At 37.9% G+C, this 72,089-nt stretch overlaps 1 long non-coding RNA gene across 5 annotated transcripts; it reads right to left on the minus strand.

Annotated features, from left to right (window-relative positions):
* Positions 1-21,972: 21,972 nt before the first annotated feature.
* On the minus strand, positions 21,973-47,731 carry LOC135290783 (uncharacterized). Of its 5 annotated transcripts, none has more exons than XR_010353605.1 (8): positions 46,938-47,731; positions 43,282-43,428; positions 40,945-41,054; positions 32,730-32,859; positions 31,002-31,076; positions 29,964-30,122; positions 28,195-28,384; positions 21,973-22,462 (listed from the first exon to the last, which is right to left on the minus strand). It is a non-coding gene; the product is annotated as an uncharacterized LOC135290783 (long non-coding RNA). The 5 variants fall into 5 exon arrangements; XR_010353603.1 differs by having other exon boundaries at positions 32,760-32,859; positions 46,938-47,730; XR_010353604.1 differs by lacking the exon at positions 21,973-22,462 and adding an exon at positions 24,805-26,757 and having other exon boundaries at positions 32,760-32,859.
* Between the last annotated feature and the right edge of the window lie 24,358 nt (positions 47,732-72,089).

Here is a 72,089-nt window from a genome sequence, read left to right on the forward strand (position 1 = left end):
ACCCTGGGGTTTGGGTCAGATCAGCAGTAACCTATTGTAGCCTGAGCTGTGTACTGACTAGGGCGAGCTGTGATCTAGTTGCTGCAAATTTCTTGGATTAACCATGCTAACTGAGATGAAAAAAGGGGTGGTAACCAACACAACCTGTTATTCCCATCAGACTGAGCAACCTGAAAAACATAGGCTGGCCTCAAGCAAAATTACAATTAATTGTTTCAGATTTTTTTAGATGTTTTCTTGGCCTCACTGATTCAGATCTGTGTGTAGTGGGGAGCATAGAGGAGTAGGGCCTCTTTAACTCTACCCTCACAGATATAAATTAAAAAAAATAAAAGCCCCCAAGATTCAGATTTTCTGTACCACAGTTATCTAAAAGGGGATGTATTTATCTTTAAGAAATATTCTTTAACAAATATATTCATTCACTTTTATCTTAAAAAAATAAACAAGAAAAAAGTCAGAAGAACAATGATGTTTTCAAAATCACATTTATTTTTTTGCTTTCATAATGTATTTGTGCTATCTATATGTTACTTCTAGAAATGCTAGAGCACATGGTGCTAGAAATTTTGTGTCACAGAGGAAAAACTTAATATAAATTAACTTGATATTTTCACATAATAACACATATCCATCAATGAAAATTAGTTTGTATTGCAAAATTTAATAAAGAAAAGTATTTAATTTACAGGAACAATTGTATGGATTTTATCTGGTTACAAGGTTTATTCTTTTCTTTGGTTTTGCTGTTTAATAAAGTTAAACCAACAGAAATATTTTATATGTTTGTGTAGATTTTAAGAGCTCCTTGCTTTTTAAAAAGATAAGAAAAAAAGCTTTTAAATATGTTAGTTATAAAAGTGCTTTTAATAATCTCTTGTTATTTCATTAAATATCACTTGCTACAATTTCTATTAATAATAGCAAAAATGAAATAAACTCATATTCTCTACTACACTGAACAGAATCTTTTATTTAATCTGAATTTCCCTTTGGATTTCCTAAAAATATGGAAGAATAAGCATGTGTTTTTAAATACCTCAACTCATTTAATAAACTAGAATAATTTCTTTCTTTCTTTCTTTCTTTCTTTCTTTCTTTCTTTCTTTCTTTCTTTCTTTCTTTCTTTCTTTCTTTCTTTCTTTCTTTCTTTCTTTCTTTCTTTCTTTCTTTCTTTCTTTCTTTCTTTCTTTCTTTCTTTCTTCTCTCTTCCTCTCTTCCTCTCTTCCTCTCTTCCTCTCTTCCTCTCTTCCTCTCTTCCTCTCTTCCTCTCTTCCTCTCTTCCTCTCTTCCTCTCTTCCTCTCTTCCTCTCTTCCTCTCTCTCTTCCTCTCTCTCTCCCTCTCTCTCTCCCTCTCTCTCTCCCTCTCTCTCTTCCTTTCCTTTCCTTTCCTTTCCTTTCCTTTCCTTTCCTTTCCTTTCCTTTCCTTTCCTTTCCTTTCCTTTCCTTTCCTTTCCTTTCCTTTCCTTTCCTTTCCTTTCCTTTCCTTTCCTTTCCTTTCCTTTCCTTTCCTTTCCTTTCCTTTCCTTTCCTTTCCTTTCCTTTCCTTTCCTTTCCTTTCCTTTCCTTTCCTTTCCTTTCCTTTCCTTTCCTTTCCTTTCCTTTCCTTTCCTTTCCTTTCCTTTCCTTTCCTTTCCTTTCCTTTCCTTTCCTTTCCTTTCCTTTCCTTTCCTTTCCTTTCCTTTCCTTTCCTCTCCTTCCCTCTCCTTTCCTTTCCTTTCCCTCTCCTTCCCTCCCCTTCCCTCTCCTTCCCTCCCCTTCCCTCCCCTTCCCTCCCCTTCCCTCCCCTCCCCTTCCCGGTCCCGGAACTTCCCTTCCCTTCCCGGAACTTCCCTTCCCTTCCCGGAACTTCCCTTCCCTTCCCAGAACTTCCCTTCCCGGAACTTCCCTTCCCTTCCCGGAACTTCCCTTCCCTTCCCAGAACTTCCCTTCCCGGAACTTCCCTTCCCTTCCCGGAACTTCCCTTCCCTTCCCGGAACTTCCCTTCCCTTCCCTTCCCGGAACTTCCCGGAACTTCCCTTCCCTTCCCTTTCTTCTTCTTCCTTCTTCCTTCTTCCTTCTTTCGTTCTTTCTTGTCTAAGATGCCCTTAACCTCCTATATATCAGCTCTCCCCTTCCAAGATTTAAGGAAATATTACTGTGAATATAGAAATCTTGTACGCTTGTCCTTAGTGATAAAGATATCAAGATTACTTTTACATAATCAATGCTATGGGACCCTTGCACTTTGCTGGTATAGCTACATTGGGATTTATGGAATATTTGGACTTGGATCATGAGGAGAATAAAGGGGGTTTTTTTGACAATATCTATCAAAGATGTGTGTGTTTTGTTAGGGACTGAGAGGGAATTCTTAGTCTTTGTCAATTGTTATTATTGGCCACGATTTGCAAACCTTGTTTTGAGTCCAAGATTTGCTAAAAAATTAACACTTATCAGAACATGTTAGGAATGATGCAGTGAGAAGACTCAACACTTGTTAATGTTGAGAATGAGGAAATACTTGAAAAACCGTGTGTAATGGAAAGTGCCCATGGCAGGTGAGTTGGAACCAAGTGATTTTTTTAGGGTCCTTTCCAACCTAAACAATTCCAGGATTCCATGATTAAGTGTCTGGAACACAGAGGGAGATAGGTCTTAATCTCATTTGAGGACAGAGGAAAATGGACCATGATTCCAGCCACTGAACAAGACTCTTTGGAGTCTCCCACTTTTAATCAAATTTTTAATGTTTCAGGTAGATACTGAGTTGTTCAGGAAAACTGAATTACAGAGTAGTCACAACTTGATGGTGTAAACTTGGTATTTCAACACAAATCTAAACAGCCATGAGTTAAGAAAATAGGTCAAACATTTCAAAAGATCAATCACTCTGGATGATTCTTCTTTCTTCTTTTTTTTTTTTAATTAAGACTTGCTAGCTAATACCAATGTATTGCAAATGTCTCTAAATGAAAGTGACTTCATATCAATGTACACTTCAGCTATTAAAGCACTCTGAGCTGAATAAACAGAGAACTAATGTTATGATTTATGTCCACTTTCAGAATTTCATATTTGCCTAATCTCCTCACCATTGCATTTTTTTCTCTAGTAAAAAGCCTTGCATGTTTCAAGCCACCTAAAAAAATAGGTAGGCACAAAAACGTCTTTATCTGGAAATCCCAAGCTACTGATTATAGCAATTTATAAATAATCCTCTTTAGGATTCTCAAAAAAAAAAAAAAAAAAAAGAGGCATTTTCCTGAAATACCATAGGGATGGTCAAAATTGTCAAGGGCAGAATGCATCCCAGAGAAAAACATGACCTTCTCTTGGTTCTGTGTTGTAAGTTTGCCAGATCTATGTAAAAAGAATCTGATTTCATTTGCACAGGAAGGGATGGAAAATTGCTGGTTGTCACTACAAGGGCTAGAGCTACGGCAGTTCCAGGGCCTTAGTCTGGTAGCGATAAATTAAAATTAAAATCACAGAAGGACTTGAACTGGAGCAAAATCGTTTCTCAGACTTGACCAAATAAGTATTTTTAAGATAGGTATCCTATATCAAATCCTATAAGACAGAAATATGTAAGCTTTTGGGCAGGTCCATTGTGCTCTGTTATATCTGACAATTGACATCCCCAATGTTCAAGTGAAGTTGGGAAACATTGTAGAAACCATGCATAGAGCATGAAACTCTATTTCAGGACAACTCTCTAAAGATAAAGGAATTATGGAGTATTATGGAGTTTGTGTTGAAATTCTTTCAGTTTTTTGTGGCACATCTTTATACAGCTGTTCAAATGAGAACTGGAAACTGGGACTTAACCTCTTGACCTTTACTTTCTCATATCCTGTGTGATCTTTCTAATAAAGAGTTATATTTGCTGATCCTAGCATATAATGTTTTGTGGGGTTTTGTTTGGTTGAGGGGAGAGAGCTCTGTGCTTATGTTTCCATTTGTGGTGTGTTTTTTTTTTTTTTTTTTTTTTTTTTTTGCTTTTCTCCCTCTTTTTGGCCCAACAATAAAAAAAGTAAGCCTGTCCAGAGATCTAAGATATTCTTTTGGAACCTGAAAAGTTCCTGAGGTGGGAACTTTATTGAGGCAGAAAATACACTTTGGATGTTGCTCTTGTAGAAGTGTAGAACATAAATATAAAACAAAATCAGAGTATAAACTAATCCAAGCACCCCATGTAGATTAACAATGAAAGTTCTCACCTTTTAAAATAATAACAATGCCAGTTGTGGAGTGTGATGAGTGCTTTGAATTACAATGGATTGCCGGATGCATTAGCCACAATATCAAATGCAGTCAAATTAAAATGTTCCCTTCTGACATTTTCAATTAAACCCCATCAAGCTTCCAAACAACCTAGGAAAACTAAATAGACTGTGTGAGCTGATGGAAAAGGCAGTCTGACATTTCTCCTTCCAAAAATTAGATTAAGCATCAATGTTGTTGCAAAAATCTGTACCAAAACATTAAACAATTAAGAACTGGGGTAACAATACTGACCACTGGCTCATCCTGTACTGTGCTGCACCAATTGCTTGTGACAGAGCCTGACACTGAACTCTTCAGAGGAAGAAAAAATAGTTATAATAGTTAAGACCTTGTGATTTCAGGATGTTTTCCATTCAAGTACCTCTAAGTTAAATTTTGTTTTGGTGTTTCTGTGGTTCCCTTGACCTACCATTGTACAATTTCTAATGTTTTTGTGGAGAAAAGCCTTCTGAGTTTGAGAGGTGTTATAAAACATTTCTCAGAAATGGGAAACAGGAAACCACATGGCTTTTTCAAGGTGAGAGAAAGTTTCTGATACAGCATTGTAAAGATAACCAACATAGTTTGAAGACTCATTTAGTGGAAATTAAATCAATATTCCCTACAACCTCTCAGTCAGACCTGTCACATAGCCAAGGACTATAAAGCAGATCTCGTGGACCTTGGACAGTGGAAGACAAGAGTAGTTTCAGGAATGATTCCTACAAGGAGAAGGATCTGAAGGAGAAGGTGGCAAGTGCACTGAGGTGCTAGAAAATCCTTGCAGGTAAGGCCTAGAAGGTGTCCCCTGGGGTAGTCAACCATAACAAGTCAGGCCATAAAACTTCTTTTCACAGCCAGGGTTTTGGTAAATACAGTAACTTTTCAAGCAGGACAGCCCTTCCACTTCTCAGAGCAGCCTCAGATAGCTGTGCCTGAACTGGTCTTTTGTGTCACCCTTGATCAAAAGTCAAGCCAAGGAAATCAAGGAATAGGCTATGTCTGTATCACCATAGATGTAAGAGAGAACTGTGAGGTTCTCTGATTAATGAAGTTTTCAGGTCTATTCTGGAAATGTGAAGGAAAACGGTATCAGGCTGAGAGAAACAATCTTGATTTCTTGTTCTCAGCTAGAACTGGTCTAAGGCAGACTCTTGTCTTATTAGCACCGAGGATGTTCCAATTTCCTTAGTGCAAGCAATAAGGAAAGTCAGGTCTTGTCTTTTAGGTGCTGATTTTGAGTATATAATGTGCAAATAACCCAGGAATAATCAAGAGAAATAATACAGATTTTATTCACAAACACTTCTCTTAGAAGTCTTGGTAAAGATTCAGCTTCTCTGCTTAATATTTACAGCTGTATCTGCCCTGAAATAAAGCCAGAAACAACTCACAAATGCATGCAAGATGTTTACAGGTCTAGTTTTTGTGTGATTTAGCCAGTCCCACCTCATCTCTGTGTTATTTCTTTCTGACTTCACAGAGTCCTATCGTAGTAATAAATTCTCAGATGCATTGTAGATCAGGTAAAAGGTAAAGGTTTATCTGATCTACATCAATTGTAAATTAATCTGGAATATAAAAAATGAATCCATAAGACCCTTTTACCCTAGTCCCCAAAGGCATTAAAAAAAAAAAAACAAAACCAAAAAAGCAACAACAAAAAAAGCCAATCAAACAAACAAACAAAATAAAAACCAGATGGAAGGACCTTTGAAATAGATGTAACTACATTTCAGTTTAGATCTTTTTTCTTGCAAAACTTAATATTTTTGAGTTCCACATCTTTTTTTCAGCCTGCTTCATTTTCATGCTATCTTTTTCCATTAAGCTCACACAGTGTCTGACTATGATGAGGACAAACTTCTGGCACTGTTGTATTTGTAAAAGAAACATGCACACACAGCTAATAAGATTTATAGCACAGAAGCATAATAAATCAATGCAGAATTGAGTGAGTTGTATTAGGGGAAAGTGAAAATAAGATTTCTTGTTCTGAAATGGATCATAAGGCCAACTGAGAATTGGGTATTGCCTGAGAACTGGTGTGTAGTACCTGTTATTTCTTACCCTTTTTCTACATTTTCAAAGTAGACTTTAACACCTGAACTTATTCCTTCTAATTAAAAAGAGGACAACTGAGGTACCCAAGTGAGGAACCAAATGAGATTTACAAATGTGAAATTAAAAGACCAAAAGGATTTTACAATAAATATCTTTTCATTGTGTGATCAGCCTAGTCAAGCAAACTTCCTACAACAAGAAAAGTCCTAATAGTTATAGAAATTCTAAGCAGTTGAAAATATTTTTATTAATTTTCTACCAGCTCTACTTAGACATAATTTTTAAAGATGAAAAGTGAGAATATCAGAGGCAACATCAGTTCACACTGACTATAATGTTCATCAGAAAGACCCATAAAATCTGTCTGATTTCAGATTTCAGGTTTTGAATGAACAGAATGTATACAAATGTGTATTATGAATAGATCTTTATGTCCACAATACTTTGAACTTACTTTTCTTTTGTTTAGTTTGTGGCTAAATTAATCATAAGCAAGTCTTCAGATCACAGTCCGAATCCCACACTGTTAAAGAGCTATGTATAAAAATTCAATTATCCTAAGCTCAGTGGGGGACAAAAAGGGTAAGAAAAAAAATGCTGCATGCACTAATAAAGTTCCTTGACTGGTTTCATAAAAAAGAATGGTGGATATATAGGAAGATCAAGTCTTCTGACTGCTAGTTGTGTCCCTGCTGGCATTATTACTTCTTGTTTTCCTTAACCAAAAACCCTAATCTTCGAAGAGTACAGAAAATAAGGAGAAAAACCCAAAGCTTTTGTTGTTCATCAAATTACCAGGCCAGAGACTTTGACAAAGATTTCCAGGGGACTTGATTGTCTGGACCTGGGATTTAGGTACTTCCCTTGTAGCTAGAAATTCTGCTTTCAAGGGAAAGGTCAAACTAACAATTGTGCTCTCAGCTAAGTACCACCTCATTCCCACTGTGAATCTAGGACAGAGATACTGTCCACTGTCAGAGGCTGGTGGAGGAGTAGATAAATTAATCCACTCATCAACCGTTTCATATGGTTCTTTCCAAAGAAATGTATAATCTAATAGATTTAATAATAAGTCTAACAATATTTTCTACCTGTAATATTGGATTGTGTCATATTTCCAGCTCCTGTTTTTGGTTCCCTTTAGATGGATGTGCTACAGAGTAGATAAGACCACACTTCTGGCCTGCCAGATAGTATTAATTTATAATGTTCTCTCATCCTTCCCTGGTGCTTTGGATCAAACAAAGGCACTGTTTAAATAAATAAAATGTAATGTAATGCAATTAAACATTTTCCCATAGCTGTTAAGATCAAGGCAACTAATAATTACCTGATGCAACAATTTTAAAACCCATGACAGACATTTATATAGTTTAGTGATTACTGTCATAATGTTAAGCTATTGAGCCTGGCTCTGTTCACATTATTCAGTTAAAAACATAAAGCACAAGTAGCAGCAGAGGTAAGATCAGCAGAAATCAGTCCATCACCATTATTAATTCAATAGAAATATTTATGGATTTGTAAGGCTAGAAGGAACAATTATAGCCTAATCTCAAGCTCTTTCTCTTGAACAAAACCTATAAAATTCACCCAGCAATTCCATCACCCATCTTAATATTTTTTTTGATTGAAAACAACTGTTGCAATTTTACAGGTCCCAGTGTACGAAGACAGGGAAATCTCCTCACCCAGGGAATGAGACCTGAAGAACTGACTGGGTAGAAAGTCACACAGAAGTTCCGAAAACTGCCCTTGCATCTCTTCAGAAAAATCCAGTGTTTAGACATGCGCTTTTTTGCTCCTTAACTATAATATCATAGAGGTGTAAATTTGGTGGCTATAAGAGTTATTATAAAGTGAAAGTTAAAATAAGCAGTGTGGTATATAAGATATATTTGCACTTTCTATTACCAAAAATCTAAATGTTTTCATGGGAAAAATACTTGTGTGAGCACACACACAAAATATACACACATTTCCACAAAAAACACAAATAAATTTAAATTAAATTTTTATAAGGAAGTACGACATTCCAAGCCAAAGAGAAAATTTTGAAAATGTTTGTAACAAACTGGCTCTGACACATTTGTGATAAACCAGAAAACATTCTAAACTTTTATATGACCTAATGACTTAGAAATTCAAAGGAATAATCATACTTATCTGTCTGTAATACCTCTTTTTTCATGGCAATATTTCCAAACTCCCAAACAGAGGTACCCAAAGTGTATGCTTCTGTAAAATTAAGATTTTTTTTCTTTTGATTTTTTTTTCATAGAAGTTATAGAAACCTTCATTTTGCATCAGAGAAAATTTGCTTTGAAGTCACACAGGGAAAAAATCAAACAAAAGAAAACCAGTGTACTCTTTGCACCACAGAATCACAGGGTTTGACTAGATCAGTAATTACTCACTTTTGAAATGTCATCTCAGGGGGTCATCTCACCTCTTTCAGCTGGGCTAGCTGTGCTGATTCACTGCAATTTCTTTTTTGCAAATGAAAATACACTTCGCCTGATAGGGTTGTTGTGGGTTTTTTTTTTCCCTATTGTGCTCAACTCAAGGTTCCAGATGAGCTTTGCCATCCCTGTGAAGGGGTCTATATGGCCAGGAAGGAACTGTACTTTAAATTGCATTATTTGAGGGCTGAAACAATAAAACAATGAAATGCAACTCTTCTGCAAATTATCCACCCAAGCCCCCATTTCTGTCTTTGAGATTTGCAGGGAATCTTGAAGTGCCATGGTGAAAAGGAGCCAAAACCCCCTCTGAACGTGAAAACTATGGCAACCAATTTTTTTAAGGCTGATTTATCCTAATTAATTTTCTTCCCCTGGGAGGAATACGCCTGTCTCAACATCCATGGTCCTCCAAAGGAATCACAGGAGTAAGTGATGGTGGAGGCTGGAGGCAGAACAGGGATCTCTGCCCCCCTCCCTGAGCCTCCTGCTCCTTCCCCACAGTCGCGTGGCCTGGAGGTTCTGCACCAGTTGCTGGCCAGATGTTCAAGACTGTATCCCTACTGGAAGGTTGTGACAAAGCCCCTGAGAGTTGAATGACAACAATCTGTCAACTAGGCATCATCATAATTTCTTTTCCATATTCCATTATTCCACACCTTATGTCACTGTTTTCGCTTCCTAAATTACCCATCGGTTTTTGGTTTGTTTTCGCTCCTTCTCTTTTTTTTTTTTTTCTTTTTTTTCCTGTGCATCATTTCCAACAGCATTTTTTAATTTTAATGACATTCCACTGCAGAGACTGTTCTTCAGAATGTCAGCACTGCTTTTCCCAACCCAAGGTGGTGAGGAGGGAGGGGCAAAGAAAAGAAAGAGAGGGAGGCAAGGAGTTAGGGAAGGCAAGGATGTATCAATTACTCAGAAAAATCCAGAGGTTCAGCATGTGATGACACCGACAGTAGGAAGTATGATAAATGCTCTGATTTACATCCAACTCCCATTAGATAGTTTCAGGAAATTATGATAAAGTGATTATTTACAAGGAAAACCTTTACAACTTAATTAAATAAGACTAAGTTTCTGATTTCAGAGGCGAGAACAGATATAATAAATAGAGCCCTCTTTCCCCCCCGCTCTGATCAATGCTGAGGCATTTTCAGCTTCTGAATGCTTTGTACAACTTTTTATGTATATGCAAGCTACTGAGATGGTACCCACAGGTCCAAAGGGCAGGGAGACATCAAGAGGGTTCTGTGGGAGCATTTAGGATAGGTTTGAGCCGAGAGATATCCCAGTGTAGTTCTCAGGGCATAGAGGTACTGCAGGACTCTTCTGTCCCAGCGACTGTTCCTGGCAAACAGGAAGGGTCCTCCAAGGAGGGATGGGAGGACTTTTTTTTGCACCAGAAATTTGTAGGCAGTTGATGTTACAAAAAAAACCAAACCAAAAACAAGCCAGAAATAAAAATAAAAGGATCGTCTTCATTTTGTTTTGTTCTTGCTGCTCCTGTCCTGCTTTACTTGGTGGTTTCCTGTGTTCAGGACACAAGTAGATGATGGGTCCCTTTTGATTTGCTTAGGTGGGATAAGCACAGGCCACAAATTAAAGTATTCACAATTATTACACAGAGACAAACATCCCTTGTGAGTTATTCTCACTTATATAATTTGATCCCCCATGGATATGCAGGAGCTCAGATTTCTTAATTTTCCACATATACTAGAACATAATTTATTTTTCTTTATTATTTATTTTCTTTACTGTTTATTTTCTTTATTATTTTTTTCTTTATTGAAAAGTTATTGAAGAAGAGTTCAGAAAAATAAAGCGAGGAGAATCCTTTATGTTAAGAGGCTAAACTTGAGGAATAGATGGCTGGAATAATGGATTATATATGTGAAGATTCACACACACTACCCTACATCCCTCTTCCACATGTGAAAATATTTCAGGTCACAAACCGGTCTCTATGGCTTCATCTTTCTACATAGTTGTATAATGCATAGGTGGCTAGCATTGTTCTTTCAGGAGCTGGTGCTCAAAGTGCTCTGTCTCGTCTTTTTATCCCTTATGTAGCTTTAGGGCTTCAACTGAGGTGTCTCAGTTAAAGACCAGAGGCTTTCACCTCCTTTAAGCTGGTGAAGGAAGCGAACTGGCAGTTCTGGAGAATAACTGTCCTCTGAAGGCACCTTCACTGTTGAGAGTCTTGAGAAGGGGCCTCAAGGTGGAAAGTCTTCTGGAGGCTCCTCAGTTAAAGCTCCAGAAGTGGGATGTGACCCATAAATACCTCACAGTGCAGAAGGGCAGATGTGCAGCCCTGGGCAGCCCACGGCAGCTGCACATCTCTCACCCCAGGCGTGAGAGAGGCTTCCCAGCAGAGAGTGCCGTGGGAGAGCAGAGCCCCTGACTGCAAACAGCCTGTCTCAAGAGACAGGGGAGTACACGGATCAAACCTCTGTCTTTGTAGACCAGGATTCTAGTGGCAAATAATGGGATTTAGGAAACAGAGGTGTGATGAGGCAGAACTAAATAGCCTTTGTGAGACATTACTGAGGAAGAATGTTGCTGAAAGTAGTCATTAAGTGGGAGAGATTAACAGTGGAGAGCTGTAGTTCCCAGAGCAGTGCTATTCCTTCAAGTTTGTGAGACTAAGGAGGGTGTTGCAATATTCTCTTCCCTTTTTCTGCACTACACAGTTGGCATTTTTTCCAGAGTATCAGGAGGCATTGTGTTTAACACTTAGCTGTGCTATCCCATTCCTTAGCACAGGGAATGGGGATGTGTAAAACACCCAGACAAACAGCTGAAATAATTCAGGAAAGGACAGAAGCTAAATAAGACTTTTACTATCTGGTCTGGGCACAGGCTGACATCTATGGACTGACAAAAGTGCTGGAGAACCCATAATACCCACAAATGGCTCCAGACTCATTTTCACTCTACAGCCAGCAGACTTGCAGCTACAAATGAAAGGGAAGTGAAATTCTAGACATGATGCACTGTGATCTATGATCATTATAAGTAAGAACATCAGAAATCCTTGAAAGAAAATGGAATCCTCTATGGCCCTATTATGCCTGTACCTTCTGTTTACCTCTTTTTGAACTTCCTATTATTTTCAGCAAACATTACCTAGCACAGGCCTTTCCAACCTGTGATTGACCTTTTGAGTTAGACAGTGGATAAAGCAAACTACTGGAAAAGTATGAATTAAAGATGGAGATAAGAAAGATAAATACAAGGTAGATTTTATATATATACTTATAAATACTCAGCTGTGAAAGCTTCTGAGAAATTGAAGGAAAGAAAGTGTCTGGATTTTGCTCTGTGCTTCTATCTGGTCTTCTGCACCTCAGCTCGAGGGACAGCTCTTAATGATGAAAATGAGGTTGCATTAATTTCACTCTGGGATCAACCAGGGGAAGGACACAGCATATTAGTCGTCAGGGCTGGGTTCTCTTTTATATTCATCCGCATGCATTAACCTTCATCTTATTTGTTGAGTTAGGTTGCTTTTTGTATATCATGAATAATTTCATTAGGCATTAAGAATTTACTCACACTGTATCTTTGGATATTTTTATTTTTAAAATATTTACAATTTGTAATGCATAATAAATATGTAATAGGCAGGGTGTGATTTCTCAGGGTTTACTATTATCTGAGTCTGTCATGTCCTATAACCTTTCCTGGTTTATGCAATATGCAGTGCCTTAATGTAGCGTCAGTGCTGTTATCATGGGTTGATGGCAAAAGGACAGCCATCTTGACACTCTCCACTCACTAATCACATCTATTTTGATTTTATTAGCATATAAATGCCTCTGGATTTATGCAATATCAGTGGAAATGTGTTAAAAATACTTGTCAGTGTCCTTCTTTTGAGGATTAGGACCACAAAATCTTGGAGGAAGGAAGATGCTCTGGTTGCATGTGATGATAGATTTCTGGGCCTCAAAAAATCCAATTATATATAGATGATTTTAGTTAGGACTCAGTGGTGCAGTTATACATCCCCTGGACTTTTTTTTTTAAGGATTTGCCTTTAATCCTAGAAAGGATAATGGCTGGACTGACCTATACCTTTAAAAGAATGAATGTGAATTGCATGGTGTCAAAATAGAAAAAATAATTCAAATCCCCAAAAATTCTAGATCAGAAAATTAACAACAGAGAGAGCCGACTGTTCTTTTGCAAGGTTTCACTACAAGTGGAATCCCACAAGAAAAACATATCAAATTCTACTCTAACAACAGCAACAAGGTAATCTGCTTTGCAAGACAGAATCAGTTCTGATGAAAGGACAGAATTTACCATAGAAAGTTGTGTTAATCTGATCTGATGCTGTAACAAGCCATGGTACATACTCATGTTGAAATCTTCATCACGGATTAACTCAACAAGACTTAACCATCTTTCATGTACATCTTGAAATATTCATAGCAATAAATTGGAGAAAGTAATAATTTTATTTTATGAAAAGACTGCATTATATTGGCATCATATTATGTTGGAAACACATGATGGAAGTACCTTGTAGTCTAACATGACTTAATAATTAAAAAAAAAATTAATTATATTTTCTTTTTTCAAAGAAATGGCAGAAAAATCAAGAAGGTAGTCCTTCTTGGAATCCTCTAATCAATGACTAGCTACCCAGAATGTGAGATATGTAATGAACTTAGGATAAAGTAGCCATGAAATGGATGAATGTGTAAGCCTCACAAGAGAAGAAAGGACAACAAAAGATAATAAGGAACTAACAAATTTAAGACAGACCCCAACAGCTCTGAAATTTAGTGGAGAAGATTAATCTAAGTGAGAAGGCGACTCAGAAGAGTTATTCTTAAAATAAAAATAAAATAATAAAAATTACAGCTCTTACTATAGAGACAAAGGAATTCTTAGAACCTAACCAAATTTTAGGAAAAAATCTAACAGTCATTGAAGGAATCACTGATTAACCTAAAGCTAATTAGCCTTCTTAGCCCAAAGAGAACAGAATAATGGTGAAGGAAGTAGACATTGAAGGTCAGATTAAATCTGCAGATGAAAACGCCTTTAGGTGTCTACACACAGGTGTTTTCATAGAAATTAAATATATAAACACCAAATATACTCCTCTGCCTCTTGGCTGTTTTAGACCATAGCAGATATTTTTTGCTGATGTCCAAAGGCCAGTTCAGTTGCCTAAAGACAAATACCTATTGCCTTTCACAGAAACATAAAATCATGTTGAAATAAATGTAAATGAGCTGGAATAGAGCCACAAATATCATTTAGTCCATTCCTTTGTCCTGAAGAGGAGAACCCAAGAACCCCATCATGGGCCTGAGAGCTTTGTCCAAATGCTCCTTGAACTCGGTCAGGATTGGTGCTGTGCCCATTCTCTGGGGACAGCCCTCTGGGTGAAGAACCTTTTCTGATATCTAACCCAAACCTCCCCTGACTCAGGCTCAGGCCGTTCCCTGGGGTCCTGTCCCTGTCACCACTGAGCAGAGATCAGAGCCTGCCCCTCCTGTTCCCTCACAGGGAGCTGTGGCTGCCCTGGGGTCTCCCCTCAGCTTCCTCCAGGCTGAACAAAGTGACCTCTGTCACTCCTTAAATGGCTTCACCTCCACACCCTTAACCATCCCCACCCCTCCTTTGGACACTCTCCAATGGCTTTATATATTTCTTACAGTGTGGCACCCACAATATCCATAAAGTCTTAGCACAGAACTTTTTGCTTCTATCTATTCCACAAAGAGGAGAACTCCCAAAGGCTCTGTGGTGTACCTGCCTGTCCTGTGTGGGCTCTGTTCTACTCCACAGCACCCTGAAAGGCAACAGAATCTCTATTCTAGCAAACTGGAGCAAACCTCTATGGTTATCATGGCACTTTGGCACAGTGCCCAGAGGAAACCACAGTATTTGAGTTTGTGTGTTTTAACCTGCTAAAGGAAATTCCTATCGACAATCTTTAGATAAACTGAAGGCTCTTGTAAAATGAAGGAGCATAATGAGAGATAGTAGAAGTGAAACTGCAACAGGAAGATTTAATCAGTGGGAAAAGTTGATTATGATACTGATCAAATGCCAGGATTATGGTGGATGGTTTGGAAATCTTTGTCTATGGAAGATTTGGAGTATATACTCAATACGCTTTGGTTGGGAATGATATTAGAATACCTGATCTTTCTCAGTCAAGACAAGATATTAACAACCTCTTCAGAAACTTCCATGTCCATGTTTCCATACTGTTATCTTGAACTCAAACCAAACCCCAAAACCACAGAAAACCAAAACACCAAAAAAAGTAAAAATATCTTTTTCCTTTATGTGAAAAAGTTTTTGTTGAAAAATAAAAACTGCTCAGATATGTTGGAATATTTTGTTTTGACACTTTCAGTCAAAACAAAATGCTTCCAGATTCTCAGATCAAAATATTTAATTTTTGTGTGTTAAATTAAATGAGAATATTTCATTTGGAGTCAGTTCAATAGTAAACTGCATCTGGTTACAGTACTATGGTGCCTTATGGGAATGGAAATTGCAGTGCCAAATGCCCTCAATCTTCCATATGAAGAATGATTCCTCTACTGGACTATATCATCCCTGCTGCCTGATTGTAATATGTTCCCCATATCACATACTATAGGTTGAAACCACGTCACAGAGCCTCTATTTGTGATATGGTTCAGGCCAGCAATTCAATTTATTTGTGAGAAGCTCTAAAGTAAAAGCAATACTAAAAGCAACAACAACAACAACCAAGAAACAAAAGAAATCTCAAATTCAATAGAAAAAGTTACTTCCATTTTTCTTTTTACAGAAACTACAGAAATGCAGGTCTAATTTTAAAAATCATTTCTTACATCAAATCATAAAAAAAAAAGCTATTTTTAAAACTACAGGCAGTTTTAGGTATCATTGATGGCCCTAAACCAATTCTGTTTCTGTCATCAGTGCTGACCAGCAATTTTTAAAAAATTTTATTTCAGATTTTCAGGGTCTTTTTGACCCATTCTTTGTCTGCCCGGCAGCCAGACTGCCAGAAGCAAAATGAGAGAAAAATAAGTAACTGCCAAAATTATTTGATGCATTCACTGAATTGTGTACAGAATCCCACAGCTAAGGTCTCCAAAGGGATTTAGATACCTAAATCCATATGAAAACCTAGACCTCAGTCTATTAAAGATCCTTTTAGCATAGATCTGTCACCCTCACTCATTACTTTCTGCCTTAGGACCTGGAGGGAGTTTTGTTGTCAATGTGTGCTAACATCTGGCCCTGACTAATTGACATTAGGGTAGGAAGTGACAAACAAACACAACCACAGCTTCTTGGAATATTCATCGCAAATAATTTATGCAACTAATTTAGTCCCCCTCCTTCCCTTTTTCTGTCTGAGGAATCTGCAAGGCTGGAATGTGACCTTTATGGATTAGTGTCTTTGCACTTGCTCATTGAGCAGTTTGTGCGAACAATTCTGAGCCTATGGATTTCTTGCAAGCTGCTGGCTATGAATGTCCACTAATCCTGATTCACTGTTTATGCCATATGATTGGTCACCTCTGCCACCCTTTTTTTTCTTTTTTCCCCCATTCCCTTGCTTCTTGTCTAATTGGTTGACCCCAGTGATATAAATAGCAGGGAAAGCTAAACAAATCACAGAGGCTTTGTGTCTGTGGGAAAACAGGGGGCTGAAATATCAGGAAATAAATAGGTGTAGGGATTTCAGAGTGTTGCTTGCCTAGCTACATAGCTTTGAGCTGTAAAAAGAGTCCTGTTCCCTGCCTGACAGAAAGAGACAGGCATTTTTTTAGCAAGTTTTGCATCCAATTCTTTCCTGTCTCATCCTTCCAAATCCATCACAAGTATGGGGAATGCTGTTGGGAGACATTTTGTTCCCTCTTATATGCAGGCAGCAAGCTCTTCTGGAGCCTACCTTCCCTCTGACCATGCACATGTACCTCACCTTGCATAAGGGGATCCTGACCTCAGCTGAGACTTCTACATTTTTTAGTGACAAACTGAAACTAAGAACAGCAGATAGTCTAATTCCTCTGCAGTGGTTCTTGTGTGCCTCTCACCAACATGCCATGATTCATAAACAAAAGCTCCTCCTAGTTCTTACTTAAAATTAAATGAACTGAAATTATATATATCTGTATAATAAATATAGATATAAATACATAAACACAAAAAGTTAACCCAAGGCAAACATATCCTGGGAACAACTAGAAGGAAGCATGTAGATATAATCCAAATTAACTTTTGTTTAGACTTCTATTTGACTAAATATATTTGAAGGGAAAATTTTTGTCTTTCTTTTCCAAGTTTTCATGATGATATGAAAGCACTGATGCCTGTGCAACTTTAGTCTATAAAACCAATGAAGAATAAGGAGTATCAGCTACCACCAACTCTCTAGAGGCCCAGTTGAACCAGTGGTCCACAGGGAAAAGACAAGGGAGTTTATTACCTATCCCTTGAGCCATCCACTCTTCCCTAGAGAGACTTTTTGACATCAGGGACTTAAATGAAACATATGAATTAGAATGGAAATTGAAAGTATTCAAATATAAATTAATTTATACCCAAGGGTTATTCATGCCAACTAGCAATAAATATGCTGGAAGTAAAAAAGGCTAATTTGAATGAATAGGAGTGGGCAAAAAGCAATCAAGGGCAAGAAAGAGGCATATGCAATGTGTAAAACATCATACAGAGGAGACAAAACTGAAAAGATTACAGTAGAAAATGAATGTAAAGAAAAAAGAAATTCATGAAAATGAGGTGACCAGCCTTCTGTGTCGTGGTTTTAAACTGCCTTGCCAGACCTACCTCATTCTTCTGCAAACCCCAATACCTGGACATGGTCACATCAAAAATAAAAAAAATTATGTCCCACCCAAGATATTTGTGGACATTTCTCTAAGATATTAAGTTGGAAAACAGGGCTTGTTAGACCTTGTTAATAATTATGGGGTGAAAGAGTGATTAACAGCAATGAAAAAGGCTGGAGAGAGAAAACGTTGAGAGACAAAATCCACCCAAACAGGAGCTGTTAACAAATCTGTCAGTTCTCTTCACTGGTCCTGTAAAAGTCTAGCAGGCCTACTATCTGATGTTTTTTGTATACAGGCAGGAGGATTTCACTGGACATATTTTCTTTAAAAGGTCAAGAGAGACCTCCAATGCCTCTGCTGAAGTTCTGCCCTTAATCACTCGCCCATGACTGATTCTGGGTCCTGGGGCACACAGTAGATTATTTACAGTGACAGAAATGTGCAATTTCTGTAATTGCACAGGGACAAAAGAAGATGTAATTTTTATCACTTTGCCTGATTTTCTCCAGGAGTAATTAGTTACTTTCTTTCAGGAGTAGTAAATTTGTACTTACAAGACAGAAAAAAAATTAAAAAAGGGGAAAAAATGCTAAGAAATAAGAATTGGGCATGAGGAACAATGGGGACAGAAGCTAAGATTAAAATTAGAAGTATTTTGCCTTCACAAAGTTAAATCATCTATGACCTTGTATGTGCTGAAGAACTGAATGAAACATTTTTTCACTGCCCTTTAAAAATAGCAACTGAAAATATTTCTGCTCATATCAGTTTGTGTTTCAAGAGAGCACAACAGCTATGTTTTGAGCCTAAACTACTTCTCTGTGTCTGATTAATTAACCTAGAGGCTTTCCCAATATTCCCCACAGATTTTGTCCCTGGCTTTGATTAATTTAATTAAAGATCGCCAGCTTTTACTCACCCAAGGGGCACCATGTCTAACATGAGGAATAATTTTTTTTTTTGAAGAAGTAATAGGAACAGCTAAGGGACACAAAAAAAAACCAACAAACAAAAGACAACAACACCAAAAAACAAAACAAAACAAAACAAAAAAAACAGAGTAATTTTCTTGTGTTTTGGAGGTGGTTTTGAATAATCTGCTGCATAACACAAGTGTCCCATATTCCAGCAGATGTACAGTTGCAGTCAAACACAGAATGTGGAAAATAAAACAAGTTATCAAGAAATGTCTGGATTTGTAGTCAAAACTTCATTGTTAATTGCAATACCTCCAGCATAACTTCAGCATATGAAACCCTAGCTTTTTCCATAGGTGCAGACACTGACCAGAATTTGACAAACTGTCCATGAGAGGATCTACTCCAATTCACAGTGAAGAAGCTTTTCCAGGAAATATTATTTTACTGGATGCACCTTGAACCAAATATTTAGACCTGGGATTTGTTTCTGGTGCTACTACTGTCCTACTGCAGTTAAATCTTGTTCCCTTTCTGCTCTACATCTTTTCACAAATTATCTCATTTTTACTCACATTTCCCCTTATGATGTCTCTGTGACAATTGCCATCTCACACAGGGGGGCCCTTTCTTGCTTGAGGAGTATTCTGAGTTATTCCAGGATTATATGCACCATAGCATTTGGTTCATGGCAGCACAGCTGATGCCAAGAGGGATATAAGAGCTGTATCTTCTGCTCTGCATTTAAACAACAGTCAGACAGCCAGCAAGGAGGTTCGAGGTGGCCAAGCTTTGCAAAAGCTATGGCTTTTCCAAAGATACAAGGTTAGAAACATTTTTTTTTCCTCTCTGAAAAGCCACAGCTTACTCACATTCCTTGGGAAATATTTTTTCCTCATCCATGGCACTTCTGATTCTGCCATGGTTTTCAATACAAGTTACACCATACACTGTGTCTGATGTGCACTGTCTGACAGATGTTTGGAGACCTCTCAAGATGCCTGACACACTCTGCTGTGTTTGGCTTTTATTAATCCTTTACTTTCATCCTTATTTTCTTCCCCTTTCCTCTCTTGCTTTTCCCCTCTATTTTCAGAGAAGCAAATGCTGGCAGAATGAAAGCAAATTGTTCGAGGTCCATTTGAACACAGCACATTAATTTTAGGATTGTTAGCCACATGTTTACATGTCTGGCTTTCTGTGAAGGGCTTGAGCTGTGCAACAAATGAGTCCAGCCACATTTTTATTCACTTCTCTCTCTGCTTCCTGCCAGGAGGCTCAGGGGATAGGAGGATTCGGATTCATTCTGTGCTTTCCATCCCAGCCAGACTTTGCACCCATTTCAGCTGGCCTCCTGTATCAGCCTACCTGCACCTGCATTTTCCTGGTTTTGTACAACAGTGTGAGCATAGCCAGCCAAATTCTGGCACTGGGGATGTCACAATTTCCATAGTCTTAATCAATAAGCATGCTTCTCTCTCACTACCTTGATCCTGCAGCTTAGCTCCACATGACAGCAGTTAACAGAGTGCCAGCACATCCTTCAGTAACCTTGCCACCTAAGTGGGTCTTGCTTTTTCTTCTTACTCTCCAGGATAATTCAGGTTAAAGAAGAATTTGGGGGTTACGTTTTTTAAATTCAAGAATGGAAAGAAGGCCTACTGGTTTCTCTCCTTTTTTTTTTCCTTTTTTTAAAAGTCAAAATATTACTGAATAAATGTGGAGGTACGCTCTAAAAAAAATGCTCAGGCACTGCTGACAACTTCAACAGTGAAAACAGGTTTATGCAGTTCCTGTAGTGCTGATCATCATCTTGCATTTGCTGTGCAAACTCCATTTTATTCCCTGTTAACACATACCACTAGTTTGAGTTCCTGACCAGCTTTGGATCCATCCCTGTAGCCAGTTTGTTTCAAGACAGAAACAGAGTATTAAGCCAGCTGTAAAACCCATTGCAGTTTTCTTTCTCTGCTGCCTTTGGCAACTGCAGCAGGGATAAAGAATGAAATCACTCTGCTCTGAATTCCTCTACCCTCTCTATCTCTATCCCTCTTCTCTTACCCCTGCCAACTGAAACAGAGGACAAACCTGCCATTAAATATTTGTAAATGTTCAGTTACTGGATGGCAGCTGTCTTCTTACTGGATTGGCATGCAGAGAACACATGCTTGCACAATTTTTCTAGGGTTTTGGTAAGAGTTTGAGGGTTTTTTGTCTTGTTTTGTTTTTCTTTCCTCAGCATAATCCTTCCCTCCTCTTTATTCTTAGAAAAGAGAAAGCCACATCAGACCCTGATGTTACATGTTGCTCATTAACCAGTAGTTTTCCCTCCTCAAAATCCCTTAGAATAGGTAATCATTGCTTTTTGCTTTGATGAGTGTTAACTAATCAACCTTTCATTACTACAAGGTAAAGACTAGTTAGGAAAAGGGGAGGAGTTGGTGTTATTGACACGGTACTGCGGTTTGCAATGAATTTCAAGGAACTGAGATTCTGCAATACAACTTCTTATAATTAAATTTAACTAATCAGTCCCATAATTTCTCCTATTAGTTTTAGCTAGACTAGAAAAGGTCAATGCCCTGGCAAGCAATGATTCGCAAATAACAGGTGCAGCCAGTTTCTATTATACTGCCATGGGACACTGCTTTGTCACTTTTATTTACTGAATCAATCCACCAATGTCCAGCAGGAGAACAACAGTTAAATAGCCATTAATTGTAGGCTGATGTGCAGATGAAACAAATCTCCAAAGGGATGGTAAACCTTTGTTCTTTACTCTCCTCCAGCTCACGCAATGGGATTAGCAGTAAATCACTCAATGCTTCATCTTCTTATTAAAAATTTACCCATACTGGTGATCCCAGGTGACTTGTGTCCAATCAGGATACAATTTTCTTTTTGTTTTTCTTTTATTTTAATTTAGCTTCAATGCAGTTGCTTAACATATTTATAGTGAAACAAGCAATTAACACATAGAAGAAAGTAACATGCATGGTGTATTCCTGATTGTCCTTTGTTGTTTCAGGGGGGAAATAGTTTAAACTGTTTTAGAAAATTCTTTCTGGAAACTAAATTCCTTTTTTTGCAGGCTCTGATTTATTTTGTTTCATTCATACTCTGCCTCCTGAAACACAGTTTTAAGAGTGCACATTCACCCTTCAGAAACAGGAGTGACTGAATTGATGGAAGTGGGTGCAATGTAGTTCAAAAATCTCCCAAAAGCAAAGGCCTTTCACTCATTCAGTGTATCCCAGACAAATTAATGACTCCATAAGATGACAACAGTCTTGGAGGGTTTTGGATTTGAGCCTTGTAAATAGAGTACAGCGCATTGAATGGATGCAGCAACAACCCTCCCAAATGTAAACTGGGAAGTAATGAGCTGGTACCCTTCCCCCCTCCACTTCATGAGCTAGAACAGAAAGAAATAAACAGAAACTGTGGTACATGGGACCTCAGGGGCTTTATTTAATTATCCTTATTGAGACAGTTACATTTGCAAAACAAGAAGAGGTGCCTATCTGAGTGTGGCAGGCACCACTGACAAACACAATATATCAAAGCAGAAAGAGCAACCTCATAACATACTATATTTCTGGGTACCTCACAGTTGAAACCATCAACTAAATTCCCCATCTCCCTCACCTAGTGTATCATCCCTAATGATGCTTGTTTCTTCGGCAATCTTTCCAAAGAGAAGCATTTTGAATTAGGCCCTCATCCAAAGCTCAGTGTAATCAAGAAAACTAGCACCAGTATATTAACCTAAGACTAATATGTATACTGAGAAATCACCTTTGTTCTGCCAAAAGGAAAAATCCATATGGCTAAAAAATTTGTACCAGTTTCAGTGAAGACCTCCTTTCTTCTAACTCAGTGTAGGCAGCTGCTCTGTAGAGATTTTTATTTGGCATACTCCTCCTGTGACTTCTCTCTGGTTGAAGAATAGAAAGGGTTCTTCTGTTATAAAGTTTATTTCATTTTAAAGTGGCAATCCAAATTATGTCTCAAAGACATATAAATTGTGCCTCAGAAGGGTCAGTTAGTGTTCATGGATTATAAACAGATCTGTTACTGACTTTCTTAGAGTTACCTAAACTGGAAATTTTCTAGTCATGTGAAAACTGCTAAGCCTTCCACCTCCAGAGGTTCCATCATAATGTTTGGAGTTTCCAATGGAAGCTGGAACACCATGAATAATGCCTTAAAGAATTACAAAACTATAAAAACTATAGACCTTTGGAGGTTCTCCTTGAACCTTCTTCTCATAGTGGGATTGTTGTCCTCACTAGATTTGATCGCAGATGGCTTTTTCTAGGAGAATAATAAAAACTTTCAAGGACAGAGAGTACCAAAGCCCTCTGGATACCCTGGCCCAGGGGTTTTCTACCCTTCTGACAAAGTATGATTTCCAAATATCCAGCCTGTCCCTATCCACAGCAAGCAAACAATCAAACAAGCAAATAAAGCAAGAAATGAATAAACAGGCAAACAAAGAGATGGATAGATAATTTTGCCTTTTGTTATCCTTATTTCTTATTTAATTTTTGCTAGAACAAACAGATTAATAGAAAAAAATAGGGTTTGTTATTCTTATTCCTCATTTAATTTTTGCCACAATAAAGAGTTTTTCATTGTCCTCTTTCTGAAACTTGCAGCAACTGTAGCTGGTGCAGCTCTGTCTCTGGCAGAGTGTTTTGGAGTAGATGTCTATAAACATGAAGAAATACCGATCTCGAGGCATGACAGCCCATTGAAAAGAGAGTCACAGGTAACAGAATTATTGCATCCTACTAACTCTGTTCCTTCCCCTCTTTCTCCCTCCATTTTGTTTCTTTAATGCATTCAATTTCTCCTCTCTTAAGTATCAAGTGTACAGTTATTCTTAAGACATATTGCACCTATGGCAGAATGAATATCATATTTTTGATATAGTATTTCCATGATGAACACAAACAGTAGCTTGAGCATTAGCTTGGCAGTGGGACACATGGATATGTTCCCTCAGTTCAGTTCCCAAAGACTGTTCTCTCAGTCTGTAATAAATTTCCCAAGTGACCTTAGGAAAATCGCCTGGACTCCCTTTGTCTCCTACCTCCTCCTGTGAAACAAAATTATCTGTTTGATCTACTAAGGCACTCTAAAACCAAACATACTGATAAGAATATGCCCGTGTTTTTTTGTGTTTTTTGTTGTTGTTGGTTTGGCTTTTTGGTTTTTTTGTTTGGTTTTTTGTGTGGCTTTTTGTTGCTTTTTTTTGGTAGGTTTTCTTTTGATATATTTCAATTTGTTAAAGAGTATTTTAGAAATTGCTCTTCTGATCAAATGTATTTTTTATGACAGTTCATACATAGTTGTATAGTGCTTAAATCAGAAAGATGTAATAATGATTATTGGTTTTTTACTTCGTTGGTAATTTCCACTCCTCCATAGCTCTATCTAGTGCTTTGTTAAGTCACATGAAAGCCAGACCTCTGCTCCCTGGCAGTTCCCTTCTGAATTGGACAGATAACATGACAAATAATTACTTTCTAACAACAACTTTTTCTCCTGGGCATCTCTTTTTATTTTTCAGCATTGGCACCCATTAAGAAGTGAGGTATAGATGTTCTTTAAACCTGGATCACATAAAGCAGCTAAGACAGGTTTGGGAGGATCCTCTGCTCTTGGAAATTCTTGTGTCATTGTCACACACAGTACATGAAACATCCATCAACTTCACATCAGAAACAATATTCCCTTCCTTTGAAAAGCTGGTCCTAAGGGTTTGCAGCATGTGTCCCAGAAGACTAATGATGAGTGTTGTTTTTTGATTGATAGAAACTATCTTTTTCCTCGAAATCATACATGACCAGCCAGAAAGGCACAAAAAATCCATCACTGCTTAGACAGGAGGAGGGAGAAAACAGGGGCACTCGGTACAGCAGGGGTGGTCATACTTTGCCCAAATAATTTGAGGACCGTATTGGTAAGTTGCCAAGAGCCGAAGGGCTGCATTGAATTTGCATTAAATGGAGCAGATGGCATCAGCTGCCCTCAACTTTAATGTTGAAATGTGGCCTACAGAGCAAATCTGTACAAAACTTTTCTAATTAAATCTGAAACAACATGCCTCATCTATTTCCCAGTAGCACAGCCTTTCTGGTGGCATTTCTGCAATTCTGCTTCCAGCCCCAGCCAAGAGAGACAATGGCAGAACTGCAGAGAAATGAAAAATAAGAACACACAGAGACAAACGGTTTTATCCCACTTTTTTTTTTTTTTTTGAAGCTCCAGATGAGAATGAGTGGACTAGAATTAATCTCCATCAATCTTTACAAGGTAGTGCTCTTTGTAATAAAAGTGTTCTGTTGTATTTGTTAAATGTGAACTTCTGTGCAAACCCCACAGTGATACCAAGGAAGTCTGATCAGATGTAGAAAAAGGGAAAGCCACATTTCAAAACCATTATAACATTCATTAGATAAACTTGGAGAAGCCAGATAAGGCAAAAAACTTTCAAATTTGCCTGTTTTACCATACATAAAATTAAATAATTTGGAATAGTCAATAAACCATGCTTTAGCTGTATTCATGCACTTCATTGACAGACTGTGAGAACATCTCCCACAAGAATTAAACAGATGACACCATAAATAATTCCATTACACCAACAATTTCTGACAACAGCTGTTAATCCACTCTCTGCAGTGGAACTCAATAGCAGGTAATGGTGTTTAGCAGCTATGAAACCAACCCACTTTTATTTTCTGGGAAAAATAACTTTTAAAATGTTTAATTTACATATTTATTTCATTGTCCAGTACCTCACTTAAAAATATACTTTCCCCATCCTCACTTCTCAAAATGAGGACTTTACTATATAAGAATTATGCAACTATGTTAAATGTTATTTCTTTTAAATATTATTATGCATATGTGAAATAATAATTAGCTTGAATTTTAACAGTCAGGACCAGACATCTGCATGTTGTGAGATTATGTGCAAGCATATATTTTAAGAATAAAATGAAGTAAAATGAATAACTAAGCCAAAGTAAAATCTATTTTCATTGAATGATATTATTCAGGAACATTTGAGCCAAATTTTCCCTTGGTAGAATTCCACCAACATCAGGATTAAATAAGACCATTTTTTGTTTCCTCTGTGGAACAGACAGAGAGAATATGTGTCTTTTTTAGTTTATAAATAAGTGGTCAATAAGGTAATTGAGTGAGGAAAGAAGAAAAAAGGTTGTGAATAACTAAAATTGATTTTTACACATAGATCCCTGAAATAGCATTAACTATGTGAGCACTGCACTTTATTTCTGTCCTAAGTTACCTCATCTGCTGCACAGTAATAGTCCATATGATGTTGCTTATTAAAGAAAAACACAAACAAGCAACTGAAATCCCAAACCAAATGCCAAAACATCTTCTGGGTGATGCAAAACAATACAGGAATAAGAGAAGGAGATAAAGACAAATGTACATTCAGTTCAAACTGCTCTTTCCACTTCTGCCTTGCCTCAATGCAGGAAAATTCTATGTTAGAGGTACAATATGACCAAAGAAATGGAGAAAGAGCTTTGCCAAACTGAGACCTATAAGGACTGGGCAGCACCTGGAAAAAGATTTTCAACTTTCTCAGTTTAGACAGGGGTAGGTAGAAATTTCATGAGTTCTGGCACACTCAGTTTAATTAACACTGATTTAATTACCCAGGAAGGAATAAGTGAGATCCTTACTCTATAGATGAAAAGAGGAATATTGGTAGAAAAATGCCATGTGTAAAAAACCCCAAAAACCAAAAAAACCAGAACCCACACAAAACAAAAAAAAAACCCTTGACATTTCATATAATGATACACTTTAGGAATGTTTTATTTTTGTATCAAGACCACCGTTATTGACATGGTGCTGCTTTTATAGTAAGATTGATTTTTTAGGGGAGATCTCTCTTCTATTAAGCATCAGATCTCTTTTAGATACTGTGACAAAATGGCAGAGTGGACTATTTTATTTAATTGCTTATTTTGAAGCCATTTGTTGAATTTCAGCCTTTCATATGGTCTGTTTTGGGGTGAAATTTACTATTTTGTTTTGAGTTTTCCTGAGGGAAGGAATACAAACTGATGCTGAAAATCTGAAAATCTTTTGAGTTCCAGGAATATGTCCTATAGGCTAAACAGTAATGGGTGAAATTCAAGCTTAAATCACTGGGGAATAATTTGTTGGTAGCAACATCTGGAAAGCAAATGGGCAAACAGTTAGTTAGTTTTCAGAACAAATGATAGATAGTGGGGTTTAAAGACATATTTATAGGCACAAGGTGGGGGAAAGAAAGAAAACAATGCAGGCACAGGATAAGATCAGGCACCTGAAGAGGAGATTTAGCAGTGTGTGCATAATGTGTTGTAGTTAAACAGAAGACTATTCTGAAGGAAAAATAACACTGATTTCAGATGTCAGGTCATTGATTACAAGTACAAGACAGAACTTGGCAAGGGAGTGAGAAATATTGCTTGCAAATTTTCAGACAGTTTTTCTTTAAAAACAAACAAATAAGCAAAACAAACAAAAAAGTAAACAAAAATAGTTTAGATAAAAACCCCAAATTTTTCACAAAAGGAAACATATTTGAATGTAGCAGAGGTTTCTGATTTGTTCAAAAGAATTCATAATTTTCATGGAAAAAAATCAATATTTGTGCTTCCAAATAAGCTGGATTTTTTAAAATTTGCAAGTACTTCGTTTGAAAAAAAAAGTTATAAGGAACTCTAAGGTTTCCAAATGTATTAATCCCCTGTATTTTCCTATTAACAGAATAAAACTTATGTCTATTAACAATTGTGCTTAGGAGGTGATGTCCATAATTTTTTTATTTCAGTGGGAAAGGGATTGGATTGAGTCCTTCCAGCATACACACCAAATATGCAGAAGTGTTCCCTACATTTACTGTACTTTCAGTCCTGCCTCCTGTTGTGTAGCCTTAGATTCCTGAAAAAATCCACAAAAATCTAATAATATTATAATTTTTAATAATCTTGACAATGATTTTAAAGAGAGAGAAATGTCAAAATGGTATTTCTTCTGGAACAATCTGTATCACATTGTTAAGACCTCCATTCCTGACATTACTGGAAGTCCACAGAAAATCTCTCTCATAGAAAATCTGCTTACCATCCTTAGGAAGTTAACTGGGCTGACACAATATTGTTCTTTTTGGGAATTATGATGAGAAGTTTTCATATTTTCAAAGAGATGAGTGACTTTGAAATAAATTTCTAAATTTATGAACTACACTGAAGACTTTTCTTAATGTTTGAAAATCATCAGCTATCCAAGATGAGTTAAACCTTCTCAGACTAGTAGGAGTTAATGTAATAGCATTTTGTGTCAAAAATATTTAATAATTTGCAGGCTAAAGCAGAAATTAATGGAAGCTCAGGTATCCTTGCATGTCTCAGCATCCAACTGTGAGACTTAGAAGTGACAGGGATGAAGTCTTTTTCTTTCAATTTGTCTATCTATCTATCTATCTATCTATCTATCTATCTATCTATCTATCTATCTATCTATCATCTATCTATCTACCTACCTACCTTTTATTATTACATAAACTATTGCAGTATTGATCATATATCTCAGTTTATACTGAAGTATTTATTAACTGGTACTTACAGACCCAGATGAATGTCCTGGTACTGCAAAAACCTCCCCACTTATGTGGTATTGCTGTTTTATTTCTTTCTGTATTAGTGTGAAACCCAGTAAACTCCATCATTTTATCAGAAGGAAAAGAAGAATGTGTTTTCAGTGCCAGATGTAGAAGGCAAAATACAGTGCAGTGCTGTAAAGGAAAATAAAGCACCTGCAAGAGAGATTTAACAGTCCAGGCATTATTGTTGGACGAAGATAGAGCAGGTCTCAAGTTGATTGGATGTTTACATGCCATTGCTCCCCCTGTTCTGTATCTTTTATTGCTGAGACAATTTTTCAATTACGTGCAGGAAACATTTATCTCGCTTGCTTTGTTTTATGAAAATAACCTTTTAGAGTCTTTCTTTGCACTTGCAAGCCCCTGACTTAGGAGTTAACTGTCAGATGCTGAGCATTTTTTTTGTCCTTTCGCAACCAACAGCAATATGGAATTCTTAATGGAATTTATCAGATATCTTTGGAGACTTTTATCTCTGGGTAAATCCAGATCATGATTGCATCTACAGAAGATTAACCAAGAACCTCCTTAAGCCCAGTCCTGTGTCCCATCTTCACCTCTGCAGCATTGGGTAGGTTATTCCAGGAGGCCAAAGTTAGGATCTAGCATCCAAAATCTGGTATTTGTCTTGCTTCTCTGAAGCAGTCACATTACCAAAAAAGCAAAATCTAAGGAGGGCACACAGGGTTATGTCCTTAAATCCCAGTGAAAGTGAGCTCTTAAATTCCTAGAAATTAACTTCAGCCTCGGTATGTGTAGAATTGGACACCCAGCTGAATGTGAACAGTGGGGCTTTCAGAGGGACTGGGGATGTAGAAGTTCAATTCACCAAGAAAATTTGCTACAACACTTAAATTTTGGGGACTTCAAGTGTCTTCTACTTTTTAATTTTTTTGTCTTGAAATTATGTTCACAGCATTTTAACTTCAAAAATTATTTTTGCCTCATTTTAAGCAAACAATAAATACCCTCTAAGTTCATTTGGTGAAGAGAAATCAGCACCCCCACAAGATAATTCACTCTATTTTAAGATGAGATATATGACTCTGTGAACATGTAATATTCCCCCTCTTTCTAAAGAGGAAGCCCGGATTAATGATTAAATAAGACTAAATTCACAGCTCTTATATGGATAAATTTAAATGAGATGAAAGCTTGAACATATTCTTGCTAAATTTTGGTTATTTCTTCAACCTTAGTATAGAAACTCAAAAAGCTTTGTCCTAAAAAAAATATTGCATATCTAATAGATGATATAGTTTATTTTTTTTGTTTGTTTCTTTTTTCTCTGTGGATAAAGTCAGCACTTTGAAGCCACTTAAGAACGGAATTTCTGGTAGATTATCAGAAATTTATTGCACTTTTATTGTTAATTCTGTGTGTTTCTATAGCTGTGATAAATAGTGAAAATACATTATATTTAATGTCCCTAAGAAGCCACACATTGACCTAGGTGACCTTGGGGTCACAAATTATTTCTGTGCTTCCCACAGATAAAATGCCTGGTTGCTGGTGGGAGGAGAGCTCAAACCCTAAAGTGCCAACACATGGCAAAGAATTTAAACAAAAGTTGGTACCATTTGTAGAACTGATATATGGGGTACCAGTTCTGATGGACATCAGAATAACAGACTAGATCAGACTAAAATGGAATAATAGAGTATTTTATTGTCTGTAAGATAATAATTAAAATATCTTTGAGTTTATGCATAACTGTAAATAGAAGAGTTACCTTGTATTATGCCCAATGATGAGGAAAACCTTCAGGTAAACAATACTTCCTTTGAAAAATTTTATTTCTTTTATTTCAGATCTGAAAAAAGACCTTTCCTTTCTTACAGTTGCATTGTTCCTCTAGCCTAAAATCTTCTTATGTCACAAAAAAATCTGCCTTTAAAAAAAAAAAAAAAAAAACTTAGAAAATTGGAGATACATTTCATCAAAGCATAAATCTAAGCGATCCCTTTTACCAGGGAAAAAGGAATCTCAGATACCACAGCCCACAGTCCCAAATAAAGCATCCAAAATTAAGACAGCTTTTTTGAAAGATTAACCCAATTCATTTTGGGTTAAGAGCCTGGAAGAAACAAAAGGGTCCAAAGTCAATTCTATTAACTTAATCAGACCTACACCGGGACTGTGTCTCAAGATCATTATCTTACAAGACACGGATGTCAATCTCATTATGTAATCGAGTGTGTCTAGCATTTTCCTGTATAAATATACTTAATAGATATAGTTTTGACCTTTTGCAGTAAAATTAATAAAAAAGATATCAGTCTCAGTGTGCCAAGAGGCTTTTCTCAGGCCCATTAAAAAACTATTTTTTTGTGTGTAAATAAATACATTTCACCACACAAAAGAAGAAAAATGTTGTCTGAAGAAATGACCTGAGCTTCCCCTCCTCCATATATTATCCAAGACCTATTTTATTTCAGAAAAAAAAAATCTTCTCATTCCAGAGGTTTATCTGTCTGTACTCATGTCTGTCCCCTCATAACCACATTCCACTAGAATGTTAATGCTTTAAAGTTTCAACTGTACCTCAGAGACAGATATATTTGACACAGGAATTTTGTTGTACTACAAGGACTGGCCCATGGAGTATGGAGCCTGGGGAATTTCCATCGTTTGATTTATATGCACTTTTATAGATCATCCTCATATTATTTGAGAGTGATGGGCAATTCAGGATTCATCTATGCACGCTATGCCTTATGCAGTGACTTGAACAACTCCCTTGAGACAGAGTGTAAATAATATTCCTTACCCATGCAGAAATAAATGGGATTTTGCTACTCTGCTCCCCAAATGTCAGGCAGGCAGGAAAGAGACAGTGAAAGAGCTGCAAAGAGGAGGAAGAGTATGAAACTCAGACTGCTTCCTTCATTTTATTCTGCATTTACTGTGGCTGAGGTAAGAAAGGAAAGTCAAGTCTTTAGGGCTAATATTGAAAGAGTGCATTCCAGTGTTATCTCTTTCCTGGGGCCATCCTTTAGTGCACACTCTACTTACATCTTTGGGAACCCATGGGAAAGGCACTGCAATAATGCTGATAATGAGAAACGAAAGACAAAAAAAAAAATTGCCCTGCTTATGCTGGTAATTGCAGTGAAAAACCAAGTAGCATTTAATAAGGATATTTTGCCTCAGTTAGCAAGTCAACAGCTGGCAAGCAATGACATCAAGAGCAGGTCTGTGGAGGATAAGGCATCATCTTGGCATAAGCACTGCTCTGTGCCCTTCTTTCACTGTCACACCTGTAGCTCTCTCAACTTTGCAGAAAGGTTAAAATTGATTTATTCAAGCCTAAGAGGAGAAGTAGTCCCACATTTTGAAAATAATGGTACTTGATCGTAATGTCACTTCAGACTATGCACATTCCCTTACTGGTGCAGATTATTAATAAGTTGTTAAGAAAAAAACCCCAAAAAACAACACCCCCAATTAAAAAAAAAAAAAAAACAACAAACAAAAAAACTCAAAAAAAAAAAAACAGTTCAGAGAGTTCAGAGAAAAGAAATCTCTGCTGATGAAAAAGCACAGAGAAAAATAGAGGGTTACACCTTATCTCAACCTATGGCTCTCACAGGCTTTCCTCTGATGCATCCATATTACCACACAGTGGGACTGGGATTCAAAATGAAAATCAAGGTCCCAGGAATCTGGACATAAACTTAACTCACTGAATCTGCAGAACTGTTTTTTCATTATTATAATAACATTTTCATGCTATCGACATATATAGTCACTTTCTGCAAAAAACCCACAAGATTAATTTTTGACACAAGTAAACTAAAAATGTTATTGTCCATATTAGTTCTCTCCTGGAGTCTCCAGTGGCTTCCACTCAGCCAATTCTTTTCAGAATTGGAGTGAAAGAAAGTGGAGTCCATCTTTCTGCACGTCTCCATGAAAACACCACCAAGCCTTACACAAGTCCTGGTCTCACAGCAAGCTACTGAGAACAGCAGATAAAAAAGGAAGTTGTCTTCTAATTGAGATAAACATCCTCAAACATACAGTGCACTGTAATCATAACATTTTTCTGCTAAAAAAGAAAAGATAGAGAATGGGAGTTCAGATTGTCTCTACAGTGCTAAAATTTTTTAAGAATCAAATATTTTCTTCATATCTTTTGTCAAGTTCTGTTTTTCTGACACCACAGAAAGTTGAGTATATCTCAAATGAATTTCAAAATCTCACCTTTCAACTTATAAAATTCAATGAAAAATTGAAACACCCTTTCCCATCTCATGAGTACCAAATGTTTTCAAGGACTTAACTGGCCTCTCTCATATAATAAGCATTTCAAAATAAAATATGGAAAATTGAGCTCATAATAACAACAACAAGCCCAAACAAAAAAGCAAAACAAGCAAACAAACAAAAAAACAAACAAACAAACAAAAAACCCACAGGCAAACAAAACAGATCAAATCTATTAGTGTCTAGCAGGAGAACAGCTGTCTATCAAAGCTCAGTCTTTCTATCTGACCACAATCAAATAAGCAAGACAGCCAAATGCCTGTAGGGCAGGGGCTCTGAGGAGTAGAGGAACGTCTGCAAGTCTGGAGCTGAAAAGCTGGCATTCTGCTGAGGATGTCAATCAGTTCTTGGTCATTCTCCTATGTGGGAAGAGAAAAAAATACTTTGTTTCACACAGGTGAACATTAGTCCAAAGTAAAAGTGTGGCAGGGGGATTATTTTTTCCTTTTTCTTTTTACTTTGTTTTCTTGTAACACAAATGAACATTCTCCTAGAGGAGAAGTTCAACAGGGAGGGACAAAACAGTCTGAATTTTTATTTGAAGCAGGTTTTGTACCTTGAAAACTCAAATCTGTTTCCCACTGGAGTCAATCTTTTTTAATTTAAGTTGAACAAAACTTTTCATGGAACATGTGTATATTCAAAGAGAAGAGCTGCCTCTCATCTAGTAAAGCTCACCTAGAGGGGCTAACAGCTATGCTCTTCTTTCAATCTTTACTTTTTCAAACTATTCCACAATTTCCAGTTTTTCATGTAGATGATCTACACTTGTGTATCTCCTATGTTTATCTTTTGGGTCTTATGGCTACTGAACCAAAGGATTCTCTGCTAGATTCTTAAAAGACAAAGGAACTTGCCTCATCTATATATTTTGCTTTCACCATTCATCAAGGAAAATAAGATTATCATGCACCTGTCAAGATTAAAATTCATTTAACAGAAAGTTTGTATGGCAAATATAAAATGTATTAAAAGTATTTTATCTATCAACAAGCCAGATAATTTGACTACTCTGCTGGTAAGATATTCATAGCATTCCTTTCTTGCATCCTTTTTCTTACTGCACTTCAGTTGAATCTAAAAATCTTAGATTATTTTTCTTTATGTATAAACTGTGGCATAGCCAGACACGTGCTAGTTTCATTTAGCTGTGTAATTGCTGATCTTGTTTGCAAATGTTGCTAAATATATGATTAGGCGTAAACTGCAGCAAGTCTACTTAATAGATTCAGACAAATTTTATTATTGCACTCCTTATCTCAAACACTCACAGACGAAATCTTCAATTATCCAGTTCACAGTTGTCTAATTTTTTCTGCAAGGCTTTCGTTATCAGACATGTTGTACTGAAGTCAGAAACATTTGTGCCAGCGAGCCTAAAGTTTGGACCTACAATGAATCCTGGAGAGCTGGTCACCAGGCACGCATACAGCCCACAAAGCATGAACGGGTCTACTACATTCTGATTGTACTTGTGGTTTCATGCTTAGGTTCTATAGAATGGCTAGACATCAGCTCACAGATGTGAATGCTTTGGATGAACCATGTATTATTCCAAAGGAAACCTGGGCCATGTTCTGCACTGATTCATTCTGGGGCATGTTATCCAAATTGTATCCACCAGCAGTAGTAGAATATGTCCCATAGATAGTCTCTAACTTTACACTGGATTTGATGGTTTACAACTCCAGACTCTCTCCCATGAATCTAAAGGTACCCATAGCATAGGAAATTAAGTTGAAATCCCATCCAATAGTGGTAAGGAAGATATCAACTGGGTGCAAGCAATGTGATGTGCACCTCATAACAAATGGTTACAGCAGAAGCAGAGCAGAGGAAAATGGCAGTTTGGTCTCAGCTGAGAAGCTGAAAGTTTTGTAACCAGTAAATCACCTGCCTTGTCCCTTGTATCAACAAGAATGCTTCAGTGAGCTGAGAAACAAAAGTCTGGTCTCCTGCCTCAGATTTCTGAAAGCAAGCAGGAACTGGGAAAAAAAACACCAACAAAAAACAAAAAACAAACAAACAAACAAACAAACAAAACAAAAAAAAAAAAAAACCACACACACACACACACACACAAAACAAGAACAACAACAACAACAAAAAAAACCTCAAAGAAAACCATTTTAGTTTTGAAGCTCACTTACATTTCTTTCTATTTGGAGAAACCTGTGTTTCACATAGACAAGGCAAATGATTGCCCAGTTAGCATATTGGCCAGTGATAGTGCTCACTGGTAAAATATCAATTTTTTTACAAAGGTTATAATCTTCACATCTTCTTGGTAGGAAGTGTGACCTGAACATCTCCAGAGCTTCCAGAAACCCTTTTCTAGGGAGTATCTGAGAAAGAGATCATCTCTTTGTAAAATGAATCAGGTGAAACAATTTCAGCAGATCTTTTTGCAAAGCAAATCTATGCAGAAATCTATATGATTAGCTCAACACAGAATAAGAATAATTTAGGTTAGAAAAGACTGCTAAGATCATTGAGATGAACTGCACTTCTAACACAACTAAGACCATCACTAAGCCAAATCTCTAAATGCCACATCTACAAGCCTTTAAAATCTCTTCAGAGATGTTGACTCCACCACAACTCTGGGCAGCCTGTTTGGGTGCTTGAAAATACTCTTGGTGAAGAAATTTTCCATTGTATCTAATCCAAATCTCCAGTGGTGTAACTTGTGGCCATTTGCTCTTGTCCTGCCAATTGTTCCCTGGAAGCAGAACCTGACCCGCCTGGCTGCACCTTCCTGTAGAGAGTGAGAAGCTCCCTCTTGAGCCTCCTTTACTCCAGGTTGAGCTTCTACAATTCCTTCAGCTGCTCCTGGTGCTCCAGACCCTGCCCCAGCTAAATATCCTTCCCTGGACATGCTCCAGCCCCTCAATGTCTCTCTTATCCTGAGGGACCCAGAGCTGAAGCCAAGATTCAAGGTGTGACCTGACTACTGCCCAGCACAGTCACTGCCCTGGTGCTGTGGGCCCCACCATTGCTGACACAAGCCGTGTTACATGGCACCACATGGGCACCCCTGGGCTCACATGCTGTCACCAGATCCCCCAGGTCCTTTTCCCACTTGGCAGCTTTTTAGACATTCCATCCCCAGCCTGGAGCTGCAGGGGTTGTTGTGACCCAAGGGCAGGACCCAGCACTTTCCCATTTCACCCCTCACACCACTGACCTCAGCCCATGGATCCGGACTATCCAGAGCCTTCCTGCAGAGCCTTCCTGCCCTCCAGCAGACCCACACTCCTACCTAACTTGGTGTCATCTGCAAATTGATTGAGGGTGCACTTGATCAGATCATTAATATGGAAGGGCTGTCCCCAACACTGATCCCTGGGAAACCACAGTGAATGACTGCCAGCTGAATGTGGCACCACTCACCACCACTCTCTGGGCCTGGCTGTCAGTCAGATTTTAACCAGCAAACAGCAGCCGGTCTGATGTGCTGAGCTGGTCAGCTGTCTTGGCATCATGCCTTCATTCTGGAAACATTCACTTATTAAGTCTAAATACTGTGGATATAAAACAGTCCTGGCATGAAAGTCTTAATTTAAGCATATATGATTTCTAGAGAACATTATAGGTACACCAATACAAGATCATATGATCAAGAACTTAATACATGTCAATGAATGTGACAAACTAAACTTACCATATTTTGTTCTATTCTGACCATTGTTCAGTGTAATTAAATTGTGTACCTTGTGGAGTGTTGAGATTGTCAAGAAAGAGAATTCAGAAAAACTGGCCCCTTGTAATACAAAGACAATTAAAAAAGTCTACTCAGTAACAATATGCCTAACAGCCTAGATTGACACAACCTGAAATATTTAATTGTAAGGACCCAAAATGTTTCTGTATCCTGCCATGGAAAAAATGGAAAAAAAAAAAATCTGGTGATCAGACTGATGCATCCTCTGATCAAAAAATTTATCTCAGATAAAGATAATTAGTTATATTCTAGAAGTTTATTCAAAGATACTTAACAAGCTCCTCAATAATTTGGAGTTATTATAATTCTCACTTATATTTTTTGTATGATATGTTTAACACTTCTATTTTTGATATTTACATGTTGCAATTGAATATACATATATATATATATGTCAGTATATGTGTATATCCATACCTAGCTATATCTCAGGGAGCAGGAGACTGATGTGATGGGAATATTTAGGAGACTGATCAATCAAATCAATTTAAACTTTAAAGCAGAACTCTACCAGATTGATGTTCATTAACAATACATATTATTTTAATGGTTTATTCTTACTCATTAACAATTATTGTCAGTGCATATTCAACACAGTTAATGCTTAACAATCAATTCTAAATCAAGTACAAGTACACAGTGGCATGGAGCTCATGTCACTGCAGTTTTTTTCTGAGAACTATAGTCCTTGGTGGTCTTAATTTACAGGTTAAGGGGATCGAGTTCTCTTAAAAAGTTCCCCAGTACCATATCTGAGAAAATATCCTGTTATAAAGTGTTGGTTTTCCAGACTGTGCCCAGCTCTCAGTCTCCAACTGTTGCCTATTTGCTGCACAAAGATGGCAGGGCAATATTGTGCTCCCAGTTTGAGGCAGATGTAATCTCCTCTTGTTTCCCTGGGATTTCTTTTGTCCCTCACTGAGCTGACACTTTTTCCCCTTCAGTGAATGCCCTATTGCAGCTCTTGAAGCTGTGTTGCTTCAGTGATCAGCAATGGCCCACTAGCATGTTTGCAGTTCTGGGTCCTCTACTTTTGACCCGTGTTTTCAAGGCCTTTGCTGCTATCCCACATTTAAACTGCCTCCCTGATGGGAAAAATATATTGTACCACTCTCAAGTTCACAAAACAAGTTCTCATAGCAAGCTAGTAGCAAGTCCAGGAAGGTAGGACTTGTATCTGGCCCCATCAGTAGATGGCTTGTGTTCTGTTACTAGAACTGGTTAGACAATTTCCGTGGGTGGTTAGATACAAAAATTATGGTAAAGTTCCCTGATTTAGTGTGTTTATATTTGGTTCAGGTGCATGCAGCTGTCCTGTGTTTATCCAACATATCTTTGAACAGAAAAACAACGACATTCCCATGACAAATCCAAGATTCTCTGGTGCTGACTGCTCCAGTTTCAAGCCTAGGGAAAGAACTTGGGCTGGGAATTTCAACCGAGGATATATGACTGACTGATGATACTCTACCAGTTACTACCATTATTTTTCTCATGGATTTTTACACACTTCACCTCTTGGATTACTTCCCAAGGAAAGATTGAGATGCAAATCTTTACACAAGGAGAACCATGATAAAAAACATCAACAAAAATGTTCTTATTACAGCTTCCCATCACTGCACAACTTGTTTCTTAGCCCTTTCTTCACCTAGAAGCAGGACAATGGCTATGGCCAGATGAACTCTTGTGAAGCAGGGATTAACAAGGAAATCAAACATCTTGTTTGGGGTCACAAGATAACAAGGACCTTTACTCTGACCCAGCTGAGATAAGGTCAAAGGATAGAGTGAAACAGGGTGATTAAATTAAAAATATATATACACAAAATAAAATTAAATAACATTTTTAGACCTTAGCATAAATTGAAATTCATGTAAAGCTGCTCATTTATTTTAGATGGATGTCTAAATCCTCACGCATCTGTATACCAGGGCTGTCTTTGAAGATAAGAGGCTCTAATTTTAGGTCTACCTGAGACACCTTATTCATGCCTGATCCTGAGAGCTCTTATCTCTTCCTCAGCCTTGAGAGAAGCTGCTTTATTTGTTTTTTATCTGAGAGGAACCAGTTCCAGGAGAAATGTGGAGACCTGCTGAAAGGAATCACGTGTGTGCCAAAGCATTTCTAAGAGTGCTTTAAAAGTGACAAAAATGTCCCTTCCAGAAAGTATTAGTGTGTTTTGCCCCACATTGAAACAATGCTTCTAAAAGTAGGGGTAAGAAATGTCGCCATAAATAGTAATGTCTTGGATTCTCCTGCTTCACCACAACACACTAGGAAACCCTAAATTGGATTTGTTTCTTTAACCTCAGTGGTAAGTATAATGCATATAATATTCTTGCTACGTAACTTAAACCAATGAAAGTCTGTCAACATTGTGGTCTACAAATAATTGCTGGTACACAAAATCCAGATTTTGAACCCTGATTTTTTACATCAAGGTTCTTACCTTAACCACATATCTTTATGTTAAGATAATATTTTCTTATGGAAGCTCTACGGCATTGTGGCAGAAGATAGATTTCAGTTTTTTAGATTTTATGACAAAAATGTCCCCACCATCTACAACAGCTACACATAAAGTTTGATGTGTTTAAACTGTAGAACTGGGACAAAGTAGTAGAGGGCTTGGTGGAGAGAGAGGAAAACAGGAGGGCAGAAATTTGTGGGGTTTTTTTGGTTTTGGTTTTTTTTTTGTTTGTTTGTTTGGGGTTTTTTAATTTTGTTTGTTTGTTTTTGTTTGTTTGTTTTTTGTTTTTTGTTTTTTTTCCCAGTTGGATAACACTTGGTATAAGTTCTCAGGTGAGTGTCTGAAGTTCAAGATAATAATCCAGTTAGCTCTACAGACTCATCAAAATATTTAATGATTTGCACAAAGCTGAAGAAATTTTTTTAAGCATGGTCTTGTGTGAAAGGAATATACATTTCATTATTTGACTTGTCAATGTTATTCATGAGGCTATGCTTTTTTCACTTGTGTTTTCTTACATTGAGATTTCTGTGTGGCTTTTAAAATTTATTTTATTTGCCCTGCTCAATCGTAACACACATGAACTTTTGATAGAGCTGGACAAACTGTTTTAAATGCTCTACTAATATTTACTCAAATTTATAAAACAAGGTCTCACTGACTAGGTTATCCCCCACTCTGTGTTTGTTTTCTGCAGTTATTTTAGTTAATGAGTTTGCTGGCTGGGTTGTTCCTGGGAACAGCTAATTTTAGACAACTATTAAAAAATACTAACAGAAGGTGAATTTCACAAAATGCTGCTATTTGCAATGGAAGTCTGGTTTTAAGAGTTGTGGTTTGCTCATCCAATCAGAAAAACATATCATATGATTTATATATCTGCTCACACCATCTTGAATTTCAGATTTTAAATTTTATGTACTTACAACCATCTGCTCACAAGCTTAACTCACACCACGGTTTTATTGCAGAAAATACATATATTTGGTAAACAGTTTTGAATATTTGATGAAGCAGGGGGAAAGCCATTTTATTGGACAATTTCTTCACCAGGATGGAGGTTATATTCCTTTTCCTGCTTTCTTGAATCTATAGTGCAATATTTTGACCATTTCTTTTAGTTTGGTCTAGATAGTTTCATTTTTCCTGTATGATTCAGTTCTTGAATGACTACAGTTTCATTTTTAGGGAATTAATGTCTGGATGCAGGTTTTTAGTAGTCTCAATATTTTCTTGTCCCAATGATAAGTCACTGCTTTTAACAACAGCCTCTTCTGGAACTACTCTGAATTTGGTGTTCAGGAAAAGAGTAAAGATTTATGCATTAAACACTCAGGAGGGCTGTGTCACACGGGCTCAAGGCTTTGCAGGAAGCCCTGGAGAAGAAGCTGTTTCCAGCCTGTATTGCAGCAGGGAAAGCAGAGGTGGCCAGGAAAGGGAACACAGGGTGAGGAGATGCTGGGCAGCCCTGCTTGTCCATGGGGAAGAAGGAGGAGCTGAAACAGCAGATTGAGCACCACCACTTGCCATGAGCGCAACTCTCCCTTTTTCTGCAGATTGGGCATGGTCAAATCTGTGGTGACTCCACCACTCTTCCCTTAACCTCACCTCATCCCTCCCTGCAGTGTGCTGTGTCATGCAGGCATGCAGGTCATTTGTTGGTTTGAGCCTACTAGAATCCCCAGCACCAAGCACAAGCACTTATTTTCTAGCCATTGATGGGCTTTATGTTAAAACATGGAAAACCCATAATCAGCTGTGCTGCTAATATTGCAGCTATAATTTCTGTTCCTCTGTCCAGATGTTCCTCATGGAGTGTGTTGTGAAGTATTTTAGGATCCCAGTTTTCCACATGACCTTAACATAGCCTGGTTGGAGGACATCAGATCTGCTATCCAGAGTGCATGCCCAGGTTTACTTTGTGGAAGAACAATAGCTGAGAGTGAGGAAGTGGTTTGGATCCCTAACCTATCCATAATGCCAACCTTGGTATAGACAATGTGAATCCATTAACAAGCTCTAAGTTACACCTCCAGTGGGATGTGTTAACAGAAAGCATCCTTTCTAAAACATGATATCTAAGGTTCTGCTAGAGCTGAGACTTAAAAAAGCCTATAATCTAGGTGTATTTGATAGTGTAATTAAGCTCTGGGGTAGAAGGAACAGTGTGATGAAGGGGGAAATAAAGAGGGCATGAAGAAGGAAACTATTGTCAGAGAACATGGAAGGAAACAGTGACCTTCTCACCTTATTTTTATGTTTGTGCAGCAATTGCCCAGCCTCAGAGATGAGAGGATAGAAGAACCCTGACAGCTCTAAATATCATAAAATCCCCAATGCCATTTTTCAAAGAACACCTGTAAAAGTCAGGAGAATATAAAAGTGAAGAATTAATATAGTAGAACTTATTGCTGCTTGTTGAAGGCCCTTCATTATCAGTGAGAAAGACATACAGGCAGAGACAGAAGTACCTAAGTCTCTTTTCCACACAGAAAGAGGAAAAGAATCACCTGTACCCATAGACATGCAGATATTCCCCAGCCATTAATTTGCACAAATGTCTCATAACATTTAAATATTCTTCTTCCCTTCACAGAGATTCAGAAACACCATCAAATGCAACTCATTCTGCCTTTGAAGGAGGCACAGCAGAATCCAATACCACAACACACATAACTCTGAGGGCACAGTCTGGTCTCACCAGTGTGAGAAGGCTCCTCATGCTTAATCCCACCAGCCAGGGAAGATGCAGACAAGAAAGATATTGCAGCCCAAAATTAGCTTTAATTGTCTGCAGCTCTGTTCCTTCTCTCATATTCTTTGCCAGAAAATCAGCCAGTTTGGCATAGATAAAATTATATTGCAACTTGAGGTCTACCATCTTCTAAGTACATTGTCAGAGATCTCAAGTCCAATGTAATTATAGTTTTCTTTTCAGAATTTGCTATATCCTTAAATAACCTAGGTGAAGTAGTTTTTACCTCAGTCCATCCCTGTGTGGCTTGCTGCTGAACTTGTACAGAGCTACCACATTTCAGATGGCAAAAGGAAAGAGTCAAAATTCCTGTCCCATGCAGTGGGCAACTGCTCCTTTTCTCTACGTAAGCAACATACTTACTCATGTCCAGCAAAATCTTTGTTAGTATTTCCAGCCTGATCTGACAGAGGAAATTTTGGGCAGTACTGAATTGTTTGACTATAAAAAGTAAAGAGAAGTTCTGCTATTTTGAACTTCTAAAAATATCTCATTGTTCTGTAGAAACAAAATTAATTTATAACCTGAATTTGTTTGTATCTGGTGTTATAAATAGCTCACTTCACCAGGGCTGCATGATGCTTTCCCTGCTGTATGGTTAGTAGGTCTGGTAAATTAAAAGCCATGCCCAGCATCAGAAAGGAGATTGGTAGCAGAGGTGCAATTTTAATCTGGCTACATCTGTGTCACATACTTTAACTGCAAGGAAGTCCTTCTTAGGTAGCTGTCTAACAAGCAGGATACATATGGTAATAAACATTGCCAGGATGTGCTGGAAGCATTTGGACACTCTTCCCACAAACATTTGTTACATGGCTTTTCTTTGTTTTAGGGGTATGATCACACATAGATCAACGAGAAGGAGTGTGACACTTTAGAGAGGGACACAGTAGTATTGCCCAGAGAAAGATGCACTGTAATTCAGAGGACTTTAATTCTGCTCTGAGTTCTGCTGCTGAGCTGGGACATTCACTTCACATCAGACTCCTGATCCCAGCTTCCCCTGGAAAGCTATTTAAGCTCCACCGATGGCAAGTATTATTGTCAGATCTATTTAGGATTGATGTCATTACTCAAGCAAAAGTCTTTTCCTCATCAAAGTAGTGGTAATATCATTTCATAGTAAACTCTATTGACTTGCAGGTTATCAGCCTTTCTGCTGGACCTGCTGCTCCATGGCCCAGTGCTGGGTGCCCTGCCCACTGCTCCCCACTGCTCTCATGGGGCAGGGGGTGCTGGCAGAAATGGTGCAGCATTCTCCTGGCCTGCGAGGTGACCCCAGTGTTCCTGCCATCTTCTGTCACCCTCAGTATTCCCAAAGATAATGATTTACGTTGCTTAGAGAGTGTGGGTGCACCCTGGGGTTTTGCATCCACTGGACAGTGTAGCACATCCATGGAAAGAAGACGCTGATATCAATAATTAAAGGGGATGCAACTCTGTGCTTCTGACAGAAAAAGAACAACCCATGACAAAAGGCTTGTAGGGCCTTTGAAGCTTGAGAATATATGATTGCACTCCTCAGATCTTATGTTGGGTCTCCCACAGGCATCCAGATAAACTCAGAGAATATAAGCTAGGCATGTTTGTAAAAAAAAAAAAAATTAAAAAAAAGTGTATACGAGGCACACTGTGAGATCTCTGGACACTCTCCCCTTTGTGAAAGATATGCTGGAGTGTTTCCAACTCCGACTAAAAAGACAATTGTCCTCTCAGGTTATTCAGAGAACATGAACGTGTGCAGAGGTCAGGTCCCCAGCACTCACAGGCTGTAAGAAGGTCCACAGGAGCTAGTGAGAATGACCACCCACAGATTTTGAATTTCTTACCCTTCATGTGTTACATTTGTTTTCTGGTGGTCCCAGATTCTTCTTTAAAGCTCAGCCACTTGTCACGTGTGTTCCTCTAAGATGGCAGAGCCTCTGTGAAACACAGATTTTCTTCTGCAGTCTAGGAGTCAAGCCTTTGATGTTGGTCTGGGAAAAAATCATGACAAAATGTAGAAATACCTCTGTACATTAAAACATAAATGTGCATGAAACAGAGCATCTCAGAAAGCATAATTTGTACCAAGGACTCATTTAAATCATCTAGACAAACACTAAACCTTATCAAAAAGAAATTATCTCTTAAGTAAAAATTCTTTTACACAGCCTCAGTTCCTGCCTTCAAAGGGATAGGAGTAGGAGTTGTTCACTTTCTGATATTTCTCGTCATCTGGTCTTGGGTGCTGCTTAGTATATATATTACATCCTAATTTTTTTCATGTCTGTAGGACATTCTTTTGCTTGACTGCGATCTCATTGGATGCATAGGCAATTCAATACTGAAGATAACCTGATTTTATACAATAAAGAATGGCCAGAAAATAACCAGCTAAACTGCATCTCTCTGTTCAGAGAAATTCTCCCTCTGCTGTGCCCCTCTCTATAGAATTTTCCTCTCACTAAAATATTTTCCCATCTAGACATATGCAATTCCCATATGCAACTCCCAGTGCTGTCAAAATATGCCAGGCACATCAGTGCTGAGCTGATCAGTCGGGAGAGCCAATTCCAAAGGTCAGGCTTCTTATTTCATACCTAACGCTGCTGATGTGGCTGATCAGTTCAAGGATATGTACAGAAAAGAGACAGAGAAGAACGGCCTCCTGGGGAATTCAAGATCTGACTCGTAGCCAGAGAATTGTTCAGATAAGGTGAGTTGGGATGTCATGTTGTGCTCATTTTGGGCTGAGGTAGAGGTAGTTTTCTTCCCAGTGGCTTGTGTGGAGCTGTGTATTGGGTTTGTGCTGGTTGATAACACAGAGATATTTTTGTTACTGCTGAGCAGGGCTTGCACAGAGCCAAGACCTTTCATGCATCTCTTATGGCCAGGCTGGGGAGGGCATGGGAATGGGAGGAGACACAGCCAGGAAAGGTGACCCCAAGTGACCAAAGTGATGTTCAAGACCATGTGGCACCATGCTTAGTGGGGAAAAGATGGAGGAAGGGGCGTATGATTGGAATTTGCCTTCCCAAGCTGCTGTTCCACATGATGGGGCCCTGCTCTGCTGGAGATGGCTGAACACCTGCCTGCCATGGAAACAGTGAATTGATTCCTTGCTTTGCTTTGCTAACATGCACAACTTTTGCTTTACCTATTAAAAAGCTTCTAACTCAATTTTACCAGAGGGGTAAAATTTTCTCAATTTTACCCCTCTGGTTCTTTCCTCAGTTCTTGTGCAGTTAGGTGGGAAGTTTCACAGATTTTGGATTTTCCTCACTTCTTAATAACTCCAGATCCAAGAAGCCCTCAAAAATTTAAAATTGGCCATTAGCACAAGTTTACTACATCTTCAGAAATCCTTACTTTTCAAAAAATGTAAAGATAGTTTCATTCCATTCCCAGAAAGAATGGATTCTAAAAGGCAGAATATTTCATGTAGATGCTGCATTTTAATTTTAAAAGTTGGTCACTGCAACAAACATTGTTTCTGGTAGATTCTCATTACAATGTCTGTTCAGATGACATATTTTAGAAATCCATATACACAGTACACACATATTTATGCACACCAGGAATAAACATGAACACACATGTTTAAAGTATCTTCTTGAGCAGTAACAAATTCAGTATTGTTCTAGTAAAAGAATTTCTGATTCTGAAGTTCAAGGCCATGTAAAAAATAAGCTGTGCAATGAGTTTCTGTAGTTTTGACAGACTATTCAGAAACCTTCAGCTTTCTTAGTTCATGGTTAAGAAATGTTCTGTGCATTGCTAGAGTAGGTAAACTTGTTGCTACAGCACAGCTAAATCATGATACCTCACTGAAATAACAGGGAATGAATTTGGTTCTCAGCACAAAACCTGTACAATCCAATTCTAGTGTGCTTTACATCAGTTTTCCCTGTAGATATTTTGCTGGTTTTGAATTCATACTTAAGTTCTTGAGTCTTCAGTTACATTTAAAAGCAAAGTAAAACCAAACAAACCTAACACTCTCAGTGTTCTCAGTCTCTGTAATTAAAAACAAGACAAAATTAACCACAACAACACCAAAAAAATCCAAACCATTCTTTTCTGTAATTAATTCGCCTTTAAATTAAATTGCAACAAAAAGTAATTTGCATCTGATCACTAGAAAAGTAGGAAAAAATTTTCTCCACTTGACCTTAAAGTTGTTTTTTTTTTTTACTTCAGTTGAGAAATTTTAACTGTGCTTTCCCAAACTTTAATTCCCTTGCAAAGACATGCAGGCATTTTTTGACATCCACACTCTTGCTGCTTTTCCTTTAGCCATTGAAGTCATAAAGGGGAGGGAAAAAACAGTGAAAAATCCCAAGCCCCAGACACTCAGTGACATTGAGACACAAGCTATACTACCAAGCCATATACCATATGACAAATGAAAGGTCTGGACAATACTGTACAGACAAGGTCAGACTGGGTTTATAGGGAAGAAGTAAATTACAAATGAGAGAAGAAATCCTTAGAGTCTCTGTAACTGTGGAGGATTTTCTGTTCCCTTGTCGGAGAGTTTAGCAGAGTTTTCTGCCTTTGCCTGTCTTATCACATTATTTGAAGCTGAATTATAGTCATGCTCTGAAAATTAGTACTTAACTCCTGCAAATCTTGGCCTAATGAAAAGCAGTTTCCTTTCTACTGTCCTCAGACAACCAGGTGCCTACCATCACTCTCTATGTAGCTTAGTCACCTCCAGCAGGTATGTCACACATGTGAGTACTCAGAAACTGTCTGAATTTTGATTTATGTACAGTATCGCCGTTGTGACTGTCATTCAGTGAAAGTTACAGTGCTTTACTCAGGAATGGAATAACATTTACAGTGCTTCAAATTAGTGTTTCTTGGTTGCTCCACACTTTTATTCTGGCATTGCATGGCATGGCTGATATAAAGGCTTTTTCAGTGCCTCCTCCTTTGATAATACTTGGTGCTTCATGACTGCTTTTTATGACTGAGAAATAAGATCACATTTGAATGAATGGAAAAGGACCTTGCATATTCAAGAATTTCCAATATATCTCCTAAACCATCAAAAAAACCCTCATGAAGTATTGTTTAGATTTTTGCTGGTTTTTGTTTGTTTGTTTTGGTTGGGTTTTTTTTGTTTTTTTTTTTTTTTTTTTTTGTTTTTGTTTTTGTTTTTTTTTTTTGTGTTTTTTTTTTTTTTTTTTTTGTGGTTGGTTTTTTTTGTGGAATAATGGAATAATTTACATTGTAAAAAACCCTTATAGTCATCAAGTCAAACTATAAACCGAACTCTGCTAGTTCAACAATAAACTGTGTCCCCAAGCAACACACCTACATATCTTTTAGATACCTCCAGGGAAGTGGCTCCACTGCTGCCCAGGACAGCCTTTTCCAGGGCTTGACAGTGGAGGAATTTTTCCTATGATACAATTTAAACCTCCCTCTGGTGCAACCTGAAGTCATTTCCTCTCCTCCTACTTTTTGTTTCTTGGGAGAAGAACTCAACACCTACCTCACAACCTTCTTTCAGGTGTTTGTACTGAGCAAAAAGAGAGAAATATATCTGCTCTTTCAGACTATATATTGTTATGGAAGGGTCATGGGCTGCTGGTGTCAGTACTTAGTTGAAAAGAGCTCTGGTTTTCTGTTTCTTGTCATGGAACTTGGTCAGGAATTGGAACAGGCTACCCAGGGATGTGTCACAATCATCATCTCTGTGTTCAAAAGGCACATGGATATGGCACTTGGGGATATGGTTAATGGTGGACACAGTGGTGTTGGATTAACAGCTGGACTCATTTACCCCTGCAAGTCTTTTGCAATCATAGTGATTCCATGATTCTATGCAGTAGGAAATCTCATACAAATGAAGAAACTCAATGTAACTGAAAACAAAATCACAAGTGGTAATATTTCTTATTAATAACAAGAATCCTGCACAAAATGTCATTCTATCTTTTGAATATAAGAAAAGGCATGGTAATGAGGAGAAAATTGAGTTGGAAACTCAAAGCAGATATGTGATCCTTATATATCCCATACAGGCAGCAGTGTAGCTGGGCTGAGATCCCTGAAAATTAAAGGGAATTTAACAATTTAGCTGTATTCTCCGCAGACAGTATCTTTTTAGTACAGACTTGCATAACTCATCACCAGTGTTTGAAGTTTCCTCCCAACCAATTTTGTCCAGAGTTTGAGATTATAGACTTAACCATGACATAACACTAGTACCTCAAATACCTGAGTACAGAGAAAGCAATTCATAGTAAAACAGGAACAACAGTTTAAAAAAACCAACAAAACAAAAAAAAAAGGCAAAAAATATATCAACCCTATTTTCTGTCTTTTCACTTTGCAACTCCTGACAATGTCTTTCCAGATTAAATGAGCCAAATATTTTCCAAATGGATATCATCCTCCGTCATGCACAGGGACACAACAGAGAGCTAGCTTCTGGTTAGGGACACTAAAGCAAATATAGTGGACTGACTTCACCACAGACAAATCTTTGCTGCTACATAAATTATTTTATGACTCCTGCATATTTTGTTGTAGCCTTTTCATTATCCCAGCAGCCCAAGAACTTTCTCCATGCACACCTTTGTAGCTTGGGGACAAACAGAAAGGCAAAATATCTGATCAGAAGAAGTTACATCAGGTTGGATGGCTGTGACCATATCCACTCTGGCACACCTCACAGTTTCAACTAAAGCCATGTAAATGAATATTTTGTCATGTCCTGTGTTATGTGTGTAAATGTTTTACACAGATAGTCACACCTGTGATGTTCTGTCATGGTCTGTACTTCTGTATACTATCCATGCAATTGGTTGGTGCTGTGTTTCCTTACATACTGTCTCACTGAGATGATGATGACTTTTAATAAACCAACATTATTTCAGTTTAACTGGCCCATGGAGAGAATCTTCAACTGTTTCCTTGCTTGAATTGTTTACTGTGTGTTGAATCTATCAAAACAAACTTACTAGTTTTGCTTTGGTTGTCACTAAAATGAATGGCAAAAGGAAAAGGCTAAGCTTGGGAACTTGGGTGGCAAAAAAAGAAAAAGAAAGGGGAGCAAAAAAAAAGCAGAAAGCCTTGGGAATCCAGCAGTCCAGGACTTTCTGGGTTTGATGCTGAATAACTGGGAAAATACAGAAATCAGCAGTGGAAAGAGAGCAGGGAGCTTTGAAGCAGGACTATGTTTGTGACCAGGTAACAAGCTTTTGCTGCAAGAATAAAAGGACATTGCCATAGGGGTTGAAAAGAACCTGGACTCATCAAATGTGCTAGTTTGACAGTTTTGAGAGCTTCCTTGTGCCAATCCTGTCAAACTGAAACAGGAACAGAGGAATAGGCAAAGCCTGTGAGCTGCTAGTTAACACGCTCGTGTTCCGAGTCCCGCATGGCAATTTCAAATTGTCCCTCCTTAGATGTTTCACATCAGGGTTTTACTGCCTAAATTCTTTCCTTTCTGATCTCTGTGACCTACACATGTACCTCTTTCCTCTCGAGGCTGACATGATCACGGGCTGAAGCAAGTAAGAACTGTCCAGCAGTGAGAAGGAAAATTATGTCTGTAGCTACTGCGGATTGAATGTTAAAATAATATAAAATAAGATAAGATAAGATAAAGTCTGACTAGTGACCAGCCAGAAATAATTAGTGCAAAAGATTCAATGTGAAACCAGCCCACTCTGAATAATCAAAACAAATTTCCTGATTAGAAACACTAGCAAAATGATATTTTTAAATCACCTCATCTATTTTTTTTCCCCTCAGTTGAGACAGTTATCTCCATGACTAGGAAAAAATGAGGAGTGCAGAAAATTTAAAGGAGTTTAATTGTGATTATTGCGTTATGCTCACCTCGGAGCCAAGAGCTCTGTGTCCTCCCCTTATGGCTACTATACCATTTTTTCCCATTTTTCAGTCCTGTCTTTTGAAAACAAGCTCAGATGGGAGTTTGAAAGATAGGAGAAAAAGATGGAAAATCAAATTTAGGTGCTGCGACTATTCTTTAAGCTAAATCACCAGCTGCTGCTGATCCTCAAGATTCCTGTCAAAACAACTATCTATCTGTGGCTGCTTGCTGAGTTAGGGGCCATTCTCAGCTCCTGTGGTAACAACTTGCACGTGTAAAATAAGAAGAGCAGCTCAGCTTTTTGTTTCAGATCATCAAGAACTTGTCTTAACTGTTCCCACTGTAACAGCCTCCCCTCATCTGTGAGGAAAGGATATTTAGTCAGGCAGGACATGCCCTATGGAGGGATACATCATAAAAATATTTGTACCTCTGGATTGTATAAATTATATGATAAATTAGAAGCAGAGATTTGACAAAGCCAATGCCAGTAGGGCACTTGCACCAGTGTGACAGAAACTGTTTTGCTGTGTTAATACAACTGGCATCTCACTCTGGACTTTGGGGGATGGATGGCAATGGGGTAGCCAAGGGCTGTCTGGAAGGGTGACCCAGACATGTCGCTGGTATGCAAATATGACAGTAAGTCCATCATCTTAGTCCATAAATAGTGGACAGCCCGGGGCCTGTTTGGCTCTCCTGCACAGCAACGGGCTGCTTGCCAGGATATCCCCTTTAGTAGGGACGTCTCAAGGTTATTCCTCAAGTCTGAGAGACTCCTTGCAGCAACAGATCCTTAGGAAGTGATTAACAGCACAATAAACTTTGAAATCTTAGCAAAGGGATGCTAGGAATTGATTGTGCAGATATACATTCTTTAGGCATGAACCACTGACCAAGTCTGGGACTAGGAATGGATCCAGTTATCCCCAGACTCCTGTCAGAGAAGGAGTTTAGAGCACAAAGGGTTCCTTTCTAAAGCTTGTGACTCAGTGCTCCCACTGGTCTCCCTGATAGTTCTGTGTAATCCGGTTCTCTATTCAGTAATCAAATGTATATTGATATTGAATCACTGTCATATTTGCCACCAAACTTTCTTAATTCACTGTTTTATTTCAATAAAGTATGTTGTTGCTTTTCTTCTAACAGGTGAAGTGCATCTCTCCACCTGTGATAGTATTCCATGTGGTGTGTCTGACCATGATGCTTCATGAACAACAAGAAAATGTTATCATTCTGACATGATTTCCCTCTGAAGTGATTTGCATTAAAATCCATTGATGTTAAGTATTAGATAACATGATAGAATTATTTGGCTTGGGAAGGACAATGAAGTTCCTTCCCCTATTGCCATCTAGCTCCAGTCCCCTGCCATAAGCAGGGACACCTTCCAGTATCCCAGGTTGTTGACAACTCTATCCAGCCTGCCCTTGGACCCTGCCAGGAGTGGGGCAGCCACTGCTTCTCTGGAGAACTTATGCCAGGGCCTCACCACCTTCACAGGGAAGAATTCTTTCTTCATCTTTAATTTTAAGCTGTCCTCTTTCAATCTAAAGCCATTTCCCCTTGTCCTATCCCACCAAGCCCTTGTCAAAAGTTCCTCTCCAGTTCTCTTTTAACCTCTTTGGACTGGTGTCATGGTTTGAGGCTGGCACAATGCCAGTGCCCCCATGAAAATACACTTTCCCTAGTGGCTCCTGTGAGATGTGATCAGGAACAGAGCAAAGCAGGCTCCAACTTAGGAATAAGGGAAACAAACTTTATTAACTGCAACATCTATAAAGGAACAGACACAAAACTAAGAATGAAAACTCTCCATATACATTCCTCCTCTTCCCCCCTTTTCCTCCACAGCATGAAATAACACCGCAGATTTCCACACCATCACCATCTCTCAGATAATCAAGATTTGAGTCCATCATCACCCCTCAAATAATCAACTCTCAAGTCCATCAGGGAGAGAGGAGTCTCCCCTTGTACCATAGGCTTCCCCCAGAAACACAATTGAAACCTCTTGTGTTTCCGTGTCACTCATGGCACCGCCCAGAGAACATTTGCCTTCGTGACTTTTCCCCTCCATGTCCAGTGCTCTCACCACTGCACATGGACCAGGACTGCCTTTAGGGGTCCCCTTTTAAGGATGCTTCACCCAGTTCTAAAAGCAGCAGTCTCTCAACTTCGGGACACCAGCCCCCCCCAAATTTACCCCTGGGGCCGAGGGGCCTTGTGAACAGAGGTCTCAAACCCTCCCTGAGGACAGAGGGCATCTCACCAACTTTGGGACACCAGTCCCCCCCTAAATTTACCCCTGGGGCCGAGGGGCCTTGTGAACAGAGATCTTCCCCTCCACGGAGACAGAGGGCATCCCACACCCTCCTCAGCCATCTCTGTTCACACCACTGCTTCACTGCACTCTGGCTTCAAGGCATTGCCTCCCACTAAATGCAGTCTCTGGGTCACAGGAAAAACACGGGTCTGTCCATGGCCATACAAGAAAGAGTCCAGCTCAAGGCCATTCCATAATCTCCTCCCACTTCTTTGGACATCTCTCACATGCACCAATTTTCATCACAATTGCTCATTTCCTCCTGCTTCATCTCTCCTCATTCTGATTCAGGAGGATCAGTATTTGTAAGGTTCCCATTATTCTAGAAAGGGGTTAATATCTTTGCCTCTGTCTGCCCAGAACTTCTACAGCAGCCAGTTCTCGATGCCGCATCCCCCACTTCTCCTTCTGGCCGGCCGTATTGCCAGTCCATGGTATCAAATTCCAAGGCAGCACAGGCACTGGCTCTCTCTCTCTCTATCTCTCTCCCGGGGGTAGGAGGGGGGCCCGATGCTTCTCAGGGCTCCTCCACCCTTCCATCTTGCAAGGCCTTCACCCCCCTCCTCTGCCCGAGGCTCAGGCCTACCTCACCCGGCCGCATGGCTTCCCCTTCCCCACACAGCCCCGGCTGGGCAGGGCAGCTCTGAGCTCCTTCACGGACCGGGACCAAGAGAGAGTTCTGCTGGGAGTTCTTGCTTTTAACACTCTGTTTTCCCAAAGGCGGTCCATATCTTCAGTGGCCAAACAGGTGCCAATATTCAAATCCAATCAAACTGATTGGTTTGATCACAACCTCCCAAAAAAACTCACTTCCTTCTTAACCTAAGACAACTGGGAAGAAGTCTGATGTCTTCCTAAATCCTTCTTTTCTCTGGGCTGAGTGCCCCCAGCTCTCTCAGCCTGTCTCCAGAACAGCGGTGCCCCAGTCCTCTGGGCATATCTGTGGACTCCTCTTATTGTGATCTCCAGAGCTGGATGCAACATTGCATGTAGGGTCTCGCCAGGGGCAGTTCCCTCCCTTGACCTGCTGGTGACACCTTTTGTCACAGGCAGGACACACTTGGCTTTCTGGGATGCAAATGCATACTGCCATGCATACTGTCCACATTTTCATCCTTCAGCACCTCACAGTCCTGACACAGCAGGACAGTGTTTTCCTTCCATTTAAATCCCACTCCTCTCTCAGCATTGCCCAGAGAGGTGGCTTGTAAACACCTGGCTAAGGCTGAGATCCAGGCCTTTTCCCCGACCCCTCATTATGTCACTGACCTATCAGGCTTTATTTGCTTTAGTTATAACCTGACCTAGTGCTCCTCACAGAGCTGTGATGAGTTAATGGGCATTTGTGGAGTTGTCTGGCATACATGGCTAAGAAACACTCTGAGGAACATGTGTGGCATCACAACAAAATCATACACTTACATCTGAGTTTGACCATTTAGCACATTTATTAAAGAGCTGTTCTCTTTGTTGTTGTTGTTGATTTGTGTTCCCCCACCCCCCAATCACCTGTTCATTTAATGAGCAACTGAAGCTGACTTAACCAGACCTGAATCATCTTCTGGAAGTCCTTGTCTGCCCTTATTTAATACAGGGAGAGACTGATAAAATTTATTGTTAGCTTCCTGGAAAGTGGCTGAAGTTAGGTGGGATATAAACATGGAGAGGGAAAAAATATAATTCACTTGTATATGCAGAACTGGAATAAGAACCATTGATTTCCAAGGATAGGTTGGAAAACAAAGATGCTTAACAGTCTGATTGACAAAGAAATTATAGTATTCATTATGTTTGCTGCAAAATTGAGTTGAATATTTGATGAAATATGTTTCTGAGAGAAGAGAGGGAAAATATTTTCAAAAATGTTTGTGTATCCTTTATTTTATGTGGGAGCTATTCAGAGCACTGTAATATTCCTATTAGTAACATGGGAAAAAAGAAGATCATTTAAATGGAAAATAACTAGATAATAGTTTATCCATATAATTATACTACAGTGAAATAATTACTGATAAACTCCTTACCAGGATTGTAGTTGTCATTAAAAAACAGCACTGTCAAATATCATCACTTTTTGACAAAACTATTTCCTGACAGAGGGGAAAAATGATTAAAAACTTCAATCCACAAAGTGACTTTTATTTTAACAATAAATAACATACAAGTCACATTGCAAAATGAGACCCTTAATCATTTTCTGCCATGTTATTTGTCAAAATATAGACAGGAAAAAATGATCACTCATAAATAAAAGGTAACTTTCTTTTACCATTTGCAGGGCGGGGGAGTAAATGCAGTGTTTGTTGAAGTTCTTAGAGAGAAAAAGAGAGGGAAATAAATGGCTGAAGTTTAGAAAGTAAAAAGCAACTCTAATAAAGTGAGTCTGATCAACCAGACTGAGTAATCAAAAATTCATTCTTTATGAAACCTGTGGGGGAAAATAGCATTTTTATTGGAATATTAACACTGAAATGTTTGAAAGCATCAGAGAGGGACAGTACTTTTCAAAGCCCCACACTAATTGCTTATGATATATAATCTCAGCCTAATTTAATGTTAATTGGTTTTCCCAATATCATTGTCTAAATGACATTTTTTGGTTTTAGCTGCTTTCAGCCATTGATGAAGTCACAGAAAAGCTTTCACACTGAACATTTGTTTCCAAAAGGCACAAATGTGTAGAATACACTATTATATAAATCAGAACTAAGAATGGGGATGTTTAATTTTTATTTTGAAAATTTATATGTAGGATTTGTTTTAGTACTAAGGACAGCATCCTGTACTGGGAACATTTTCCAGCTGATTTCTGTATGGTTTCCTTCTTGTGTCAGCTGCAACATTGTCCTTTGCATCCTTTTGCATATATCTTATTGTGTAAAAGTAGAAAGCAATTGACAGTAAAACAATTTTTGTTTGGTTTGTGGGCAAAAGGTTACAGCTTATATGCAGAAAGAAACCAGCATCAGTTAATGACACCCAGAAATTTCCAGTAAATTATCACAATTCTACTCCAAATTACATTTGATGGCCCCAAATTTTTTTTTGCCATTTTCATGACTTGGAGGTTCAGAGACTTCAACTGATAGACCTTGTGGTGGTGATAGTCTGAATTTACTGTTTTAGTTTTTCAGTCACACCAAACTACATTGTCTGGACCAAAAATTTAGTAAAAGAAACCTTTTTCCTGAATAAATCTGTTTTTTCTATACCTATACTATAGAAGGAAAAACAGACAAATAACAACACCCAGACAGAAAGAAAGAAAGAAAGAAAGAAAGAAAGAAAGAAAGAAAGAGAAAGAAAGAGTCGTCTACTTAAGAGTTTCTTTGATTAGAGAAAATTGCACATGGACTTTACCTAGAAAGAAAAAAGTGATGCACGAGGGGAGGACAGATGGTAGGGAGGGAGAAAGGCAAACATTGAAATTTATAGATTCATTAATTAAGCAGCTTAGAGTACCATGTAAATATAAATATAAATATAAATGGCAATATGAATTATGTTTTTTCGCTTCTTGAAAAAATATAAATAGTACTCACTGAACAGTCATGAAGCAGTTAATTAGCTTTATGTCCATTTTGCAGCTAGCAAGTTTCAGTTTATATAAAGGCTCAAAATACTTGAACTTCCAGCAAAAAGTATATAAATCCAGGTTCCTATGCTCTGGATATGTTTTTAAAGATATCAGTTTTAGCTGAAACTGCCTGAATATGAATTTTACTGTTGGTTACAATGACAACAGGATTCCACGTAGAGACATAACAATTCTGTAGGACAGATTTGTTTAGTTGTTTTTTGGCTTTTTTTTTGTGGAATAAGATGAGAATTAAGAAAGGAGCCAAAATCAGCACAAAAAACAGCTCAGCGACAAAGTAGTAATGCAATGCCAGTGTACTGAAATTATATTTTCATTTGTTTAAATCCAAAGTAACTCTTTCAAAATCGATAAAATGTTGAACAGGCAGGGAAATGCCTAAACCAGAGTAAGGACAGCTACTGGTAAATCTTCAGTGATAAATTGACAGGTTTTCTGTCATGGATTTCAGTTAGACCAGCAGATAGTCATGCATCATATATATTTAATTATTATGGTAGGTTTCAGGAACACCCATCTCTGTTTTATTGTTCTCTATCAGTATATGAAGAAACTTCTGAGTGTAGTGTGGATGAAAGAAGAGGTTTGGTTTCTAGTCCTTTGGCTGACATGGAATTCAGGAAGTCTCTTTTGTCATAGATAAACCACTTAAGTAGCAGCAGAGTCCACAGAGTAGTTCTGGGAAATAACAGTATGTAATAATTTCTGTGCTCAGCTCTCTGTAAGGGAGAGATACCAATACAAGCTTTCAGAAAGGAAGAAAAGGTTCAAGTCAAGGAGAGAACATTTTTCTTATATATCAGAGTTTACTGAAGATCCAAGGTGTTTCCAACTGAATTTGGTGAATATATGCATTTTGGGGGGAAAAAAAACCAAAAACAAACAAACAAACAAACAAACAAACAAACAAACAAAAAAAAAAACCTACCAAAAAAACACCAAACCAAACCAAATAACCTTAAAAGCAGGAGATATTATTTTTAACCCTAGATGAATCAACTGGACTAGGATAGCTCCTTCCATTTCTGATACTACCATATTCAGTGAATCTTGAAGACTTGAGGAGTAAATGTTTCCCCAAGGAGAGTTTCACCTCGGCAGGTTAATTACACTACCCACTCTGTGCCTATGATACTCATCTCTTTTTGAAACTACTTTCTCCCCTGGGTGGCCATCAGGTCTTTGGCACTCAGATTTGGATGTGGAATCCATAAAGACTAATGAGTCATGCAGGCTGGAGCTCAAGTCTGTTATTCCTCTTGAATAGCTCTTGGGCATTTTGTTTTCATTGCAGGTGAACTTAAGCAACAAGCATGTTTTTATTTGCCTACCAAGGAAAATGCATCTGCTAAAGATGTGTGCATCTTTTTTAAGTGTGTCAATTTATATGCAAAATAGGTTTAGCACTTGTGCCTGTGGACAGATGCCAATGTAGCTCTGTGCATCTCAGGTCCAGAGAGCAAGACCCAAGATTCTTGTCCCTTCATTCTCACCTTCTCTCTTTTCCCCCATCTCTCCAGAACTGATTGGGGAAAATAATGTCCCCAGTTTTTCCCAGCAATATTTAAAACTCTTCCCATGCAGATGGTTTTATAGAGGTCTGAATGGAAATGAGTTGAGGCATCTCAGAACAGCCATAGTCTATCATAAAGAGCAGCAAAAGATAACCAAGATTTTGCATAATGCAGCTCAATTGGCATTCTTAGTGAAAAAGGAGCCAAGTCTTGTCTCAGTATTGAGAAATTTCCTCTATTAATGTGATAAAAGATTGGTCCCTTTGGGTCAAGGTAGTGGAACATTAAGGGGGAAAGAGTAAAACCTACCTTCTGCCCATCTAAATTTAACTTGTCCTACAAATGATAAGAACATTTCATTCTTCTGTGTTCTCTTTTTTTTTTCCCCTTTCTTCTTGAACACTGAATTTATCATTTAAATGTTAAAAGAGAAACCAGATGTTATAGTTATTAACTTTTGGAATCAACTATAATCTTCCTATTAAATCCTTCCATCCAGGTACAGGCAATTATTTGCTTGATCTAAAGGTGCAGAAAATGTAGACACACAGGGTTTCAGAAAGTCCAGTTTAATAAGACAGGTGGGTAACTAATAATGTGGAAAATTACCTGCAGATTGAGGATATTGGGAATGACTAATGGCCAAAACTAAGCAAGTAAATTAGTTGCAAAATGATACCATTTGCAGTAGTTGTGTGAGTAGGGGACTGGATGGCACAGAGGCATGTGGCAGTGATCTGTGCTTGAATATGGCCCAAATTCAGGAAAACATGCCATTAACTTATGGCTTTTTTTATTTTCTTCTTTTTATTACATTATGGTTTAAAATATTTTTATTTTTTTCCATATGCTCTGTGAAATTTATGTAAGGTTTAACAGCACAGTCACAGAAGCCCATTTAGCTTTGCAAAGTTTGACATCAAAGTTGTCATCAAGGTCAAATGCATTGAAACTGATACAGCAGTTTGCTTTACAAGCCAGAGTTCAGATAAGCAAAACATTTGGTTCATTGGGGAAGATTCTGAAATGAAGAGAAGGGAGGATTTCAAGGAGGTTCCCCCCCCCCCCCCAATTTAAGTTGTTCCATAAGCTTCTATTTCCAGAAGGCACTCAGATGTTGGTTTCAATGGGACCATTTATGCATTCAGAATTAGCCGCATGCTGAAGTATTTGGGGGTTTAATTAGCTAGCCCAAAATACATTATTTGACAGTCTGTTCATGGGCAATGTTTTACCAATAAATTGCAGACCAGATTATCTTCTCCAAAATCTAAGTACTTCTAAGTGAGAGAGTGAGCAGCACACTTAAGATCCCAAAGGAAGGTAGACCAAGAGTGAGAACTGTATTTGCATATCTGTCTATGTGATCTTGCATTTGCCCACCTGTCTGAGGTACAGATTACATATTTTTTTTCTGATGGGGTTATTAACAGGATGAATTGTTTTATTGTACCAGTTGTGACAATACTTATTCTCAGAAAGTGTTTTTAAGCATAATATAGTGAGCTAATAATTTTTGTATTCGCTTTTTCCACTTTGACGAACCCAAGTTATCTTTATTGACAGCCAGGAGTACACAGAATATCCTGAAAACTACTAGCAATTGAATGCATTGAAACATGTTTCCAAATTTTTTGAGTTCCCCAAATATTTTTTTAGTACTTTTGTAAGTGGAATCTGGCTGGGTTTATAATTTTCACTGATTTTTTTTGTGAAATTGCAAAAAACCTGGTTTATAAAGCAGAAGGGTGGAAAAGGTATGCACTTTGAAATGTATATATATCTTTTAGAAACACCTACTCCCTAGAATATGAGTATAACAAGAAACACACATACACACACACATAAAAACATTAACTTACACACATGCTCACAATCCTGAGCAGATATCTATAGCACAGAACAGGAAGGTAGATGTTACCCCATGCAACAACTTTCTAGACAAAGTTATTTTATAAATAAAATTAAATTAAAAAATACAGCTGCTTATGCCCGTTTAGGAAAAACATATTCCAATATTAACATTAGTAATAAAAACAATACTTTCAGCTGTCCACCAGTTGAAGATATGGTCCAGATATTTCTCTCCTCCCACTGCCAAAAAACACTTCCTCCCCTCAATTTACCCTCTGTGCTCCTCATGTGGATTCTCCCTAAGAAGCCACTATAGGTTAGGAGAGATCCATTCTTTAAACTTGTTAATATTTAAATCCAGCTCACATGATTTGTCCAGGGCTAAACTGTATTCTGTGAAGCCTTGCTGTTGGATTCCAGAGACTGAGATAATTTTTCAGGAACTCTTGTAGTAAAGGCCGTATACAATAGCACTAAAATACAACTCTCAGGGGCTGAATTCTCTTATCTGTTTTTGGGTGGTGATTGACTCTGTGTTCTTACCTCTCTTTCTAATCCTCTGCATTTCTTCTAATCACAAAATGTCACTGAGACTGACTCCTTTCTTTCTGTAAGACTATTTTACTAGAGAACATTTATGGTTTTATATATATACAGATGCTGGAAGAAAAGTAGACAATTTGATATCATAATTAGTGAGAAGGGAAGCAAAATCCTACTGTTTTCAGCTTTTCAGGAATCCAAAAATTTGATCTAAGTGTTTTGAATAAGTGGCATTTATTAAAAAAAGAAAAGGAAAAAAAAATTTAAAAAAAAAAAAGAAAAACCACCATAAATCACCAAAAACCACAAAAAGAACCACATGTACAAGGACCAAGACCAAAGTTTTAAAAGCTTACAGAGAGATTTATTAATTACATTGAGGTCTGACCTTCTGGTGAATAACACCTATAAAACACAGAAACATAACTCTACTGTACCTATAAAAATATGGCCTTCATGTTTAGAACCTGTAAATATACTAGGTTCACAAGTTATTGGCACAAAATTAGTCAGATTTCCAAGGGAAGGATTTCTACTGAAGTAAATTGTAATTGATCTACAGAGGGACAGAGCAATAATTCACACTGGCATAGTCTAATCTGTTGTATGTGGTGACACAGGTTATATCTGTGTGGCCTATTAATTTTCCTTGAACAAACTGGAAAAAAAAAAAGAAACAGAAAAAAGGAAAAGGTATTTTAGCTGTTAATACATGTGGACCAGACAGCCTACCTTTCACTGCCCAACACAGATAACCTCAACAAGATTGCTAAAACTGGGAAGAAATTGATATGTGGTCAGAGGTACTTAAACATTTGGGATTAACAGCAGTCAAAATTTGGCTAGCAGTCTAGAGAGCTGCCTGGCAGTTGCTAAAAATCTTGCTGTAATTTCACAGAAGATTGTAAATACTGTGGTTTTGGTTGCCTTGGTTGTAGGGATTTCCATCCTGTTTGGATGCAAACCATGTCCATGAAACCAGGTAGGAAATTTTTATCTGCAGCCAATGAAATGATTGCAATCCAGTCTCCATCTGGGCATTCCTGAGGCCAAAGCTACCCTGCTGTGGATGGGCTTTGCTCTGTAGAACAGTGCTGCAGCTATGGGGTAGAGACTAAATAAAAATGGCCCTTATAGAATTCAAGGACATAAAACAAGGACTGAGGCACTTGTATTATGTACATTTTATGGAAGTCATTGCTTCTATCCCCTCACCTCCCATAACCTTTCTTGACATCAGCAAAAATTATTAGTTTTGCTCTTCAATGTCATGCCTCTTGGTTACTTCTAATTGAAATGGAGGTGTTCTGAGCAGCAAAATCAGTTACATATCTATTCAAGTGCCCCTTTTGTATAATTTATCATGGGATTCAGAGCTTCTGAGCTTGGATCATTTAGTTCTCAGGAGTCTTTAATACCTGATCACGATTTCTGGTGGGACAGTATAGTTGGTTTAGTTGGTAGAATATGAAGATAACTGAAAATTTATTTACTGTATCAAATGCTGATGTTGCCAGAAGAGTGGTTTGAGATGAGGATTACCTTTCACAGCAAATTAATTGCAAGGAACCACTTAATTTGAAGGAACCATAGACAAGAAAGAAAGAAGAAGGAAAAAAAAAGTAAGACCCTGTAAGTATTGAATAAAAAGAAGCCTGAGCTTTCCTGTTTAAAAGACTTCTTTCATCATGAACAAGGGAAAGATGCTTTAATAAGAAATGAAGTTATTAAAGTATTTTGATTGGGATACAGAATAATACAGGGAAATTTAACTTAATGAGAGCTCAGGCAATTGCCTGTTATTTTATCTTTGGAAATGGCACATAGCTACAGGTCAGTCATCTACTCTGTGGCCAGTGTAGATGCTCTTTTAAGCCAGTAGAAATAGTCATGGTGGAATTTTGGGGTTTTTTACCCAGATTTCTCTATGAAGTGTGTATGCTTCCAACTTCTGTGCCATTATTCCTCAGTGTTTTTTCAGTTATTACTATCAGAGACAGTTTTGGGGTTTTTTCCTGAGAACTAGAAACTCCAAGGAATTAAAGCTTCTATTTTTCTCTCAGTCTCTGTGTGAAGAAGCTTGACATAATACATCTTTAGTAATGAATCCTCTGTGTGGATTTGATCAGGTCACTCAGGTATCTTCCTCACTGACCATGCGGTGATTTCTGTAGGCTCTGGGCATATCTGCTTATCTTAAAGCATCTGGGTCTTTAAGCTTTGCTGACTCATAGAAATTAGGGTGTTAATTCCTTCTGCCATCAAGGGCACAGTTGTAAATTTAAAAATATACAGTAGGTTTCAGATAAGCATATATTACTATGATAAGAAGCCCCAGATCTGCAAATGAGAGTACCAAATATTACATTTATTTGGGTGTTCTTCTTCTCACAGCATTGCCTGTGAGCAGCAAAGTAATGGCTACACCACTGTTTAACAGAGCACAGAATAATTCAATAAACTGAAGATATGGTGTTCATCTGCATAAAAAAAATACGATAATTGTTCTTGCGTTTTGAACTGGACATCTTGCACACCTGGATGAAATGTAGCAGTAACTCTACACTTCTGCTGAACTCTCAGGTTCAGAATAACAGCAGTTTGAACATTTCATCCAGATTATTCCACTCAGAGCCACAGATATGTCTTTCACACTGAAGCCCTTCAGAAAAATGAACAAAAGACAAAAAACTGAGAAAATTTTGCAGTTGCAATTGGAATCATAGGATGGTTTGGGTTGGAAGAGACCTTTGAAGGCACTCTTAGTCCAACCTCACTGCCATGGACAGGGGCATCTTTTACTAGATCAGGTGGTTCAAAGCCCCACCCACCCTGACTGAAGCTGTCCAATGACAAGCCATCCATTATTTCCATGGTTAACCTGTTTCCGTGCTTCCCTACCATCATCATCTTCCGCACACACAATTAAAATATACCCTCTCTCAGTTTAAAATATTTTCCCATAGTCCTGTCACCATAAAAATAGGTTAAAAAATCACTCTCTAACTTTCTTCTAAGTCCCCTGTAGACACTAAAGGGACTGTAAGGTCTCTCCAGGACCTTCTCCAGGCTGAACAACACCAACTCCCTCAGACTGCCTCCAGGGCAGAGGTGCTTCAGCCATCTCGTCATCTCCATGGCATCCTCTGCACTCATTTCAACAGGTCCACATCTTTTTTGTGCTGGGGACCCCAAAACTGTGCCAAGCACCCCAGCTGGGTCTCACAAGGGTGCAAGAGACAGGGACAATGACCTCCACTGGCCACGGCATGACTGACTTTCCAAGCTGCAGTTGCACAGTGCCAGCTCATGACTTCTTTCATACCTCAGCAAAAAGCATCCATTTGGGCTGGTTTATTTGCCAATGTTTCTTGTATTTAAAAAAAAAAAAAAAAAAAAAAAAAAAAAAAAAAAAAAAAAAAAATTTATTACCAAATTAAATCAATATTTTATATGTATTATATATATATATATTAATGACATTTATATATACCGTTATATATCTTTGAAAAAGGAGATACTGCTAAGGCTAGTTTGTTTCCTCCCATATCTTCGCTTGTCTTTGTATTTTTAGCCTACTAAAGCACTTTCCCAAGTAATGGTTGAGCAACAAACATGGGGAAAAGCAGCACTGCTGGTTTTGTTTGTTAATTTAACTATCTTTTTGAATTCACAGTGTGTAGGTATAGTGTTTTCCACAAAGCATTACAGTGTGAAAGGGCAGAGGAGGGGAAAACAGACAGACATCACCCACAGAGAAGTGATATTGAGAATAAGTGGGAAAAAGATATCTTCTTCATGTTAAGACTCACTAAGTAATTCCAGGGGGAAAAAAAAAGTAAATATTTGCTGCAAGTTTTCTTGGGAGCTGTGGGAGACTAAAACGATCACTTCTTACAGCTTTAATATTCTTTCTTTCTTTATAAAAATTTCTTTTTATGATCATAATTAAAAAAAAAATTAAAAACCCAGCACATTCTTCCTCAAAGATGAGATTTCAGCCTGAGTTTGGCTTCAAATGTATAAAGAGCTGACTGAGAGAAGAAATAAAGGTACACCAGTCTATAAGGGAAGAAAACACTTTCTCCTTCATATTTTCAGTAACAAATATAGGACCAGATGTGGAAATGGAGAGAGTGTTTGGGTGATCAGGTTGCATCAGAAATTGGGTAAGGATGTTGGACTCAATCTTAAGATGTATGTCTATGCTAATCCACCCTAAAACTCACCTCAGCCCTGGTTCAAACATCACTCGTCCTAGAATCTTACAGTCATTGAATAGCTAAGGCTGGAAAAGAGCTCTAAAATAATTGAGTCCAGCAATTAACTCAGCTCTACCACTGCCCCATGTTTCTAAATACCAAATCTAGACACTTTTTAAACCCTTCCAGGAATTTGATGACACACAGAGTGACAAAAAAAAGTTTTTTAAAAAAAAACGGATCTTACTTCCATCCTTGAAGTGTTCAAGGCAAGGTGGGATGGGGCTGTGAGCAGCATGGTCTCGTGAAAGGTGTCCTGCCCACGGCAGGAGGGTGGAACTGGGTAATTTTTAAAGTCCCTTCCCACCCAAGCCATTCTGAATCAATGATTCTGTATTGTCCAGCAAGTGTCCAAAAGCCAAAATTTTCCAAAATATATTGCTCTTTCTTGACAGATGTATGCATAACATTTACAGAACTTCTGCAGAGAAGTCCTAACCCTGCAGAAAAAAATGCAGAGTAAACTATCTTCCTTTTTCAAAAGACCTCCTTATTTTGCATTCCATGTATTTTCTTCTGTTGTGCCTATCCAATATCTAGTGGGTATAGAGAGAGATTATACACTTTCTGTTTGCATATTTAAAATATTTGAAGGTTTTTATCGGATTTCCACATCAGTCTTTTCTTTAGCATAAACTTTGCTCTTTCCTCACTGATCATGCTGCTTAGACATTTGATCATCCTTGTTGCTTTTGAATCCTCAGCAGGTGCCTTAAGGCAGTTTTATGCCCACTTTGATGCAATAGAAGTGCAACTTAAAAGGAGCTCAGGCTCTCCCATATATCTTTATATCTTTTAGGATAATAAATAATAATGATCCATATTCACATTGCACTTTGCATTTGTAAGATACTCTACAAACATTAATTAATTAGTCCTCATGACTCTCCTGTGTGATAGCAGTAATAAAGCTTCGCAAGGATATGACACCTTTGAGGTAAGGATCTTAGATAACTTTAAAAATATTAATGAATATCCAATCTATTTATATGTTACTGCTCACCGCAGTGCAAAATAGCAGGTAAATAGTGTTTGTATGTTACTTCTTACAGCAGTTCAAATTAGCAGGTAAAATGTTTGTAGTACAAACATTTTGCATTCAACAAAACTGAGACCAGGAACTTTTTGGACTGGGGAACCAGAGCTGATATCAGTCTCAGGCTTGTGTGAAACGGCCTATGGGATTTTGGCACATGTCCTAAAAGATCAGTCTGTATATGATTTTCTCAATCCATATTACTATATTTTTCCTGGAAAATATGACCACTTTCAGGGAGGTTTTCCTCCTATTACACCTATTCTACAGATATAAAACCTGCAGAAGCAATTTGAACCACTCAGATCACCCAGCAAATTGACTTAACCAGAGTCACAAAGTTTATAATTTATCCAGTTAGAACAAAATCATGTCAATAACACATACATATATAACAAGAAAATAACATTTCAATGTATTTCTGTGTCTGTATAAAAATTAATAAAAACACACAGACATATAATACAAATAAGATTTTAAGACGAAAGCATATAGAGTAAATAAGTTTTACACATCCATTAGAAAAGCACCAGTCCAGACTGATAATTTATGTACTTTTTCCTGCTTATTATTTATATCAAAGTAGGAAATATGTGGCTAGGTATGTCGGCATTCTGTCCATAGGTGGAATCTTCAGTGAAAAAAGAGAAAAACTTAAAAATAACTACAGCGTCTAACACATGACATTAATATCTCTCCAGGCTCCTACAAGGAAAAAATAAATATTTGGAACAATGAAAATAAAGAATAGAAAAGCCATGACAATTCTCACCACGCCTTTTGGGAAGATAGTTCAGAAGTATTACTGAAAATTAACCTAGAACTATTGGAAGATAGTCAGACACCATAATACTGGCAGTACTGGGAGCTGTACATGAAATATTTGGGAAGAACATTTGTATGACTGGGAGAATTAGCTGATAGGACAATACTGTTAAACACTCTCAAAAATAAAAGGAAATTTTATAAATACTTTTCTCTCATTATTTTTTAATACTTACTCAGAGAAAATGTTAATTTTCCTTTGTCTTGTGTGATTTTATTACTGTAAACTTCTGACTCATTTTTTAGAATAAAGAATTCCTCCTCCAATGCCATGTATTATTCCGCAAGTGTGAATATACATAAGTTGCTCCTGCAGAACAAGACCTGCTGGTTAGTGTTGCTTATATGCAGTAATTTTTGCTGTTCTTCATTTACCTTTCAGCAGAACAAATAAAAGACAAAGAGAAAAAGCAAGAGAAACTGAGCAGAGAGAGTAGTCTAATGAATCTTTCTTGTCTGAATCTGTAAGATATTTAACAATTCTTGCAGATAATAAAGGGAGGTTTTTCTCTAACTCAGGATCAGCTGCAAAATAAAACAGAAGGAGAAAATAAAAAAAAAAGAAGTTGAAAATAATTTGCAATTAGCAAACGAACACTTCAAAATAAAATCCTTGCCATTCTTCTTCAGAACTAAGTTACCATTAAACAAGAACAACTCCTGTGGTATTATTTGCCTGTCATTTCCTGGTAAATCAGTGTCATTAGCATTGATTTTTTAGAGGAGAGATTAAAAGAGGTTTAGTTAGGAGAGTAAGGCAGGAGTATATATTATCCAAGCCAGTGTAGCTCTGGGTCTCAAAGATGACATTTCCCTCTCTGCTTCATTAACTTGCATAGCTTGTTGAGCTTTAGCTGTTTCTAATTAATTCTTTTACTGGCTTTTTTGAATGTGTATCATCTCTGGCAAACCATATAAAATGAAGAAATCTCTCTAAGGTTTTACCCTTTTAATTATTATTTTTATTGCTTAAATGAAGCTCTGGAATTGCAAATGTTGACATTTTATTTGATTCTAGTCATTATCGTTTTCAAGGAGTAAAAAGGGGGAAAAGGCTAAGGAAGGAAGGGGTCAGTGAAGATAAAATAATAAATAAATAAATTAAATCACTAACTGAGCAGGATGCTCAGCAAATGCTGTGGAAAATGGAAAATAAACAGGTTCGTCAAAAGTGACCTCCATGATGGTTTTGCCCTTTTAAATACAAACAAAGAAAGAAGCATCATTAGAGACAATTCCTCCCTGTCTTGTACACAGGCTGGCAAGTAAATGAATGGAGTTTTGTGCCCTAGCTTGTTATTTTGTTTTCTTTGGGTTTATAAACTAGAGCCTTGCTAGCTAGTATGGTGGGCACACACATACACATGTATGCACCTTCACACAGTCATTCATCTTCTTCTTTAAAATAATGAACATGAAAACACATGGTAGAAGCTTTTGGGGGAAATCCCACCCCCCCCCAAAAAAAAAAAACAAAAAAAAACCAAAAAACACCTACCCCCAGTGGAAACAACAAAAAACCAAAAAAACCCACAAACAAACAAACAAACAAAAAACCCCCAAAAACAGAACAAAGCAAAAGTGTATTTTTAAAGCATTTATCAAAAGAGTTGCAATTAGTACATACTTGGCTAATGCACTGCTCTGCCAACAAGCCCAGTTTTTGTCAGGTTGTTGTCCTGACTTATGAGATGGTACTCTGAGAAAGGATGTTCATCCCTGTTGTACAAAGAAAGTAATGCAGAGTATGCTGAACCATGATGACCCAGAGGGTGAATTTGGAATGTGTCAGCTGCCTGGGCTACCCCTTATGCCATAGTTTAAGCCCTGTGTTTTCCCTGGCCTCTTTGTTGTTAATGAAAAAATAAAAATTGAAAATTAAAGCCTTCTCGTACAGAAAATTTTAAAACAGTTCTATCACTATCTCAGACTTTCTCATTACTGCTGCTCTGATCATGAATTCATGCTAAAATTTCCCAGTGAGACTTGTCCACCAGGAAGGTGGGAAAAAGTAGGAGGCTGATGAATGGGTAAATCTGTTGGAAACCAAAAGAGAAAATAAAGGGGCACAACAAGAATTTTCTTAACCTGTGACCACATCAGACAGCACTACTGCATTTCCCTTTCACAGTCATCTAAAAATCAGTGAGGGTTTTTTGGAAACAATCTACTCCATGGGAACTGGCTGGAAGTAAAAAGAATTTGTTCACAAAAACATTAATCATTAGTATGGTGAAAACATTGTATGGCTATCTAAGATATTTAGGAGAAACACTATTTTTCAATGAAATTTGCTCCTGCAAGCAACCAGAAGTGGACTGGAAAAGTACTTCCATTTTGGATTTTTGTACAGCTATTGCAATTAAGTAAAACTGGTTTTATTGTGACTATGTCAAGTATTCTTGTTTAACTAGAGCCGGAATAGAATCCGAAAGCCATAAATATTTGTAAAAATATTCATTTTAATACAAATTTTGAGACCAAGACTTTTGGTGCACTTAACCAATCAGTGAAGAGTATAAATAAAACATTACTTTGACCTCTCTGAAATGATGAATGTGGAGTCAAATGGAAGCTTTGGTAAAGCATTGCATGTAATTGTGTCTAAATGTAGCTAAATTATCTTTCTATTGTGAGGATAAGCAGCACAAGAAAAGTAATTTTATTTATTAAAATAAATTGCATCTGAGAAAATCGTAGATAGCTAATGTACCCTTCAAAATAGAAATGCCTCCACTACCTATTGCTTTATTAGCATTTCAAAAGCTATTAAGAATCTGAAACTTGAATCAGAACACCACTGAGCACTGTGCTTTAGGCAAACACAGCTATAAAGAAATCTTCTTAGAAGAGTTATTTTCTCAACTTTAATAATAATAAACACCTTTGGTGGGATCACCTGAGCTAAATTTATCTAACTGGTAGTGATGTACATAGTTTAGTTATCATCAAGGTTCTCTTTACAGAGGGATTAGACACTTTCTAAAATGCAATCCATCCCAGTTTTATCCAGTGTTTATACTATGGTGCTGTGACCTATCCTTTGGGACTGTTTTTTTTTGCCATGTAACAGAAAGGGACAATGAAAAGAGGACAACAGAGGAGGTCAATGTGAACAGTGAGTGAAACAACACAGCAGCAGTAGTCACTACCCCAGAGCTGACCAGCAAAGAGGAAAGAAAATCTGGAAGATGAAAAAGGAGGCATGAAGCCATGTGTGAGAAGAATCCTTCAATGAGTGAACATGTGTGGGCTTCCATGAGCTGCTACAGTCTACAACATAGACTTTATCTCCAAGGGCCCCTACATTGCTGCTAAAACTAAATTAAATATATTTTTAGTAACAATACATACCTAAAAGTCTTTCAGATTTTGTGCTAATTGCATTAGAACTCCCATTGTGTTCTTGGAACCCAAACAACAGGTGCTATGCCAGAAACTATAAAATATGTGCTTATTTTTCTTTCCCAACAAGATTTGGGGTGCTCCCAGTAGTTGTGGTTTTTTTGAACATTGAGGTGATTTTTTTTTTTAAATAAAATCCTAAATAATTTAGGAAATTTAAGTTTTACATGTGTTTCCCAGCCTGGGGAAATAAGATAAAGTAAGTCCTGCATCTGGGACAGGGCAATGTCAATCACAAATACAGCCTGGAGGGAGAGGAATTGAGAGCAGTTCTGGGGTCCACAACATAAGAATGGAGTAGGTCCAGGGAAGGGTCATGAAGATGATCAGAGGGCTGGAGTATCTCCAGCAGGCAGGCTGATAAATATTGGGTTGCTCAGTCTGGAGAAGTCTCCAGAGGGAATTTATAGAAACCTTACCTTGCAGTACCACAGGGTCTACACAGGAGCTGGATGGGGACTTCTGGCAAAAACAGAGCTGGAGGGAATTACTTCAAACTGAAAGAGAGCAGTTTTAGATTACATTTTAAGAAGAAATTCTATACTACAAAGGTGATGAGGCTACAGCAGAGGTTGCCCAGAGCAGCTGTGGCTCTTCTGATGGCACTTCCATCCCTAGAAGCATTCAAGGCCAGACTGGTTGGAGCTCTGAACGACTTGGTCCAGTGCAAGGTCGCCTTGCCCATGGTTGGAATGGAACTGTGTAATCTTTAAGGTTTCATGCAGCCCAAACCATTCTATGATTCCATGAAATTAAAGTGTTTCTCTTTCCTTTAAGGCACTGCCATAGTACAGCATGATTTGATAGTCTGATAGGATTAAATTGTAAAGTCCTGAAAGAGATAAACATTTTTTAAATGGTTCATTTCCATCTGTTCTCAAGCCACCTTGGCTGAAACCAGGACTGTGTGGCCCAGTGACACGTGTGTACACCCCTGATTCAAAGGCAAAAATAAAATACCACCCATGCAGAAGTGAGCAAGGACTCCTGCTTATATGGTTTTTTACAGCAAATTTCCACAGATTAATAAAATTATGGGAAGATCATAATCATGCAACTATAATGTCACACTGAGTCAAACTGAAATTCCATTTGGACCGTATCTAGTTTCTAGCATTGGTCAGATGGAAAAATATATAAAAAGCACAGATATGAAGATTTTTTTCATCTGAGCTGTCCATCCAGCAAAAGGAATGTGGAAATCTCCTGTGCCAGTGAAACATATGATGATCAGGTTCAACAGCCAAGTGGAAAACTGATGCCTAATAATATGGTACTCAGAAATTTTATTTGATTTCGAAAATATATGGATCAAATTCTACTTCAGTGCAGAGAAACATGAATCTGAAGTAATGTCAAGTTCTGGTTTGTAAAAGCCACAGAGGTTTTTGGCTGTATGAGAAAAGAAAATAGGAGAACAAATTTCCACTAAACTCATAAAACAACCTCAACAAAATATATGAGTTCAGAAGTTATTTTTTTTACTTGCTCCTAATTTTCTTAAAGTAGGTTGAGCCAACATTCCTTCCTAATTCTTGCTTTTATTGCAGTATTGTATTTTTTCCCCTCATCATTTGCCTGGTTTTACACAATTGAGCTATAATGTGTGCAGTTGACCTTTCTTCATTTAAATGTTAATAGAGATCTTAGGAAAGGTGCTGCCATGCAAAAGGTGAACTAATTCTTAGTAATAGACTTAGGACATTTTGTTTGTTGAGCTGGTTAAACAAAGAAAGGGTTAATTAAAGCTTACACAAAATGTTTATAGCTGGGGAGAAAAGGTCTGTGTGCTACACATTAGGCCACCAGCAAAATCCCTGTTCCAGGGTTACTGGGTTATACTACATATTTCCAACCGTAAAAAAACATATCTTCTCTCTCTGTATTCATTTTGATTGAAAAGATTCAAGGATCTGTTGCAAGAACTTCTCATTTGGGGCAGTAATTTAGCCTTACTGGATGCCCATGGGCCCATAAGTGCCAAAAACTGTTTTATCAAGTAAAGTTTTAGCTAGTTAATATAAGAGAAGGAAGAGATTTACACAAGGTTAAGCACCAAAATGTTTTTTTTTTTTATTATTTATTTTCATTGTGTAAGTTCCCTTTTGAATTGGGAACACACACAAGGTTTGAGGGGCTGCAGGGGTGGCCTCTGTGGAAGAGGGCAGGGGCTACCCTGTGCTGAGCACAGCACAGCTCCACAGTGAACCCACTGCAGACCACCAGCGAGCTTGTCAACCCTCTGAGAAAGGACATTTGGGAAAACACATAAAATGCAGAACATACAGAGTGGGAAGGGGAAGAGTGTGAGAAACAGCAGGAGGAACACTAAGATCAGAGGAGGAGCTGTTCCACAATGGAGCAGATGTGCCCTGCAGCTCTTGGGAGGCACACTCTGGAAAATCATGAGGAGGAAAGACCAATAGAGAGAAATTGCTGTGCACTGACTAACCACCCCCCAGCATCAATTGTGTCCTTTATGAAGGGACCAAATGTTGCCTGTTATGATGGCAGGATGGAATCTAGTAGGAAAAAAAAATCTAAGAGAGGAATCTAGTGGGAAAAAGTGAAGCTGAGCCTTGGAAAGAGGACAGAAGAGTGTTTTTACTAAGTGTTTTAATGGTCATTGATTATTGGATTTTTTTTTTAATTGTGGTTTTTTTCCCAACATCCAAATCAATAATTATATATTTATATTAATTGGCAAAAAATTTATGTTAACTCCCTGAATCTGAGTCTATTTTGCCTCTGACAGCAATTGGTAAGCAATCTCCTTGCTGTTAGGCTACAAGGCAAGGCCACCCCACAACACCTTTACAAACTATGGAGAGAAGAGGGAAACTCCAGGGTGCAATCAAACTGATAATAGAGAAGATTTTAGTTTAGATGAATCAGCCTTTCCAGGAAATTTAGGGTTGGAAGGGCTTCTAAGTAAGACAGGACAGCCCATCCCTAAGCTTCATCAGCTATTCTGTGTCAGTTTTCTGGCTTTTTGTTTTTTCAATTGGGAAAAGCAATGAAAAAGTGCATTGCGCCCCCTGCTTTTCTATTTTCTCTGGTATCTGTCATTTTGTACAGTTGAGTAATCAACCAGCTCTCTTTTGCAAAAGTCCAGGTCTTGATACATTTCTACATTATTCACATCTTCATTTGAGTTTCAAAATCTTTTATTGCACTCTGATGAAAAATTGTGACAACTTCTACATTAAGAAAAACAAAAATTGAGGAAGTTGATTGTATTGGCGAAGAATCTTTTTTGGGGTCCACAGTTATCTTCCATCAAAATTTGCACCTTTCTGTAGATATGTTTAGTATATATGTATATGCAACTGTATAGAAAATTTATCTAGCTTCTGATAATAAAAATCTGATGAATTTCAGGGAGATTAGTTTAATCTTCATGAATAATTAATTCTTCTGCAAAATGCAGACTTCCA

The sequence above is a fragment of the Passer domesticus genome, chromosome Z (assembly GCF_036417665.1).
Source record: "Passer domesticus isolate bPasDom1 chromosome Z, bPasDom1.hap1, whole genome shotgun sequence".
Lineage (NCBI taxonomy): Eukaryota > Metazoa > Chordata > Aves > Passeriformes > Passeridae > Passer > Passer domesticus.